The 60956-nt window shown below is 44.4% G+C and overlaps 1 protein-coding gene across 1 annotated transcript; it reads left to right on the top strand.

Moving 5' to 3' along the window:
- The first annotated feature begins 22355 nt into the window (after positions 1-22355).
- On the top strand, positions 22356-57079 carry PIK3CD (phosphatidylinositol-4,5-bisphosphate 3-kinase catalytic subunit delta). The gene is made up of 23 exons (XM_075280020.1): positions 22356-22576; positions 43940-44109; positions 44494-44722; positions 44832-45055; positions 46502-46681; positions 47472-47612; positions 47694-47783; positions 49180-49398; positions 49478-49574; positions 49776-49906; positions 49995-50045; positions 51507-51674; positions 51773-51894; positions 52201-52344; positions 53024-53123; positions 53303-53481; positions 53586-53695; positions 53785-53863; positions 54991-55158; positions 55279-55402; positions 55509-55654; positions 55773-55905; positions 56120-57079. Exons 2-23 carry the CDS (start codon positions 43969-43971, stop codon positions 56255-56257), a joined length of 3114 nt encoding a protein of 1037 aa, XP_075136121.1. The 5' UTR covers positions 22356-22576; positions 43940-43968; the 3' UTR covers positions 56258-57079.
- Positions 57080-60956: the final 3877 nt, after the last annotated feature.

The raw sequence follows: 60956 nt of genomic DNA, 5'->3' as shown, positions 1-60956 counted from the left end.
TCCGGTCGAGGACGCTGAAAATCATTTGAGGAAAGGCCTTCAGGGAAGACTTTTTACTCTGTTGGTATCAGTTTAAAAACAATGGGCACCCAACTGTCCACCGAGTGTCAGGGACCCGAACATTGAAAGGTGACTCTTATGTGAATAGGGTTTTCTGGGACTATTGTGCCAATTGTTAGGATTGTTCATCAGTATTAGAATTGCAGGTTCTGAAATCCGGAATCCATGACAATAAGCTATTTGAAGAGGTTACAACAATTAGAGGTGCCATTTTCTCTTCTCAGGACAGTAATTGGTCACCCATTGGTCACACAGCCATGCTGATGAATAGGGACAAGCCTCAGTGCCATACACAGCCATTACCCAATGTATGATGTTATGCATTATATGTAGTGAAGAGCCTGAAGCATTTACTGAGAGCCTACTGACATGTATAGGGGAACTACAAGTTGCTGGATACAGAAGGACTAAAAATAGTTTAACATATTAAACTTTAGTGATGACTTTGTATGTGTTGTGTAAGTGTTTGGTGCAACTCTTTTGGCGCTGAGACCTGGATGATGGTAAACATCTGGATCACAGCACCAATACAGTTCCTGGTTATGTTCAGAGGGTATTACATAAGAATATCTCTGTGATTATTCTGAGAGTGGTATTACAATATTCCTCTATGTGACAATCAGAGAGCAAAGATATAGTGTGAGCTCTGATTGATAAGAGAGGGGATAAGATAGCAGAAGTCCATGCTACCCCTCCCTCTGGGGTCACATACAGGTTATGCACAGACAATGATGGTTTATCATTGCCTTTGCAGTATGCAGCTCTGTTCCTCCCCTTTCCTTCCTCCTTCAGAAGCTCCAAGATGCAGCCTGAGGCAAGAGGGGGAGGACACTTTAGATCAACATGGTAGCTTACAGATTGAGTGATTCGCTGTTAAAAATGCTGCTGGAATTGAGATCTTTATTGGGATCGTAATGTCGTACATCGTTTTCACCAATGAATCCTCTGGATCTGTAAGGGCTATCATGATGATCTTGGTATCATTTTAAAGAGTAGATTCTCATCTTTAAAATGAATCTAAGATCATCTTCATAGCCCTGCAGTTGTCTGCACAGTTCAATGTCCCTCTCCTACACAAAAAAACACACTAATACTCACCTCTCCTTGCTCCCTGCTGTCCCCGGTCCGGATTCTTCAGGGAGCTGCTGGTACAAGGTAAGTGACGTCAGGAAGAATGATGAAGCAGGGAGTGGAGGGCTGGCAACTGGGGCAGCCCTGAACAGTAAGACATATGTAGGAATGTCCCACTGTCCCAACAGGGCCCCGATACCATAGAGCCTGGTGCAAGTGCACCGTTGCCTATGATTAAAGTGGCACTGCACATATACATATATATAATACTTCAATGGGACCAAGCTGCATTACCAGGCTGAGATGCTTGTGTGGTTAAGCAGATATGTCTGTGTAAACAGTAAAAGGGATGGGGTGGTAGCAATCCCTTCCCTGAATTGACTGATAGGGGGCCATCAAAGTTTAGGAAATTAAGAAGGACTTATCTGAGATAAGCTGCAAGGGTCTCCTGTTATGGACAAGTGTGGTACTATTGTTTGGAGATAAAAATCCACAGACGTTTAGAACATGTTTGTTGCATTTGCAGCCTTTATTCATTATTAATTGTGTCCCAGGACAATTACTACATTACATCCAATATCAACTTTCCTGCCATGAGACTTCCATGTAAACTTATCAGGCTGAAATGTAATAATTGCACAATTACTTTTGTGGCAACTCACATAATTTCCAGAAATATGTTGACTATCCAGCTACTTTTATGATTGTAGATAAAGGTCACTCACATAACTTTGGACAAATCTTTCTTCCGTGTAAACTGTGCAATAACTGCTGAAATCCATAAATCCTGAGAGTTCTAGGAAGTAAAAGGGAAAGTCTGACATCTGCTTCTGCCATGTCCCTGTTTATTAATGGTTGTTGATAAGAGACATATCATATAACATATGTACATAAGACAGCATGCAATTGCAAAATGTCTCATGAAGACAAAACCACTTCATATACCATGATAGAGGATATAAATATCAGAAAGCCCCATTAATACTACCAGCTAGAGTGTCCTTATACTCAGAACCACTGTTACCCCATACACATACCAGAGTGCTCCTATTGGAGACCCTTAAATACAGCAAGGGTGCCTGCATAGACATTTAGAGGATGCCCTCATACGTAGTACCAGCCACAGTACTCCTTATGATGAGACCAGATGGCTGCAAAGTTCTCTCAAAAAACTGTGACAGCATGGCCTATTAAAAGGTTCAAAGTGTCCCATAAAAAGTGTCAGATACAGAGTAACCCAATAAAAGTGTCTGCTTCACAAACAGTAGCATATAATATGCACAAATAAAATAAATATATATATATATATCTATAGAGTGTTTCTCTGAACCCTCCCAGACCAGTACTGTTGCCTGCTGCTGAGGCTTGGCTGTAATGTACCATTGTTGACACTGTTACATATAATACAATTTTTTCCAGCTACATAATACAAAAACAAATAGACATAGTAGGGTGAGTCCTGACATTCTGTAGTCCAACTTTTGTTCACTGCCTGAGTCTTACAGGAAGTGATCATTATTTTGATAAAAGGTTTACGCTATGTTCACACTAGCCGCGCTTCTCTTTTGTTTGGGTCCGTTGGGGAACAGAACAATGAAGAGGCGAAACGCTAAAACAGCAGTTTCCTAAGGAGGCTGACGGACCTCATTGACTATAATGGGGTCCTTTGGGTGTCCATCCTTTTTAACCTGAAACCATTGGAAGAAAAACTCCTATGTGCAGAACTTTTCTTCCTGCTAATTTTCAGTGGACTCTGGCACAGATGTGAATGTAGCCTTAAACAAAATTTTGGATGAGAATTAAAGCATTTTTACGGCTTGTTCGGTGGAAGTCCAAGCTACACATGACCGCTGAGGCCAATCAGCAGCCTAAGAAAAGGACCAGGAATATCACATGTGATATATGTGGGTGGCATCATGAGTCCTTTCCTTAGTCCACTGATTGGGCTCAGTGGTCCTGTGTGGCGGGACCAGACAGCGGCCTGAGACACCAGAAACAACAAAAATTGCAGTATATTTCAATGCTTTCACATACAACATGCTGTGGCTGTGAGTACGACACAACACAAAATCACACAAAATCCAGACATTCTCGACTTTATATCGCATGCTGCAGTTGGACACAACATTGCTCCTATAGACATCATGTGTGTTGCATGCAACAGCAACACACATGCAACCAAAAACTTGGCCTTACACTACCACTTTTGATGGATCTAACATAAATATCTGTTTTTTTTAATAGCAAATTTGCATTTTCCTGTTGCTGATAGTTGGTTTTTCATCTGATTCAACCCCCCCCCCCAAAAAAAAGATTAATTTAATTGTTTTTTCTTTTAAATGTAGATTGTGAGCCCCACATAGAGCTCACAATGTACATTTTTTTCCCCCTATCAGTATGCCTTTTTGGAATATGGGATGAAAATCCATGCAAACACAGGGAGAACATACAAACTCTTTTCAGATGGTTTTTTGCCCTTGGCAGGATTTGAACACCAGGACCCAGTGCTGCAGGGCTGCAGTTCTAACTACTGAGCCACCATGTGGCCCCATTTTTTCTTTTTTTGTCCCAACCCACTGATCGCTTTTTAACAGACATGGTTCAGACGCCAGTCCATTTAACATTGGTTAAAAACGAATCCATTGATTTCCACTGGGTCCGTCTGTCTGTCAAAATGGACACAGAGTATGGATGTATTCACATAAACTTGATAAATGGCCATGTGATGCACATTTGTATTAAGGGACGTCACACAACAACATTAATTTCACTGTTAGTGAATGGGGGCTATTCACTTGACCGTTGTCATGGACCGTCAAAATATAGGTCATGTCCTATTTTTAGCTGTTTTGACAGATCCCTCCATACACTGAAAGGTATGGGGGACCCATTAAAATGGTGGGCCCCATTTTGCACCTCTTTCTTGTACATCTAGCCTATGTCAGTTTGTTTGATTGACTGTTTTTGACTGTTTTTTTCTGTACATCAAACAATAGACATGTGACTACACTCATTCACTCACATTGTTTTTAAAACCATCACATGGCCATTTTTCACGTGTGAATAAAGCCTAATGTTGCTATTACACTTGCAGTTTTACTTTAACGCATGTGCTGTTTTTATCTAAAGCAATAAAACACTGATTAAAAAAAAAAAAGCAAAATGCAGGTAAAAACACAGATGTCTTATAGCTCCTTAAAGAACGGACTACTCTTTACCTTCTTTCCTGTGGCCATAAAAGGTGTCTTCCCATATTGACCCATGAAGGGAAGATAGGGCTCCCAAAAGATGATTCTCCAAACCATATTAAACATGAATATCTATTGTGACAAAACCACTGGAGCCCTAAGGGTGAATTCACACTGAGTAAACGCTAGCTTATTCTGAACGTAAAACACGTTCAGAATAAGCGGCGTCTAAAGCAGCTCCATTCATTTCTATGGGAGCGGGGATACGAGCGCTCTTCATAGAAATGAATGGGCTGCTTCTTTCACTCCGTGCAGTCCCATTGAAGTGAATGGGGAGTGTCGGCGTATACGGCAAGCTCTGCTCATGCCGGAGCGTACACGCCGGCACTCCCCATTCACTTCAATGGGACTGCACGGAGTGAAAGAAGCAGCCCATTCATTTCTATGAAGAGCGCTCGTATCCCCGCTCCCATAGAAATGAATGGAGCTGCTTTAGACGCCGCTTATTCTGAACGTGTTTTACGTTCAGAATAAGCTAGCGTTTACTCAGTGTGAATGCACCCTAATAGCAATAGTAATAAAACTAGAGGAGATAACTGTAGACATGCAGAGCTGCAATACACAGAGCAGGTGAAACAACAAGGACAGGTGTGCAATCACATCTTCCGGAAACATAAGAGGCAATAACGGACAGAGGACAGGTGTCTTAACACTCCTGACTGTGTGCTCTATTAAGGTCTGGGAAGTTTCCTGCAAGATTATGGACATCTTGTTTCTATATCTTGTACCACATCTGCTCTCCCCTGATTTAAAGTGGAACTAGAATTCGGACAACTTTTGATTTTCTGGCAGTATTTGCCAGAATTTTGTCTCCTTTCTGTGAGATCCTGCATCCCTTTATTCTTCCATCTGCTTCTGTATTAAGAGCTGTTCCTGCCTTTTAGGCTGAGTTCAAACAGAGTTTTTTAATCACGATTTTGAGGTGGAATCCACCTCAAAATCAGCCTCAAAAAAAGCCTCCCAATAGAACTCTGTTGGGAGGCGTTTTTTGGAGGAGGATGTTGATGCGGATTCTGCCTCAAAATCCTGATCAAAAAACTCTGTGTGAACTTAGCCTTACAAACAGCAGCAAACAGATTGGTAAATCTGGCACATTTTAAGGCTTTGTTCATACTTGTACTGTGTGACCGTTCGGGAATTCCGTCCGCCATTCTGCCAGAAACTGGGCGAAAACCTGGCGGACCCATTATAGTCTCCCTTATAGTTTCTGTGGATAACTGCATTATAAATGGATTGAGTTTTCTTTTTTCAGGTCCGCAAGCGGATCCAAACAACGGACGCCTGAGTGCAGATGTGAATCTAATATAAGACTGTCTAGTGTAAGTTGGCACTGTCTAATATTTAGACAGTGTTGATAAATCCACCCCACTATTATTATTGAAGGGGCCAATGTCCCCCCCCCCCCCCTCAATTACAACAGACAGAGGGTATAGTTGCATTCGTATATTTTTAGATTGCTCCTTGTGGCACATGAGGCGTGGATCACAGCTTGGTGCAAGAAAGGGACTTACGTCAAAAGTGAACTTCAGTATCATCCCTTCAGCCCGCTGGCGAGCTGCCCTTTCTTCAGGCGGATTCCGCGGCTGATTCAGCCGCGTGTTCGCCTCGCGACCACACCCTCCGGACTAGGCCCATTCATTTGGGCCTAATCCGGAGCAGAAAGCCACTACGGGATCCCCGTGTGAACTAGCCCTAAAAGGTACAGAGGTGGCAGATGAACCTGGGCCCTGAGGGAATACAAAGGCCTCTCTGCCTCATAAGAAGGCACCTATGGTATATTGTATATTATATTGGTAAACGGGGTCCGTCTGACAAATTTTGAAGTGAGGCTCAGAAACTTACTATTCAGCCATTCTCCTGGATGCTACAAAATATGGAATGACAATCTGGAAATAAAGAGAATCAACTGAGTCTGGTGAGGTTTTAACCCTTCAGCATTTTTTACAGATTGGTCTATGTAGATTGTAAATGAGAGAGATGCTTCATCCAACTAATTCTCTCATTCCTTCAAAGTCCATATGATAGATGTATGTCACTAAAGAAACGCAAAAAACCTGGTGCCATGTGTGCTTATGTCACTTATATCATTGAGGATAAGAACTGCCACTACACCCTTATTGGTACTTTTCCTATAATATGGGGGTTATGTAGGATTCGGTCACACTTGGAACCTGGAATTCATAAGGTGGGTCTCTTCCTAATTTGACAAGACCAGTACTATAAATGATACATTTTAATTGGGAAGCCCAGTTCAGGTTTCACATTGGGGCCCAGTAACATCATGTTATACCTTTGGTCATAATTAGAGTTGAGCGAGTACTGTTCGGATCAGCCGATCCAAACAGCACGCACGCATTGAAATGAATGGAAGCACCTGGTGCTTCCGGTTTGACGGCAGCCGGCCGCTTAACCCGCCGCGTGCTGGCTGCGTGCATTGATTTCAATGCGTGTGTGCTGTTCGGTCGTACTCGCTCAACTCTAGTCATAATATCTAAACAGCTTTACTAAGTTGTATATGGAGAGGTCTTGTCCTCTTGTTTTGAATTAATAAAGGCTTGTCCTATTAGACCAAACTCTGTTTATATGCTTTATAACGTCATATTGACATCATAGTTTGGAGTCCTATGTACTGGGCCCCACTCTATTAGCCCCCAACCTACGAAACGAAACCTAACTTCTTAATGCATATTAAAAGGGTATTCATGACATCCACAGAGTATGACAGAAATATCTGATTAATATTGGTTCCGCCCTATCTTGAGAATAAGGGTCTGTCATCATGTATGATACAGGCGATGAATGGAGAGGTAGCTGTGTATACACAACGCTCTCCATTCAGTTCTATGCAAATGCAAAAAACAGCCAAGGTTCCAGAAAAGAAGCTGATCATTAGGGGTGCCAGGAGTTGTTAGATCCAGTGGCGTAACTACCGGGGTAGCAGGGGTAGCTGCCACAGGGTCCGGGACATTAGGGGACCTGGCGACAGCTGCTACCGCTGCGTTTTTTTTTTTCTTAATAGGCCGTTACCGGCTGGAGTTACTCCAGCCGGTAACAGGCCCTATTTACTTACTGATCCTGGCAGGGGCTGAGATCAGTAAGTGACGCCACAGACCCCACAAACACTATCTTTTCAGACCCCCCGAGTATAATGATCGAAGGCCCGGGAGAGATAAGCGAACATAAAAAACTGTTTTACTTACCTTTCCATTCTCCTGGCAGGGTTTGGACCTACCACTGTGAGGTCCCTGATGTCACAAGACTGGGGCCTGCGTCCCGGGTCATGTGACGTCCAGCCGTCATTGCAAATGGCCGACACCACGGAAGACTGCAGCAGAGCCGGGCATAGGTAAGTAACAGTGTTTTTTTTATGTTTGTCTCCCCCTTTTGGGTCTTCGATTATTATTATACTCTGGGGTCTGAAAAGACCCCAGAGTATAATAATTGTTCATGGGTGTCCACAGTGGGCATAATACTGTGTGCTGAGGCCACTATGGGGCATAATACTGTGTGCTGGGGCCACTATGGTGCATAATACCGTGTGCAGGGGCCACTAGAGGCATAATAGAGCGTGCAGGAATGTGTGTGTGGGGGGGTCCGTTGGTCGTTGGGGTCTTCGGCATCGGGGGTGGGCCCCCATGTCAAAAGTTCACCACGGGCCCCGCCATTCCTAGTTACGCCACTGGTTAGATCCCCGCTTATCTGCTACTAATGACCTTTCCTAAGAATAGGTCATCAATAGTAAAGTCCTGCAAACCACTTTATCATTTATATCCAGAGGCTGAAAACTGTTCTGACCTTGTCCTGTTAACACAACTGCAGCTAGTTATAATTTACCATTTTAGATAAAAGATATCAGCTAGAGTCACTCCAGGACATGAGAGAGAAACTTGTGCTGTTGCTATGTTGAGTTGTCTGACACAATGACGACGAATTAAACAGTTAGGCCTGGATCACATCTGCGTTTGGTATTCCGTTCAGGGAGTTCACTTGGGGACCTCCCTGAATGGAATACTGAACGCATTAAAAAGCGGTGAGCAATGAAAGCACACGGACCCCATAGACTGTAATGAGGTCTGTGTGTTTTTCATGCGGTGTCCACACGAGTCATGCGGAGAGGAAAGTAGTTCTTTAAGTACTTTTCTCTCCGCATGATTCGTGCGGACACCGAGCGGAAACCACATGGACCCCATTATAGTCTAAGGGATCAGTGTGTTTTCTTAGCTAACCGCTTTTTAATGCTTATAGGTTTCCGTTTGGGAGGTCCACAACGCAGATGTGAACCAGGCCATAAGATAATGACACGTTTTCTGCATTGTGTCCCACAATGAATTGACGCAAGCAGAGATATTGATAGTGGAAAGGAATGGAAATACAAAGTGTTTTAGAAAGCTACGGAACTTATCAAGAATTAAAGGAGAAAGGGTTACATAACAAATAAACCTACAGTACACTTACATGTCTGATCCACTGCAGCTTCCAGCCTTGTGCTCTGTTTGTCCCCTCTGTGTTTTCTTTACATGTCAGATGTGTAAGTGTAGGGTTAGTGTTATTTTTAAAACAAAAAAAAAAAGCAAAAAACATTGTACAATACAAGCAAAGTGAATGAGGTTCTGGCTAATCCCAGTCACAAATTCCAGGGAAAAAAAAGCTGGGGAAAACTCATTTAAAAAATGCACTTGTTTTTGAAAATAGCAGCATGTCCATCATACCTACAGAACCGCTTGAATTTTCCCTATAGGTTTAATAAGGGAAGAAAGGCAAAAACGTAGTGTTTTTTTTTATTTGCATTCCACAATGTGGGGCCTTAACCTTACAGGGTTTATGCCACAAAATTCTTTTATTCTCTATCCATAGCTGAGACTCCATCATTCCTGAGAATAAGGAGTGTTTTTACCCCTGTTGTGAATGTAGCGATGATGGATGCAGGCACAACCCCACTCCATTACTTTCAATAGCAGCGCTGGAGATATCCAAGTACTGTAGTTTGGTTATCTACTATTCAACGTAATATAATAGAGATGTGTCTGTGTCCACCACTGCTAAATTCACAAAGGGGATTAAAACACCCCCATTCTCAGTAGTAGGACCATCAACGGTCGAAGAAATGTAATCTCTATTCCCTTTAAGCCTTATTTACCAGACAACACTTTTACAGCAGTGAGGTCAGGGCACACAGACAGAAAGTAGAAACCATTGTGGTCATTTGTTACATAGAAACCAGTATAAGAGTGTTGTTTCTGTATTTGTGAGAAGAGTCAGGGTGGTATCAGATTCTATTACTGTATTTTGCAGAGGAAATTCAGACTTACAAGCAGTTTCCCCTTCCAGTAAGAGCGTATTTTAGGGAAACTCACCATCGTCTTGTTGCTGGTGTACCTATGTACTGTTACAGTTACCAAATACAGTTAATCCAAATGAATTATAATAATAAAAACTACTATAAATACATGTAAAATACACTTGTAGTCACTCCAGCCATATCACACTGACAGTATTCATACCATATATTAGTCACTGCCGTACCAGCCACAAAACTATGCCCATAGGGTCAACCTGACAGTAAAGGTATCTAATGCAAAGGTATCCCGACTTCTCTCTGACATGAGCAAAAGAAAGATGCTTGATTTTTAAACTATCCAATCTTTTTGTTCTTTGATCAATACAGGAAGGGGCAAGGAACTGGTACCCATTCTGATTATGCCACTTAAGTGTTCCTACAACCTGGGTTCATCTGCCTCAACTCCAGTCTAGCTAAGGACAGGGAAGCTTGGCTTCCCACTCCTTAATTGTATTGATCCTTTTTTTTTCCCTTATCAGTACATCTTTTGGAGTGTGGGAGGAAACCCATGCAAACAAAGGGAGAACATACAAACTCCTTGCAGATGTTGCCCTAGGCAGGATTTGAACCCAGGGCTGAAGCACTGCAAGGCCACTGTGCTGTCCCTAAAGTGTATTGATGTCACAGTCAAGAAATCCAGCCTACTCACAAAGGCAAGTTGTCACCAGCATTTACTGAGGTAGATGATGTTTGGCATAACACAGGTTAATGTTAGTTGCTCAACAATAAGAAACAGCCAGTACCAACATAAGCAGTTCACACAACAGGAACAGAACATTTCTCTCAGTGAGGAAAAGATGGTCTCGTGGCACACATAACGTTTGCCCAATTCTCAGAAGGCTTTGCACTCAATGCTCACAGTAACTGGTTCTCAGGATCACAAGTGATTCTGCACACTAATCATTGAAAACAACAATCTTGGTTCCAGAATTGCACTGCATGGATGAAAGGTTAGGCTGGTAGCAGCGGAGATCTGGACAGAAGAGCCAAAGGTGCAGAAAAACCTCCCTTTTAAACCTGACACGACTACAAGGTGTCAGGTCAAAGCATCCAAAGAATGTTCGTCCAGTGGCATCCAAAGGGACACAGTCAATGGGCACAAGTATGTATGGTCTATTTGAAGAGCCATTGTACCACCCCTCTTCTATAAAAAAAAGAAAAAAAAAAAAAAAAAACACCAAATCAAGTCAGATTTATGAAGACTGGCGTTACGCATGCTAGAATTCATAGCCCCAGAGCCGGTGAAAGGTGCGCCACACTCGTATGATGAGGCACGTATGGTGCCAGCCCTGGCATGTAAGCACATGAGTGAGGAGAGCGCCACTGTCCCTCAATCTCAAAACCATTCTGACCCTCTGCTTTCACCACTTATGAGCTCAACACCAACCAGAGGGTCACCTTATCACATTGTCGTGGATTATTCTGCATTTTAGAGCCAGAGACACAGTAAAGTCAGGATAGACACATATGTCCATGCAGAGACGCCATGACAAGATGGCGCAAGTACAGCCTGTGTCAGAGAAGGAAGACCCCTCTGGTGAAGATATAAAGGAGTGTGATGCCAGCATACAATGGCTGTAGTTCAATTAAGAAAAAGCTTGCCAGAAATGCACACTTTTTCAGTGAAATAATGAGGATAACGCAGATATTAAAAAGTCACAATTTTTTGTGCAAACCCCCCAATTTGCACTAATAAATACATCTTTTTATGCCTTGTACGCCATTTATGGTTAAATTCTGTTGGAGACTTAATTCGCTTCTCACAGCAAACCTGAACGATGGAAAGGCGTGCGCAAATGTGAACTTAGCTTAAGGCATAATAAATTGGCCCCAATGACTCAGTGGTAAGTAGACAATTAAACTGACAGTGTAATTATATAGTGCAATAAGTCATCAGGATATTCAATAAAATACATGTCATAAAATGCACAATGGGAAACACAAAGCACAAGTAAATATATAGAACAGTAAAATAGTCCAAACTTAGTTATAGACCTGAACCAGTCACTCACCTAAGGCCATTTTCTGAAAGTTGGTAGCTCCTACCACCTTACACACATGCCTACTCCTTCCTTCACTGCCAGTGTCAAACTGGGATGTCTAGGGCCTATCAGTGGAATTGTCTGTAGTAACCTACCGCCAGGACCCCTACAGATCAGCTGTACCAAGTCAGTGCAGCTACAGGTAATAATAATCCTATGCTATTCATCTGTCAAACAATGTGCACCACTGTACTACCTAAACACACTGATACTCTCTGTACAGCAAGCGAGCAGCATGGTCCTGGAATTGTTAACTGGGGGTCTATTCTCCAGTCTTCCCGGTTTCAAAACCTTCAGCAGACTGGAGGATGATAATAGATCTGAGATTCCTCAACCAGTTTATAAAAAGAAAACCGTTCAGAATGGAGACCGTGAATTCTGTAACATATTTCCTTCACCAAGGCGAAGTTATGATCACCCTGATCTAAAAGACGCATACCTACACGTCCCCATCTATCATCCACACAGAAGATATCTCAAGATTGCCATCCAGATTTCTGGCGACAGAGAGCACTTCCAATTTGCCGCGCTCCCATTCAGAATCTCTTCCGCCCCATATGCCTTCACCAAGGTGGTCGCACCTGTCACTGCCGCTCTCAGACTGCAAGGCCTATTTATAGTTCCCTATCACGACGACTGGCGCAGTCTATTCCAGTTCTCCAACAACATCTTCAGATCTTCAGTCATTTCCTTCCTACAAAGGTTAGGGTGGCTAATCAATTGGGAGAAATCAGAGATTGTGCCATCTAACCAGAAGATTTTGGATTCAGAAAAAAATGCAGATCTCATAGCTGCCTCTGCTGTTATAGCGGTAGTTACGCCACTGATGACGGGAGTGTGCTCTGAATGCTTTCAGCCTAGCAGAGGCTACTTCTCACTTATGAAAATGGCCGCACTTTGACCAGTATATATTTATAAGAACTTCCGCCGCCATATTCGTCAGCTTTTCAGACCCCAGAGTATAATAATCGGAGACCCGGGGGAATAAAAACATAAAAAAACTACTGTTTCTTACCTGTCCCCGGCTCCTACGCTGTCTTCTCCGCTGCCGTCCCTCATCAATGACGTCGGATGTCACATGACCCGGGACGCAGGCCGGGTTCATGTGACGTCAGAGACGTCAGTCAATTAGGAAGGAGGCCTGGCAGGATCGTGGAGAGGTAAGTTAGGGTGAGTTCACACTGAGTATACGCCAGCTTATTCTGAACGTAAAACACGTTCAGAATCAGCGGCGTATAAAGCAGTTCCCATTCATTTCTATGGGAGCCGGCATACGAGCGCTCCCCATAGAAATGAATGGGCTGCTTTTTTCACTACGAGCACTCCCATTGAAGTGAATGGGATGTGCTCGCGTGTACGGCTCGGCATGAGCAGAGCTAGCCGTACACGCGAGCACATCCCATTCACTTTAATGGGAGCGCTCGTAGTGAAAAAAGCAGCCCATTCATTTCTATGGGGAGCGCTCGTATGCCGGCTCCCATAGAAATGAATGGGAACTGCTTTATACGCCGCTGATTCTGAATGTATTTTACGTTCAGAATAAGCTGGCGTATACTCAGTATGAACTCACCCTAACAGTGTTTTTTACGTTCCCTTACCTCTCCCGGTCCGCCATTCATTATACTCGGGGGTCCGAAAAGACCCCCAAGTATAATGATAGTAGCGGTAGCGGCTGTCAACGGGCCCCTAATGTCCCGGACCCTGTGGCAGCTGCCTCTGCTGCTATGGCGGTAGTTACGCCACTGATGACAGGAGTGTGCTCTGAATGTTTTCTGCCTAGCAGAGGCTACTTCTCACTTATGAAAATGGCCCCACTTTGACCAGTATATCAGGCACAATGGTGTAGGTTTCAAAGAACCTTTGCACCAACAAGTTGAAAACGTGGGCCATGTGTGGACCGTGTTTGAGTCTGGTAAGCTCCAGATCTGTTACCAGGTTCCAGCCATTATCACATACGCAAACATGCCTGGGCCCAGGTGCAGCAGGGAAAACCATATTGCCATATCATCCTGGATGGCATCCCACACCTCGGAGGCAGTGTGCTGTCTGTCCCCCAAGCTGATGAGCTTCAGCACGGCCGGCTGACATCTCCCCACGCCAGTGGTACAGCGTTTCCAGATCGTAGTTGGGGTCGAGGTTGCAGCGCAGGAGTAGGCTTTCAGAGAAACCCTGCCATGAATTTTGGGCTGGGAGAGGAGATAGGCCACCCCAGTTTGCACTCCAGGCGCACACTCCACTACATTCACCCGGCCTGTCATTAAAGATAAGCAGCATCCCTGACCGCAGGCGCTTGTTGATGCATCGGTGGTAAAGTGGACCTTGCAGCAAAGCGCAGAACTCTGGGCCCAACTGATGTTATGGGACACGTGCAGGTACAAGGCAGGGACAGCACACCAAGAGAAGTAGTAACAGCTAGGCCCAGCATAGGGAGGTGCCCCAGCTGCCATCTGGTGACGGAAAGCCTGGGTATCCAGAAGCATAAACGCCAACATCTCCAGGGCCAGCAGTTTTTAGATAAGGCCATTAAAGGCTTGGGCATGTGGGTGGCTTGCGCTGTACTTCTTTCTGCAATGAAACGCCTGGGAGATGGGGAGTGGCTGGGAAGAGGCGCATGATTGTGCAGGCCAAAAGGGCGGATGAGGGTGAACTCCCCAATGTGTCAGAGACAGACGTGTAGGTGTCCAGGCTGATTTAAACAGTGGAAGAGGAAGAGTCGGCAACGCCGGGCGACGATTGTCCTGCGTTTTCTCTCACATCACCTCATCTCTCATACATCACCCCTGTCCATGCCTCTGCCTGTAGCCACCTTTTTTGCTGCTTAGCCTGCCTCCATATTTACATATCATTTGTGCGTTTTTTTCCTCTCTTGTACCAGAACAAAGGATGAGATTTTTATTTTTTTTTTAAACTGTAATTTTTATTGAAAGGATTTTTGTAAAATACAATACAACACAAGAGTTGAAAACATAAAAAACATGAACGTGGAGCAATGCATATAACGTCAAATAGACTGGGAATGTATACACATCACAAAAACCTGAGAGTAGAAATGAGGGGGTGGGGGAGGAAGGGAAGGGGAAGGAGTCAGAGACCATTCAAAATACAGTATGCGTCCCAAGATGACCATATAGCCTGGAACGCCTCAACAGTATGGTTAAGTGTGGCTGTCAAGTTCTCCATGCTACGGACATCCTTAACTTGGGCTACAAGATCAGAGCCAGAGGGAGGAGAGGCACTCTTCCATCAGAGAGCGATGAGAGTTTTCGCTGCGGTACAGAGATAAAGAAACAATTTAGAGGTGTGCTTACCCAGATGAGCAGGGGGGAGATTGAGGAGATAGATGAGGGGATCTAAAGGGACACCTTGAATAAATAGAGCGTTTGTAAGGGACTTGACCTCCAGCCAGAATGGACGGATCCCTGGACAGTCCCAAAAAATATGATACAGGGTATCCACTCCTGCCCGGCAACGCCAACACTGGGAAGAAATGTTAGGATTAAGGGAGTGGAGCAAGGCTGTGGTATGGTACCAGTGCATAAGTAGCTTGTACTGAGTCTCCCGGAACGTAACACAGGTGGAGGATTTAGCTGCACGGGACCAGATAATTTGCCATTGGTTCGGGGAGATCTGCCTGTTCAAGGCCCCAGACCACTTCTCCATATATTTATGCGATATGGGCCCTGCCGTCCAGAGGAGGAGAGGATACCATAAATACCAGAGATAAGACCTGCAGTAGAGGTGCCCGCACGACATAGTTTTTCAAAGACAGTCGGTGGGGACACCTTGAGAGAGCCAAACTGGGTAAAAACAAAATGCACAATCTGCTGGTAATGCAACCATTCAGTGGCCGGTAGATGTAGTTCTGACACAAAATACTCAAAGGCCTAAGCACCAACATCAGCGGGTCTATTAAGTCAGCGACACGGAAAAGGCCAAGCCTACTCCATGATTGCACCAAAGCTGACGTAAGTCCCTCCGGTAAGAGGGGGTTGTACAAAAAGGAAATCATAGACGAACACTGGGAGGCCAGGGGAAAGATTTTAGAGCAGGTAATCCGAATGGCCCTTGTGAAGCGTATAGGACCCAAAAGGGGAGTGGACGGAAGGGGAGAGGAACGGGACCACAGAAACGCATTGGAATGCATCGGAGCCATCCAGAGTTTCTCTATCTCAACCCATTTGGTAAAGGAGGATGAGATTTTTAACTTATACCGGGGGTCGAGGATTGCAAAAATCCATTATTGTTTGCTCTCCATGATGTGAACTATGCCTTTGTCTCTTGAAAAGCAACCTAACATGAAGTCAGCCATGTGTGCCAGTGTGTTACTTGGCATGACTTATAATGAGCTTCTAACCAGCGCAGTTAGGGGAATCAGGGTGGATTGAGCCTCTAACCAGAAGAGTTTGGGGGCATTAGTGTGAATTGAACCTAGTAGGAGCAGAATTGTGCAACGCTGATGGTGGAGGAATATGAGGAGTTGGAAGAATTGTAGAGGGTGAGCACATACATCAAACTTCATGTCAGGGTGCTTGACACTGCTGGACATGAAAATGATGGGTCTATCCAGTGGCTGTTCATTTTGATCAGCGTCAGCCGATCAGCACTGACAGCTGGCTGTGCTTATCCGTGATAATGGCACCGGCTGCGCTGAAGACATTTTCCGATAGCACGCTGGCGTCAAGGCAGGAAAGGACCTCCAATGTGTAGAGCGCAAGTTCCAGCCACAAATCCAACTTGGAGACCCACTAAATGTAGGACGCAGATGGATTGGAGAGGACAGGGCTGGGGTTGGCCAGATACTCCTGCAACAAGCGCTTATACTTGTCCCTCCTGGTGACACTAGTTCCCTCAGTGGTGGTAGTTTGGCCGGGGGTGCCATTAACGTGTCCCAGACCTTGGAGAGTGTGCCCCTGGTGGGTGTGGAGCGGATGGCAGTTGTTATCCTGTTGGAGGAATTAGTCTGGCAACATGGGCGAGTTTTGCACCTCTAGTGCACCTTTAGTTTAGCCACCTTTTTTGCTGCTGCGCTTGCATCCACATCTACACTGCTTTCACCCCTAGACATCACCCCAGTCCATGCCTCTCCCTATAGCCACCTTTTTTCCTGCTTAGCTTGCTTCCACATCTACACTGCTTTCCCCGCTATACATCACCCCTGTCCATTTAGGGTCGGTGGCCTCGTCGTCCACCAACTCATCTTCCAATTGCTCACTCTCCTCTTACTGCAAACCGCACATGACAACAGCATGCCCTGATACATGCAGGTGGAATTTTTAATTACCTAACAGCAATTGACGCCTATAAGAGGCCGGAAGACCAACTCCCCCTTGTGTTTTTTTCTGTCCTGTGGGATAGGACAGGTGGACAGGGGAGAGGTGCTCCAGCCTCCTATAGGGGGTCCCCTCTCCCCCCTAATAGTACCTTTCTGCGCGGCTCCTGGAGGTCTCCCTCGCTGCTCCTGGTCTGGTCTCCCTCGCTGAAGCTGCATGGCTTTCAGCGTCCTGTGCGCCAAGCCTGTCGTGGAGTCCGGCGGGGCCTGGGAACCAGTTTGCGGTTCCCGGGTTCCGCCCGAGTCAAGAACCGCTTCCGGGTAAGCCGCGCATGCGCAGACCGCGCGACCCATTCTAGGGGCCCGGCTGTGAAATCAAAGAATATAATAAGAGGTAAGAACGCTCTGCTGATTGTATTGCCCCTCTCCTAGTGTGGGAGGGTGAGGGAGGACTGTATTGGGCATAGATGATGCACATTAAAGGGAAAGTCGTACCTGGTCTATAGGAGGTGTGGTTGCCCGCCCCCTTTTCCTCCCCAGCCCGCCTATTTAAACCCCCCTCCACCAGGTAATGTTGCTTGTCGCTCCGGTTATAGGCACTTCTGAGAGCTGCTGCTTCAGGATTGGTATCTACTGTTGTGTTGGAATTGCGGATTCTTATTATCTAGGTCGGTGGAGGGGGGAGGGGCTGGGGCCGCAACCTAGGAGGTACGAACCCTCATGCTTTTTGTGTGTGTGTGTGTGTGTGTGTGTGTGTATCTCTTCTCCCCTCTTTCCTCTTATAGAATGTCTTCCTCATCTTCCTCGACTCTTCCTCGTAGGAAGATTACAGCCAAGAGGAGACATTTGGCTTGCGCCAAGTGTAGGATTCTCCTCCCTGACGCCTGCCAGGGATGCAGAGCCCCCCCCCCCCCCCCCTGAGGCTACACCCATTAGGGAAGTAGTCTCTTGGGTGAAAGACTTTGTGTCCCATTCTATGAAGAAGATGGTCGATACCATCTCCCATCTTGCCAAGAGACCCCGGCTAGACATGTCCGAGCCCCTCCCTCCCTTGGAAAGATTACATATTAGGGAGGTGGAGTCTTCTGAGGAGGACGTTGTGGAGGTGGAGAAGGAAATTTTTCCCCTCGACAAAATGGGCAGACTTCTTAGAGTCGTCAGACCGAGAGATCGGGAGGCCGGTGAAGGTCCAACCCGGAAGGCGAAATCCTTTAGAGCCAGTTTGGACCTGGTCCAGGTAATGGAGGGAGAATGGAGGCGTCCTGAGAGAGCGTTTGCACTTTCCTCAAGGTTTAGGGCTCTCTTCCCTGTGACGGATTCCCGGCAGGGGGCCTGGGGGCCACCACCCAAGGTACATGTGGCAGTGGCAAAATTATCCTGCCGAACTGTCCTTCCTGCTGAGGACGGGTCGAGTTTGCAGGAACCGTTGGACCGCCGTGTGGAGGGGTCCTTAAGGCATATCCTGCCGAACTGTCCTTCCTGCTGAGGACGGGTCGAGTTTGCAGGAACCGTTGGACCGCCCTGTGGAGGGGTCCTTAAGGCATATTCTGCCGCCTCTTCTCAGGCCTCCGTGGCCATATCGGCCAATGAGGTGGTTGCTGGCCTGCGGGCCGAACTATCATCCCTTGCTAGGGATATATACACAGGGGTCCACCGGGATGACCTCCTGTCGGCCATGACCGACATTAAGTTGATGGTGGACCACCTGGCTGAAGCCTCCAGGACACAATTGAAGCTGGCCTCCAAATTGATGGCCCTTACTACCGTGGCCAGGCGGCCATTGTGGCTGAAACCGTGGAGGGTGGACAACGCCTCTAAACTAAGGCTTTGTATGCTGCCCTTTGAGCCAGGTAGGCTTTTTGGCAAAGCCCTGGATAAAATTATGGAGGATCTGATGGACACCAAGACAAAGAACCTTCCGCAGCCGCCTGAAAGAGGAAGAACATCCTTTCGGGGTCGAGGTTCCTCCGCCAGAGGCTTCAGAGGATGTGGGCGCTCCGCTCCCCAGGGCAGAGGCAGGGGACGCGGTACTTCCCGCGACCGCAAAAGAGATCCCTGACTAGTCCACTTACGTATCAGCTGCCTTGGGAGTAGACGGGCCCATTCTCCATCTAGGCGCCCGGCGCAAAGTTCCCGGAGTCTCTCATAACGAAATAGATGTCATCTTTACTCCGCTCTCAGAATCAACATCTTGCCCTTTTCAGGGCCCCAAACAACTTCATCTGTGAATACGCGACCAGAGGGTCTTTTTTCCAGTTTTCTTGGTACCCAAGACATTGGGCGGAGGACTCAGGTTCTTCGTTCTCTACTTAGACCATTTCATCCGCAGCATTCGGTTTCGCTGGAGGACCTTCAGGCCAGGTATACTTGCAGGACGGCCCGGAGTTCAGTCCCGTATCTGGGATCAAAGGGACGAATACCTAGATGGAAGACTTTGTCCTCAAATTCCCACCCTCCCACACAGCAGAGCTTCAGTCCCCCTTGTCCTCAAGGAGGCATTACCTACGGTTTTCTCCCCGTGCCTGCAGACAGGCCGGGGAGGCCCTTAACTGGGCATAGAGCTTCTTAAAGCCTGAATCAAGGAGGTCCTTTTCATGCAGAGTCAGACTGTAGCCAGAAACCCGTCAGGGTTACTTGTGATTTCATCAAATCGAATCCAGTTCCGGGGATTCACCATAGACTCTCTTACCAGGAGGCACCTTCTATACAGCAAGAAGCTGCGAGTCTGGAATCACTGTCCCTCGGGACTAGAAAAGCCTATCCAGCAAACCATCAGTGCCCGGCTATTACAAGCCCGGTAAACCCATCTTCGCGATGGCAGGTCCTCGGTCAGGTTTACCTAGACCCTGTTGACCACACATGCCTCCCGCAATGGCGGAGCTCATCTGGGGGAGACTCTGGTACAAGGCACCTGGTGTTACCTGAAGAGAACGCGCTCACCCAGCTGGCGAGAGCCTACGAAAGTTCACGTGAAACCTCAGACGTTGGCGCCACTTCCACTGAAGAAGATGATCAGGATCCAGGTGGACAACCTGATGACAGTCTACTACAATCTTCACGGGAGGAAGATCAGAGCCTTCCCTATTCTATAGTGCGCCAGCAGGATCTTCGCTTACTCAAATCAACTCCTCTCCCAGCTGTCGGCGGTTCAAATCCCAGGTTACTCAAACATTCTACGGGACTAACGCACCAGAGTACTGGCGACCTCAGACAAGTTGTCCCTAGACCAGGGTGCTTTCCACCATCTTATCAAAAGATGAGGTCCCCCCGAGGTGGATCTGATGGCCACCTCAAACAGCTCCACAATAGAGGAGTGTTGCTCCCCAGTTTGGGAAGACAGCCCTCTGACACTGTATGCCCTGTCAATACCTGGGAGGTTCATACTGAAAAGCGTTTTCCCTCCGTCTGAGGATTCTGAAGGTATTGACGAAACACAGGCAGGACCAGAGCTTGACAATAACGAGCACGCCATTCTGGTGAAAAGGGGCATGGTTCACCGTCTTCATTCCTATGCGGCGGAGGAACAACTGGAGGCTTCCACCAGTGCAAAATCTGGTAATCCGGAACAGTCAGCCCTGTCAAGGTCTGAACAGATTCAAGCTTGCCTGGAGGTCAACCAGCCTTCAGCTGGCAAAAGAGGATTGTCCCAGGGAGTGCTAAGGACTTTAGCGCACTCAAGAGCAGAGTCAACTAACCAGAGCTACCAGAGGGTCACCCGAATTTTCCAGAACTGGTGTACAAGTAACCAGCGCGACCCTAATAGGGATGCAGTCTTGGAGTTCCTACAAGATGGCCTAGAGAAGGGGCTGGCACCCACTACATTGAAGGTTCAAGTTTCAGCTCTGTCCGCTCTCCTGGAGACCAGATTGGCACTAGATCCTCTAATTAAACAATTTCTAAGAGGGGCTACTAGACTTCGCCCTCAGGTGCAGCCACCCATCCCTACTTAGGACCTAGCAGCAGTTCTACAGGGGCTCTGTGCGCCCCCCTTCGAGCCCCTATCTGAAGTGGATTTGAAGTACCTAGCATACAAGATAACTTTCCTGTTGGCAATAACCTCCGCCAAGAGGGTTGGAGAAATACAGGCCCTAGCGGCCTCTGAACCATTTATAGCCTTCTTTCCAGACAGAGTACAGCTGAGGTTCGTCCCAGGATTCTTGCCAAAGGTACCCACTTCTCAGAATATCAACCAGGTAATTGTCTTACCAGCCTTTTTTCCCTCTCCCACCTCTGAGTGGGAGGAGAAGATGCACAAGTTGGACTTGGTGAGAGCATTACAGATTTACCTGGAGCGCACTGCGCCTTTCTGAAAATCAGAGAATTTGCTTATCAATGTGTTTGGCCACACTAAAGGTACCAAAGCATCCAAACCAACTCTATCAAGATGGATCAGAGAAGCCGTTATCTGCTCCCTACGTGCTCAAGATCTCCCAGTACCAGACTTTGTCCGTGCCCACGCCACCCGAGCAGTAGCAACATCGTGGGCTGAGAGACGTTCCCTTTCCTTAGAGCAGATATGTGCCGCAGCTTCTTGGAGTTTGCATCTAACTTTCGCCAAGCATTATAAACTGGATTGGCGAACAATGGAGTCTACAGCATTTGGACACACTGTGTTGGCATCAGCCTGCCAAAATTACCTGCCCTAGGGTAAAGCTATACTTGCTAAATCCCCAGTTGTGCTGGTGTAGGGGGAACAAAAGATTATGAAAGACAATCTGTTTTCCCTTAGCCCAAACAGCAGCACAAGGCTCCCCCTCCCCCCCCCCCCCCATGCTGTATTTGTACTATGTAATATTATTTCTGTAAATATATGTCAGATCTTATACTTGTTACTAACACAAGGGGGAGTTGATCTTCCGGCCTCTTATAGGGGTCAATTGCTGTTAGGTAATTAAAAATTCCACCTGTCCTAACAGCTCATAGGGGCAGGAATACCTCAGTTGTGCTGCTGTTTGGGCTAAGGGAAAACAGATGATTATCTTTCATAATCTTTCGTTTCTGGACAACCCCTTTCTTTAAGAAACAGATAAATAGCAACTGGAAAAATATAGTTAGGTTTATTATCTACATCTATTTCCAATAGCAAAAAGGGGGAATATAAGGGGTAAAGAGGAACTTGAGACAAAAGTGTATTGACTGTCCCTCCAACACTTGGGAGGTCACTCCCCTACAGCACACAATACACATGGAGGGGCTAGGACCCGGATTTGGAAGGGAGCGCTTGAACGGCCACGCCCACAACGTCAACAATGGACGCCCTATTGTACTGTCCGTCTATGTGATTGGTTGGGAGAGCTTAGCGCCGCCCCTGGTGATGCTCTGTCACCTCTGATGGGAAATGCTCGGCAGTTGGAGCCCGGCCTGTACCGGGAAGACTGCAGGGCTCTCAGTGGCACCGGGGAGCGTGGAGGGCGGCACAGCGTGGTTTACACGCCCGGCCCGTTTACGTCATCGTCTCCAGGAACAGCCGGAGATAACGGGTTAATGCCGGGGGGATACGGGCAAGGTACCGGAGGGGAGCGCGGCACCGGAGCCAGGGAGGAGGCAGGTGAGACCGCGCCGCGCATCCTCCGCCAGTACATCCAGCCGCTGTGTCACACGGTGCCCGCCGCACTGCCAGCCAGCCTCCCCTGTCTGTATTACCTCCATGTCACCACCCTGTCTGCATCCCCTGAATCCCATGGCATTCCCCTCCCCAGCCGCTGTCTGCTCACCCCACGCTGGCCTTCAGATGGTTACCCCTCTGTCTGACATCACCCCTCTGCCTGGCATCAACCCACTCTGCTCATCCCCATGCCTGGCATCGTGACCCCCACACACAACTCATCTGTGTGCCCAGCATCCTGACCCCCACCTACTGTATTCCCTTCTGCCTCACCTTACAGTCAACCCATACTGTATGCCCCCTGCCATTACTCTGATTCCCCTGCCTGACATTACTGTCTCCCCAACTACTGCTCCCCCTCTACCTGGCATTACAGTCTACAAAAACTGCCCACCACTCTGCATGGCATCATCCCCTTTCTTCACTGTTCACCACTCTGCATGGCATCATCCCCTTTCTACACTATTCACCCTTATGCCTGGCATCACCTTCTCTCTACACTTTTTACTCCTCTCTTTAGCATCGCCCCCTCTCTACACTGATCAACCCTCTGCTTGGCATCACCTCCCTGTCTACACTGTTCACCACTTTGCTTGGTATCATTGTCTGCCCACACTGCTCACCCCTCTGCCTGATATCACTGTGTGCTCACACGGTTCTTCCCGCTGCCTGGCATCATGAGTACAACACCCTACCCACCCCTCTGCTTAGTCACCCCACATTGACTATCCCTTCACTTGGCATCACGTTAGTCCCATGCTGACTGCTCATCCTTCTAGCTGTCCTTCCTGTCATTTACGCTGCTGAACCAGTGGTCTTCACATTCACCAAACATATTGGCTGCCCTTCTTCCTGGCATCACTGTCACCACACTACTGAGAATATCACTAATGGGAACTACCTACTGGCAAAGCCTGGTGCTTGGCATCCATATCACTCTTTTTCTTCCTTGTCTGCCTGGCATATTACCACTCCACTGCCTGGAAATCCCCATCCGATCATGTCGGTGGCATTTTGTGTGGCCTCCTAATTGCCGCTCACATGGTTGATGTTATGTTGTTGGTTGAGCGATTGTGGACGGATCACCCACTACAGCGTCTAGTGCTCGTACAGCCTGGTACCCGCTTACAATATTGTTCTGTCCTCACATCAGCACCACCAGCACTGGCATCTATTTCAGCTTAGTCTATTATCCTGCTTATCCAGCCTGGTAACTGGCATTTAACTTCCTATCGCCAACTGTCATCTTCATCTCTAATCCCCCCCCCCCTTCCTTGGCATCCTGATCACCACATCTGTCTACCTAATAAGTGTCATAGGCTGGCATGAATCACCTTCATTGACTGCCATACTGATGTTCTGCACAGCTTGACCACTCATTCCCTCCTAAATTACAAAGCAATTATATTGGCTGCCCGACTGGCACTGATTCATTGTCTCAGTTATCTACTAGTTTACAACTCGCCCACAGCACTGCCTTGCATCATGGTATCTACATGCCTGTCGGATATGCATCCTAGCCACATAAATATTCATCTCGCTGAAACTCATACCAGACAGGTATGGATTTACCTCTATGCATATAAGGTCAAGGATGTATTCCTTACAGGAAAGCACTTAAAGGGGTCTTCTGATTGCTGCCAATCCATTTTCTGACCTTCAGTTTTGCCTTATTACAAGTGGATTAATGTGAGGGTTTCTGGCTGATAGGGCATGGCTACATTATCAGATGTGATCATTTTACCGCAATAGACACAGATTATGGCTACAGAAAATCTACAAAGAGAGCATCCGCAGAGCTGAGAGTTTGGTACATTGCATCTGGTCTATACCATTCAGTGTGAGCGAAACACATCAGCAGAACAAGTGCAGGTAAAATGTCCAGAGTTCACCTCACAAGGGATTGGGTAAACTACCTTCAATTGTAGCAAAACCTCAGCTGTGAGAAATATTAGGTCAGAACAAGTTTTCAGCCCCTTACCACAAATATTAACTTTCCTATTAATTCACAGCAAATAGAGATCCTAAAATGGTAAGAAATCGAACCACAAAGGGAGTTCCATACAGTGAGTTTATTGCATCTTTTACCTGTCTGTGCAACAGAATATCAAATCAGTGCCAGCTATGAGCTGTTGTAGATTTGGGCTCTATTCACATGACTGTGATTTAACAGTCTGTGCAGCATCCATTCATTTTTATCACGGACCTGTTCACCTTAATGGGTCAGTCAGGAGCATTGCATAGTTCCTACACATATCATTGGGCTCTGTAATGCAGGACAGGTCAAGAGATGGAAAGCGGACCTTAAAGGGATTGCCCAGGAAGTTTAATTGCCCTTACCTTATCTGGAGGTTCCAGGCTTGTCACGTGATTTGCCCTATCCCCCCTTCCCCCATTTCACTGGTACCTGTGCCATAGGGGCTGGCTGACTAAGAATTACCTGTGAGATTGAGGTAGGGGCAATGATCTGTGGATTGGAAAGCTGCTTCCGATCATGTGACCTGGGGGTCGTGATGACATCACCATCATCTGCTGCTTAATGAATTTAAACTTCCTGGACAACCCCTTATATGTGATTTTTGTGCACCAGTTTTGCAGCATAAAATCTTAATAAATTCAGTTGTATTTGCTCACTGGCGTCACAGTCACCTTGGCTCTCGGCATGGCTGGCACTTACTGTTGGCAAAGAATAAGAACAAATGCAAACAAATAATAATAATTCTGATGCCCTTGACAACTAATAAGTCTTGCAGTTTTTGCCTACCAAATTTTCTCTGAAGAGTTTTCTTTGTGCTGCCCATCGCTCACTGCACCTGTCTGGTGCTGGCAAGTTGAAGTCTTGTTTTAAGGTAGTTTATGTGATGGCTTCAGTATATATTAGCCATAGATAAGTAGTGTATTGCAGCGCTACATCTGTAGTTCAGCAGTGGTATCCTGATAATCTGGCTACTGGAGGACTAGAGGATAAATCCTGGATAATACTGCACTGGTCCTTTCTTCTTGTGACGGACCAGCAGAGGACCTAAACTGTGGGTTGCTGAACAACTGGCTGGTGTGTGAATTTTAGTTTAAATTTCATGAATTGTTGCAAATAAACTAGGGATTGTTTATTTTGTGGGGTCACTTATTTTCTTCAATCACTGGCGTATACTTTGTCATTCTCTCGTGCTTTAGGTTTGGTCTGTGCCTTTCCCTGCGATTCCTCATACCTGTGATACGATCTGGCAGTTATTCTGTATTAAGAGCTGCCTCTTAATCCCATTATGTGCGGATATTATATGGACTGTTGGTCTGGTCTGTCTCATTCTTTCTGAGGGTTCCGGTTCCATCACGTTTATTGCTTTATGCAGGAATTTATCAGTTACCTAAAATATATCTATAGGCCAGGAACACACTGAGCAGTACTGCTGTGTTTTTGATGTTTACTTTACACCAATGCCCCATGTAGTAGGCCGTGGAAAAAAACTGCGCCGCATTGCGGTTTTTCCCACAGCGCTTTTCAGAAAGTCTGCAGAGGTTTCCTTTGTGGACTTTCTGCTTCTACTATACATATAGGGAAATCATATCATATTGTTATGCTATGATTTACGAAGCCGCAACTGTTTTTGAAATCGCAGCATTTCCGCTACGCATATTTTTCTGCAATGTGCAGGGACTGTAAAATGCTGGGTTTTTCCTGCAGTATTTACGCCATGTGGGGCCCTGGTTTTACAGTTTCTACGAAGTCCACACAATGCAGGACTGAACTGTGGCGACAATTTAAAATTTATAGTGTCAATTTATGCTGCAGATTTTCTTTGCGGATTTCACTTTTTTTTTTAATTCTGAGCAAATAGAGAAATTGGCAGAAATTCCATAAATCAAATCACCATTTGTTGCATTTTACTTGCCTGGTGAAGAAAATCTGAAGGTTTTTTTTTTTTTCCGGAGTGTACACATAAAGATTAATGGCAATATAAGGCTCCTTTCACATTAGCTTTAACTTCTGCCATTTGGCTACGTTCTAGGGTTATGCCACAAAAAGCATTTGTCCTCTGTCCATAGGGTAGTATATAAATACATGATTGGTGGAGGTCTGACTGTAGCTAGGCTGAATGCAGACGTGTCGCAGAAGAGCCCGCGATCTCACTCACTTAAGTGGGAACCCTAGAGATAGCTGAGTGCTTTACTTTGGCTATCTCTGGCAATCCCATTGAAGTGAAAGGAAGCGCTGAATACACAACAGGGGGAAACAAACCCCTCTTCTTGGGATCGCCCCCAACAATCAGGTTTTGCTATCATTTTTTAAAGGAGTAGCTATAAAACAATTGGGAGATATATAGGAAATACTTATACTTCTCTCAATCCACTCCTGGCTTTGGCGCAAAATCTGTAACAAAAAAAGCAGCTTTTCTGCAACATGGGGTCTCAGCCTTAAAGGATTTTTCCAGCCTAAGGGGGCGTTCACACTACCGTCGGTGTCCGACAGGTAGTGTCCGCTCCTAGTGTCCGCTCAAAATCTGTCACGGATACTAGGAGCGGACACTAGCTGCATGCACGGTTCCTCTGTCCGCTTGAGAAGTCGGACATTTTTACTTGCGGACAGGGAAGGACGGGCACGGAGTGCAAAAGAACGCACCCGATGCCCATTGAATTAAATGACAGGTGTCACGGACACAACTAGTGTCCGCTCCTAGTGTCCGTGACAGATTTTGAGCGGACACTACCTGTCGGACACCGACGGTAGTGTGAACGCTCCCTTCATAACATAATGCCTACCCAAATGTTGCAGCATCTTCAAACAGCTGATCGGCAGTGCAAGATTTCTACCGCCATTTACTGCTTACACTAAGTTCACACTTATCAAACTAAATCCTTTCTTCTGGTCCAGTCGGACGACCACAACAGACATGCGTACCACTACAATCGTAGTTACGTATGGACACCTTGAATGGAACTGAGTTGCAAACAGGCCATGTGATCGATAAAGGTGACGTCTCGTAACCTGTAAAGCTTTCAGCTAATGATTCAAACAGCTGACCTCTGGAGGTCCCAGATGTCAGACTCCCATTTATCTTTAATTAATGACCGATCATAAGACAGTTAAAGAGGTTGTCCCGTTATGGACGCTTATTCCCTATCCACAAGGGAAAGCGCAAAAAAATTGTCACAATCTCATTCCCAGTGAGTGAATGGTATAGAAGATGGAGTAACGTTTCAGGACAGAAGTGAAAAGATATGTTCATAAAGTAACTTGAAGCTGATTTTGAGGCTGATTCCTCTTCCATTCCAATCCAAATTTCACTTGAAGTCAGACCCTGCATTGCAATGGGATCCAGACACTAACTTTTTTTTTTTTTTTTTTTTTTTTTTTTTTCTTTAGCTGATTTTTTTTTTTTTTTTTCTTTTTTCCAGCTAGCAGAAAAAAATGTGTCGTGCTCGATGTTCAGGCAAATTCTGCCTGAGATGGACAACACTTGCTTGGAGGTGTGGATTTTGACATAGCAAATTCCACAGTGGATTTTGCAATGGATTTCTTAAAGCAGAAATATTCTGTTTCTGAAATTGAAGCAGAATTTTTCAGATTTTATTCCGCCCTGTGCACCTAGTGTTAAGCCAGTTGGATACAACCATGTGCTAACCGGCGGGCGTGAATGGGTGGTGCGTGGGTGACACATGGATGTTACCTATGTGCCACCAGTGCATTGGTCATGCTTCTGCAGTCCCTTTCATTCAATGAATAGGAGCCATGGAAGCAGGGCCGCAAAATTGGACAGCAATATATCTGTTCCATATTTTGCGGCCCAGACTGTCGGCCTGCACACAGGCCAATAGAAATGAATGGGTCAGTGTGCTATGCGGGAAAAACCCGGATAGCACACTGACTATTCATACGGTCGTCTGCAAGGGGACTTAGTCCCCAACGTTACGCAAATGCAGTGTTTGTAATTGCAGAAACACAGGGGGGGAAAATGCTTTTATAGTACCAGCAAAGTGAATGAGATTTGTTTAATCACTTTGTGGAAAAAATGCAGAATGTTAGTATTAGCTGCGGAATCGCGATTGGGTTCCTTATATGTTCACAAGTTTAAGAATAAAAACACAGTGAAAACATTTTTTTCTTTTATTAAATAGAGAAACTGATTGCAATTCCTCAGCTAATGCTTATGATGTGGGAATGTTTAAACTTAGGGCCCTACTGACTTATCGTCTTGTTGTCTTTGATGATCAGAAAAGTTTACAACGTCTTGTTAGACCCTATACGTGCATATTGGGACTATTAATGACACTATGGATCATACAGCCGAATTCACGGGTGTATCTTTTATATTATACCAAGCACGCAAGTTGATAGCCGCGCATCGGTTACATCCCGTAAGTCCCACAATAAAGGAACTACATAGCAGACTGAATTCTATTATTAGAGAAAGCGGTATACAGCAAATGCCACGCCGAAGTTCAGTTTGAGAGTTTGGGGTCTCTGGTTATGCACTCCTAGAGCTTTATTGTGGTCATGATCTCAGTAAATTGTGTACTACACTATCAGGCATTGGGCTCATGTTATCGCTGAGCTCTACGTAATATATGATGTTGTCTTACACCAATGCAAAACGAACTTTAAAAACTGTGCTAATGATAAGTCTTCCCCAATGAGTGCTATGCAGTGACTAGAAGAATGGGCCTTTTTGGACCTTTGCTTGCCAGGTGACGTCCAGCATAGATCCTAGCAGACCCAGCATAGATCCTAGCAGACCCAGATCAGTTCTGCCAGTGGTTAACGTCACTGTAGGGGGCGTTGTGACTTAAATTGTAGATATCTCACAGAGGTGTTTTATGACCTTATGGAGAGGGGCATATGGTGTAATAAATAGTACATACATACACAAGTGTAAAAAAAAATTCTACAAATAATGAAAAAACACCATTTATGCAATTCACAAACTATCTTCTTAACCTTACTATTCACTCAAGACTGTACATAATGGGACAGAATTATTAATACTGGCGTTTTATGTCAGTCTTAACAAAGTCCCCGACTGGTGCAAGTCAGAAACTGGCATAGAATTCCTGTATAAGGCTGAGGCCTCATGTCGCGGAAACGCAGCTTTTTTTTTGTTGTTGTTGCAGATTTTGTTGTGGTTTTATCAGTCAGTCAGGAGTGGATTGAGCAGAAACTTCCAATATATTTCCCATTCCTTTTGTAGCCATTCTTGGCTTTGGCTCAAAAAAGCAGCAAAATCTGCAACAAAAAAAGCTGTGTTTCCGCAACTTGGGGCCTCAGCCTTACTTACGCCAAAGAATTGGCACCGATATGTTGATACAAATCTGATCAATACTAAACAGGAAATCCATTTTAATATGTTATTTTGATAGTAATTTTCAATTCAAGAAATGAAAAATATTTTTTTTTGTACAATTAACCCCTAATTAAAAAAGTTAAAAAAATAAATAAATAAAAAGTTTAAAACTTGTATTAATAATAATTAGTCCTCTATGTCACAGAAAAAAGCCTTAATTTTCTTGGCAGCCCAGCAAATGGAGACAAAATACGTTTGGGCCATTATACTTCGAAGTATGCAAAAAAAAAAAAAACCCCTCTAAAAGTGTGTGGTCATTAAGGCTCTTTTAGACTTGGCCAGTAAGTGGTTAATAATATAATAATAAATTTTATTTATATAGCGCCAACATATTCCGCAGCGCTGTACAATTTGTAGGGTTCAAATACAGACAGATACATAACAAAGAAAGTCATTTCACACAATGGGACTGAGGGCCCTGCTCGCAAGAGCTTACAATCTCTGAGAGAGCTTACAATATTATGTGTATAGTCTTTGCAAACTTTGGTAAACTAACCACATATCTCTTTCCTGTGCTGATTGTTTGCTACAATGCGTATTTTTGGTACAATGTATGAATCTGAGACCCCGACCATGTACTGAGGGTTGGTTCAACTGAATACAGCATAACCCAGTTATTGGGATGGCTACACACACACTTTTTTTTTTTTTTTTTTTTTTTTTTTTTTATGCAGTTTTTTGAACCAAAGCCAAAAAAACGATCCTGTAGGGAAAACTGTATAGCCTCATACACGTACGTGACAGCCATTTCAGAACATTTCCAGTAGGTAAAAATCAGTCCATGGTCTGTGATGGACACAAAAGTGCACGGCTCGTTACCGGGCAGATGTCTGATTACTGTGCTGTGACTGTAATGAGCTGTGCACCTGTGTCCATCACATGACCATGGACTGTCCATCACATGACCATGGACTGTCCATCACATGACCATGGACTGTCCATCACATGACCATGGACTGTCCATCACATGACCATGGACTGTCCATCACATGACCATGGACTGTCCATCACATGACAGTCTGATTTTTAAACTACTATAAGTAAGCAGAATGACTGACAGCAAGCTGAGGCCTAGCAGACTGTAAGGAATTGATACAGAAAGTATATAGGAAAATTGTAGAACTTATTATACAAACATTAACACTGTTTTCATAATATTGGTCTGAACTGGACAGGCCCTTTAACTTTGCCCATATTTTCATCCTCTCGATGTAAACTGAAGTGTTTCTATACACTGATAGGAAGCAGAGATCCTGAATATCATGAGGAACTAAAACAGAATGTTGCAGAACTTCTCTTTTTAAGACTGAGGCCCTACGTTGCAGAAACACACCTTTTTTAGTTTCAGATTTTGTTGAGCCAATGCCAAGACTGTCCGCAAAAGGAAAAATGGGAAATATATAGGAAGTTCTTGTACTTCTACCTTCTGCTCAATCCACTCTTTGGCTCGAAAAATCGTAGCAAAATCTACAACAAATAAAAGCTGTGTTTCCGCAACGTGGGGCCTCAGCCAAAGTGAAGATTGGTGAGCCTTGTGTGGAATTTTTCTAATGATGAAGCCTGTTTTCTGTCTTATCTTTGTTGTGCCAAATTTATACAGTGTGTGTTTTGGGTTGTTTTTATTGGGGGGTGGGGGGGTGGTTTGGACACTTTTGTGAGATTAGGATATGGATTTTGCCATTATACCCATGTATGAAGGGTTTTTGCAAATTTTTTGTCATGGGAGAAGCATATTGTAGTATAGTGTGTGTGTGTGTGTGTGTGTGTGTGTGTGTGTGTGTGTATGTATATGTGTGTATATATATATATATATATATATATATATATATATATATATATATATATATATATATATATATATTATTTATTTATTTTTACATTTTTAAAATTCTCGCAGTAAGGAAGGAAGTATGTCAGTTAAAGGGATAGGCATTCAATATCAGATTTGCTTGGGGCTAACACTATTTTGCTTACTTGTATAGTGCCATCATATGCGGCAGCACTTTACAGACTTTGTCAGTCTCACATAGGGCTCACAATCTAATTTCCCATCATTATATCTTTGGAGTACCCGGAGGAAACCCACTCAAACACTGGGAGAACATACAAACTCTTACAGATGTTGTCTTTGGCAGGATTTGAACCCAGGACTCCAGCGTTGCAAGGCCACCTGTACCAAGACAGAGCAGCTCTTGGTAATGTTCAAACAGGCTTCAATGGGGCAGTACTGCAGCACCTACTTTTTATTGCTACATTTTATATGGCAAGTGAGCAGCATGGATTGTGATATGTAAACATTACCGAGAGCTTTGTTCAGTCTGTCAAATACGGAGGCACCCATTGCGACATGGAGGCATAATGAGAGGCAAGAAATATCACTACTGCAAGAGCCTGTATGCAACTCTTTTAAGATTGTTATATATTCATTGAATGGTCACTGAGGGTGGCAGGGGACATTATGTTGGGGCTACTTAAAGGGACACTATATTATGGGTTGCCACTTGAGGGGACATTAAATTATGTGGGGAGCGGGCACTTATGAAAGTTTGGAAGGGCTCACTAACTTGTTAAAATGGCCTTGGTTGTGATCTGTCTGTTATCATCATAACTCACTATGATGCAGGAAGAACTTTCGTTCACACAAACGTGGTCAGTCTGGGATATGTAGTCCGCACACGGACCACCATGTTGCACACAGTCATGTGAAGAGCCCCAGGTGTTGCTATCTGAGGTCTCTGGGAGTTGAAATACTTTCATTCTTACTGGCAATAGAAGTGGGAAGAGAATGTGTTATGGGAAGTAGAATATAGACATGAGCTTTGCAAAGGTTCCTGTTTTGTTTTTTGTTTTTTGTTTTTTAGTAGCGTAAAAAAGTGAATGCAATACAAGTGCAGGTTAACTTGTTATTCAGGGAAGCTGAATACCCGTCTAGAGGCCCAATAGCCATTATTGGTAGCTGTTCAAACTAGCTCACTATACACTTTTCCCTGTAAAGTAACGTCACTGTTCATCCTGAGCTTCCTGGTTCGTTAAGAAATGTGTAAAATTCTGTAACATGGGTGTAATGTAATGATTATAATTATTGGTTATCATCTAAGGCTGGGTTCACATCTGTGCCAGAGTCTCAAATGGAGATAGAAACCGCCAGAAATTGGCGGAGAGAAAATTCAGTAAAATACAACTTTGTAAATGAGCCATTAATAGTCCGAAGGTACCTACATGTAACTGGTAAAGAGTAACTCTAGTAGCAACTTTTCATAATTGGCACACATGAATTATTGTAAAATGTTGTAATGTATCGTCTTAAAAAAAAATCAGTTTCCTTCTCCACTTACTTATTAGGCCGCTCTTCTCCTCCTTATCTTCACTCAGACTGTTTGTTTTACAGAGTCTTACAGTATTCTATGGGGGACTGTTAAGTGATTCTGTGCACCTGGTAGACTCTTATCTTGAAACATAGCGGTGTTAAGAGCTACCTGAGTCAGAGAGTAGTGTATCAGCTACAGCTATTTGTCTGTTTACCAGTAGCCTATTTCCCCTTCCCTCTCCATAGACTAATATAAAACAAGTAATTTAGTTTTCTAAATGGAGGAGGAAGCTTGTCTCTCTGATAAGATACGTTGCAAAGTTTCTTGTATTCACCCGTATTATTCATTTGTTTTATAATTGGAGGTACATTATCACATTATTACGCTTTGGTTTCTGTATGGATTGTTCCAGTTCTGGAGAAACCTAACTTGGGTCGTAATGGAAAGCATGAAATGTGATAATGGAAATCCCCGCTGGTTATTATGCGATGTGCATATTACCGTGCTGCCTGAGGCCGTGGAGATATCAGAAGTAGATCTTTTACAGTTTACTTGTATAGACATATCCAGTATAAAGAGTTAAAGGGGCTGTCCAGGAATTTTGGCCCAGGGCAGGCGTAACATTTAAAGAAAACCAAAAACTAAAAAAACCTGTCCCTAGTGCTCCATTTCCTGCCATCACACTCTGTAGCCGCACGCTATAGCTTGGTTCCTGAAAGTCATGCACCACACATAGCCTCTCAGACCAATCAGTGGTCACTGCGGAGGGGCCAGCAGTGGTGGAACAATTGCAGTCATGGGGTGTGTGGGGGTGAATAAAAAAAATAAACATTTATACTTAATTCCCCTGTATTTCCCAGTGTCCTTGTTGGGGCTCTTCCTACCTGTGATGGACATCACGTGCTCAGGATTCACGCTGAGACCTGTGATTGGACTTCAGTGGTCACGTGGGGTGCGGGGACCTCATTACGCTGGTGTGCCCCAAGAGACTGCTGAGGCCCAAGAACCAGCCCCAGAGGTGACATCTGAGCGTGTAACGTCAGCCGCAGGTTGGAGAGACCTGAAGAGGATGCTGGAGAGAAACTAACACAGTAAGGATAACTAGGAGAGATGAGGCAAGAGGATTATGTGTTAAATATTTTTATTCACCTCTCCTGGGCTTCTACTTATTATACTCTGGGGTATCCTCAGACAATAATGGTATGGAAGCTGGAGGGCCAAACTTCACAAATATTTGTCAAAATGACTTTCATGGGGTTCTTTGGAAGCATATTATATTGTGTGGAGAGCATATTATACTGTGTAGGACCACTGTGGGGGGCATATTATACTGTGAGGGGCCATAGTGGAGAATTATACTGGGGGGGGCCTCTGGAGAGCATTACATTGTGTGGGGCCACTGTGGAGCATTATACAGGGGTTTCTGGGGAGCATATTATGCTGTATTGGGCCTTTTCAGGAGCATTATACTGTGTGTGGAGTCTGGGGAACATATACTGTGTGAAGCTTCTTCACTATTCGCATCACACCCCATCTGTTTTATAGCAGCTGTGTGATGTTATTACAGGCTGTAGTTATATTGCATGGTCATTATAAAACAGATACTGTGAAAAGTAAATAGTAAGTGAGTCATGGCACTCGCAAAAGCGCAGCGATCCCTTCAAACAGCTGATTAGCAGGGTTCCCCATTGTTGGACCTCCACTGATCTCTTAGACTTAGAACCCCTGATGCTCATCTGTTTCATGGAACACGCAGCTCTTAGCATTGTTTATATGGTGAATACTGCACTGCTTACTCACTGTACTTTTGATAACAGCAGTTGTGGGTACTATAGTTGTCCTTTTATTATTATTATTATTATTATTATTATTTATTTGTTGTTTATATAGTACCATTAATTTCATGGTGCTTTACATTTGGGGGTTACATACAGTACACAAAATATACAGGTAGATATAAAACTAACAGTGACAAACTTGCACAGTGGGGTAGAGGGCTCACAATCTAAGGAAAGGGGGGAAGAGACAGAAAGTGAGGGGAGAGACTGCTAAGAAGGTGAGGTTGGTGACAGTAGTGTTATTGGGGGTTGTAGGCCTTCCTGAATAGGTGAGTCTTCAGGGCCTTCTTAAAGCCTGTGATTGTGGGGGTCAGTCTTATGTGTCTTGTAAGGAGTTCCAGAGTATGGGGGATGCACAGGAGAAATCTCGGAGGTGGCTGTGTGAGGAGCGGATGAGAGCAGAGCGGAGTAGGAGGTCATTGGAGGATCTGAGGTTAAGTGTGGGCAGGTAGCGGGAGATTAGGTTGGAGATATATGGAGGGGACAAGTATCTGAGATACCGCTCCAGCATCCATAACGGGTTTCTATCAAAATACGCTGTAGAGAAGGGGAAGAGGGACCCACAAGACTTTAGTTACGTAACTGGGGAGTAGTTGAGCCTTGAAACAAACTTCCGTAAACATGCCTGGGATAAGCACGTCTATCCCAAGGTCTCATCCACAAAACTGGGTGCTCTGTATGGGTCAGTATAAACTGCATGGACCCATACATTGAAATGAATGGACTTAGACTCAAGTATGGATAGATGTAGGATGTGCTCTTCACTACGGCCTGGACACACAGCCACAAAAACTACTGCTGTGTATGGACTCATGGAAATTAATGGGTCCGTAGTTTTATCTGTGATTGCAGATGAAAACTATGGTCGTGTACATGGAACCCAAGTCTTCTATGTTTCATTGTTTTTATCTTGTAAGTTAACAAATTACTACAGAAAGTTTATTATAAATTTGTGGAGGCTTAATTGTCAAAAAGAAGAATACTTACTGGAACTGTAATATTCCTTTAAGGTGCGTGACTTGACACCTTTTCTAATTTGGCCTCTACTTGACTTCTATAATGAAGTAAGAGCATATTGATCCGATCTCCTTGGTGGTTGCCAGAGAGCTGGGTGGATCATTTCCGCCAGGAGTGAGCAGTAGATTAATCTTGTTTTCAGGATATGCAAAACTATGTTGATATTTCCTTATTGGTGCTCTAGCCCTTTAAATTTGGATTCTCTTAACATGTCTTGTGAGTGTCCTTGGGCTGACTACTGTCGTCACAGGAGCTAGATAGAAATTTTATTTTATTTTTTTTTGAGCCCTTGTTTTTCTTAACCCCAGTAAATTGTTAGATCTGGTTATTTCTGTTCGTATATTTTAGGCCTCTCTTAAATCTCCGTGCAGTCATAGAGGTGGAACAGTTGAACAATATTCACTCCGATCACTACTTTGTTTTTTTTTTCCAGTTCAGGCTCTGTTCATACCTGTGTCAGGAGTCTCTCATACAGATTCCATTATTGTGGTGCTTTGTATTTTTCCAGAGGCAGTAACCAAGTGGTCTCCATTATAAGTGAATGGGCCTGTTGGGTGCCAGAGATGGTCCTGGCTATGAACAAAAGCAAGTGTGAACACAGCCTTAAGAGGAGGGATGTTGGAGACTGATGGACATCTTTCCTTTGCATACTAGTACTGGTAGCTAGTTGGTGAATTGCCTGATATTCAATATTCCTATTACAAAATGGCCGCATATATAGTCCATGCAAAGAATGGCCTATGAGAGAAGACATCTAAGCCATAGACAACCAAAGTGGATTGGAGGCAGCCTTAAAATATCCCACGGACGGGGGCTCCAGTGTTATTGTGTGACTGACTCTATGACTCAGTATGGCTGTATGACATATGAGATCCTTTTTTTTTTTTTTTTTTTTTTTTTTTTTTTTTTTCTCCTTCCCCCTCAGTTCCTGCACGTTTGTCTAACATTTTGGAGAAGTAATTTTTTATTTTTTTTTTCTCACGATATGATCTTTTTTTTTTTTTTTTTTTTTTCTGTTACTTTTTTACTATTTTACTTTTTATTTTTTACTTTTTATTTTACTTTTACTATTTTACTCTTTCTGAGACATAATTTCACTTTTAGGCCGCTTTCACGCCAATGATCTGTTGTGAGAGCCATAAAAGATGTTACATATCCTAGTGTATACTTGTCAGTCTGTGTCGTCCTTGTTTTTCTGAACATACACAAAAAGGGGGCCATGTTGTCTTTATTTTACCACATCACCTCACAATAAATCTGTGAAAAATGGCTAAAACTTGGGCCAAACACAGATGTTGTCTGTGTGACGTCCTCTTTTTCACTGCCTCATAGATATGAATGGCTAGAGTCTGTGAAAAATGGTTATGCGAATAGCTTCATTCACTATAATGGGTCTGTTTTCCGTCCTTTTTTTTTTTTTTTCACAGACAGCACTTGGTAGAAACTTGGTCATGTGAAAGAGCCCTCATTGTTTCATAAGTTTTGAGTTCTGTTCCTCGTCCTTCATTCACATCTGATTCTGGTAATCGATTGACTTGTGTATATGTTTTTTGGGTACCCACTGAAGGGTCACTTTAAATGGTCGAGCTGAACATCTTGAGGAAAGCTGAGACATCGGGTTGTGGCATTGCGGTTTTATTTTATTTACATTTTTATCTTTTTACATGGTCTGTCCCTTTAAGTGAAATGCTCTGCAGCTTCCCGCTTAGGTAACTGTTGTAACATTCCTCTTCGTGATGCTGAACGTGTTCGTAAGCCGCCTGACAATGAGCTCAGAAGACAATGGCTGAACACTCCTGTGTCTGTATGTAAGCTCGCTCTATAGAAGCCCCCCCCCCCCAGCTCTGACTCAGCCACCCTCTATTAATAAGAAATACAGTCTGTAACGGATGGTGACGACTCATAGGGATTGTCCAATGCCTCTTAAAGGTGCAGGACGTCACCATGTGCTCAGCATGATGGAAAAGCATAAAGGCGATATTATCTCCTGTGTTAGCGGTAGGCATAGTGGCATTGCTGGTACCGAGGAGCAGAGTGTCTTGTGTCTCATTGTCATACCTACTCCTTCTAGATCCCTTATGAGATAAGGGGATTCAGCAGGGGTGTGGGTGAGAGGTTGTCACAGCTCATTTTTTTGGCAGTGAATAAAATACTGTATATGACCATTATGTCGCTCGACACCGATTGTTGGAAGCCGGAAACATGGGCGAGCGCAAGGATCTGAGCATAATTGTGACAACTGGGTGGGAACTATGGTAGAATAACCAGTAAACCAGTGGTGCATGAGACTCCTAAGTACACATAGTGGGTAAAGACTAGCCCATTTGATTCCATGCCAATATTGTAACTCAGATTGGTAAAGAAGGTTGATAGAGAACTGGCAGTACATTGCATCTCTCCAATCCATAGAAGACCTGTTGCAGTTTTGCCTTGTGCGAGGTTTTGCCCTGACTGGTCAGAGCTGTTTTGCTGCCACAAGTAATCACCAAAGTAGTAGATTTTTCATTAATGGAATTTTATTGGTCTCTAGTGGAAAACCGTTGGCTGTCTTCTCCTGTCCAGACCTTTTCTGACACTGGGACATTTGTGCCCAATCTTATTGATTGTGGATTATCGGCTTTTACTGTTATACAGTTAACGTTTGTCATTATAAGGACATCTCCTCCACCCTCTGGCTTGTCATTTATCTGCCTGATCCTTCCTGCTGCAAATGGATAAACCGACTATTGGCATTTGATAAGGAGACAATTTGTTATCACTGCCATAATGGTGAGTAATGAAAAGGTCACTTGTATATAGCAAGTGATCTCATAAGATGCTGTGCGGAGGGGTATGTCACCCTCATAACTAGATAGGATCATTACAGGGTTTTCCAGACTAAAATGCAGATGACCTATCCTAAGAATAGGTCATGAGCATCTTTTGGGTGGGGGTCCCGACACAAAACACCCCTACTGATCATCTTTTAGCTCCATTCTCTGTGTAGTGGCTGAAACGAGTCACTGTACCTTAACTCCGAATCAAGTGAATAGCAGCTGACCTGCAGTAATCTGGTCTGACCTCTATGCAGAGAATGGAGCTGTCTGCTTTGTGCCCCATTCTCTGTGTATCAGCTGCAGATAGAAGGATTAGGACTGATTGCATTGTTTATCCTTTATCCATGAACAATATCCAGTGATGGACACAATACTGTAGCCTGAGCCAATGTTTCCTTATCCACCTGTGTTAGGCTGGTTAGGTGGGATCTATATCCTAGTTCATCTGGTTCATGGATTTAATGCCAGAACTAATGTGACTAGCTATGAGAAGTACTAGGGTTACGTCCTAAGGCTAAATCTTGCACAGACCTAAAGCTTCTCACAGCTACAAGGGTTTATTACCTCTTATTACACAGCACAAATTTCTATTCTGTCCTGTTTCTTAGTCTATTAGTCTGGCATTTAGACTGCTAAGCTGGCAGAGGACTATATAGAGGGGATACACAGGCGTTCTGCTGTGTGGGTCAGGACAGGGGTTTTGGCCCTTCCTGGGTTGGGAAGTTGCATTAAACTGCATTTGTCCTTAAAATGATTTGCTTTAATAATAGCTGTAAACTAAGTACAATAAGAATCGCCAGAGAATGGTTGCCTGGGATATTTGCATAGCAACTTTATTAGTCGTGGCGTTACAGGTTGCCCTCCGATTATTAACTAAGCTCTTTACACTGTGCCAGTCACAACCTGTGCCCCAAGTCCATCAGGTAAAGGGGATGACTCCAAAACTGTGTATGTCAGTACAACTGTTCACAAAGGGATACGGCTGAGCTATGTTCCAGGGGTCATTTTGTAGCTTTTTGAGTAGAAGGCAGATGTGTGAGGCTTTAATGGAATGTACCGCCTTTGGAGGATTAGAGAAAAACACATTTGAATTCTTATATAAATGACGCATTTGGTGCACTGGGGGCGGGCCTACAGCCCTGGGAGCACTGCTCTTGCTTCTCAAGTAGGATGGGTAATGTCATAGCAGTGGTAGAATGAAGTAGGAGATGGTAGATGTCTGTGAGGCAGGAGCAGTGCTCCAGGAAGCTGAAGGTCCGCCCCCAGTGCACCATCTGCTTCTCTTGCATAAGACTTGAAAGTAGATTTTCTCCAAATCTACAGAAGTACAAAACAAAGGTACGCTGTTTATCACTGTAATGTGTTGTGTAAAGTGATGGTGACTGTAAAATGTGCTCGGGGAGGTGGTAGATTCCCTTTAAGGGGAAAATTCTGAAACCTACAGTTCTGTAGAAGTATGGGGAATTTTGGTACTGGAACCATTTCTTTCTGCTATGACTGAAAATTGTAATGGTAAATGATAATGAAACTCCTAGGAGGTGCCGTGCAGCTTTCTAAACACCCTGGAAACCAACATCCACATTAAGCAGCTGTATATAGTGTCCCAGTAGTACTGATATAATATAGGATATCTATAATGCAGGTGGTTGAATATTCTTGTATGTCCTACCTTAATATTTTTATAACATAGAGCATGTATTGGTGAAGCAGTAAATCCCAGCAATGAAGAGTTGTGCAAACTTTTATTCCCACTCCGCATAGTGCAGCATGTTAAAACATGCAACGTGAGTATTCGGGCCTTTGCTGAGAGATCCATTTATTTCACAATATGCAAATGAGCGGTCTGGAGCACTGAAGGCGGCTCCGTTGCTCCAAACTGCAATGCCTTACACTGCTGAAATACGCTTCTTTCCTCTCTCTCTTCTTTGCGTGACAGGACCAAGGAGCTATGCTGACCTGGCCCTCTGTCTTCGTGTTTGCACCAGCATTTTAGAGTATTATGGGGAGTAGCAGCTCAGAGCTCTCAGTGCACCAGATTACTTATATGCATTTTGTGAACTAAATGAGTATCTCTGCAATGGAGAAATTAATTTTCATGACGGAATAGTAAGTGTGTTGCTAGATTTATGTTTCACCCTGGCCGACTGCGCATGCCCGCCAGCCACGGGAAAATGGCCGCTTACAATACTATGTGGCCATTTTTCTTGTGGCCGCGAGCTTGCACAGTCGGCTTTGCCCTAGGCCCGAGGCCTAGAAGTTAGAAGCCACCGCTGGAAGAAGAGGCGGTGAAGACCTTGTTCCAGAAGAAGATGGAAGCGGCGCTGGAGAGTTCTCTGGCAGCATTGGGGATGCCCCCAGTGCTGTTTGAACGCTGGGGCTCACTGCCAGTTCTGCAAAAGAACTTATTAACAACCCGGAATTTCAAGGGAAGTGTAGCGGAGAAGACAACAAAAGGTAGGAGAAGAATAGTCTTTCTTAAGGCTATTCCGACGTGTTAACGATAAAAATAAGTGATTGAATGATAGGATCCCTTTAAACTCTGTGGCTGTTTTGTCATCCTGGAAGTTGCAGTTCCACAATCACTGGAGAGATGCTGACTTCCTGGTAGAGAACATGTAACTTTGGTCAATCAAACAGATAGTATGTGTGAAATAATGAACCAATGGTTTGTTGGAAGGGAGGTGATACTCCGTATAGTGAGTGGCCCCTAGGGTATAGACATGGTTTCTCAGTACAGCAGTAACACTAGTCTGTATATGAGAGCTAATTTACAGGAAAAAAACTTGGAAAATCCCGTTTAGCGATGTCTGGATCAGACATTAGTGGGTTATCTGTCTGAATAACATTCCTCTATCAGAGGCTTCATTGCGTAAGTCAGGATTTTTACATAGTACTAAAGGGATGTGATCCACATGTAGCTTCTCCTGGGATAACTCGAAATTCTGTAGTTTAGCATATCATATCTGTGAGTCAGAGCAGCAGCCGAGGAGGAGGCGTTCACTGACAGCAACATACGCTGATTGCTGGAAGCCATTTTGGATTTGTTATAGGGCCAGTCCAGTATAGTAATGTATGTGAGATAGAGAGGGAGAACGGTGTGTGTGTATATATATGTGTGTGTGTGTGTGTGTGTGTGTGTATATATATATATATATATTACTGTGTTTCCCCGATAGTAGGACGTAGCGGGGGTTTTAGGGAGGTCGGCTAATGTAAGACATACCCCGAAAGTAAGACATAGTGGGACTTTCGGGGTAAAAAGAATGTAAGACACTGTCTTACTTTCGGGGGGTGTTACTACTGTATCAGGGAAACAAGGGGCTCCGCTGTGCTGTGAGAGCCGGGGGGAACTCCCCGGAGAGGGAGGGGGCGTTCCCCCCCCCCCCCGGCTCTCACAGCACAGCGCTGTGAAGAAGGACTTTGCCGGCGGCCGCTTAACCCCCCGCGTGCCAGCCGCTTCTATTCATTTCAATGGCACGCTTCCATTGAAATGAATGGAAGCGCTCGGCACGCGAGGAGTTAAAGGGATTCTTCCATTAAAAGAAGTTCTTTCCTCTGACCACGTCGGAATAGCCTTAAAAAAGGCTATTCGTCTCCTACCTGTTGCCATAGCCAGCGCCGCCTTCTTCCTCAGCTGCATCCGCCCCGTCTGTGTCCCCGTCGGGCCTCATGGATGACGCATGCGCAGTCGGCTCTAACAGGCTCTCGCAGCCAGAGCCGACTGCGCATGCGTCATCCATGAGGCCCAAAGAAGAGACAGACGGGGCGGACGCAGCTGAGGAAGAAGGCCGGCGCTGGCTATGGCAACAGGTAGGAGACGAATAGCCTTTTTTAAGGCTATTCCGACGTGGTCAGAGGAAAGAACTTCTTTTAATGGTAGAATCCCGTTAAGCGGCGGCCGCCGGCAAAGTCTGCCTGCCGCTTCCATACATTGCAATGGGAGCGCGCTATTCAAATAGTATTCGCGCATCTCTAACTTCAATTGTAAGAAGTTACAATTGAATAGCACGCTCCCATTGCAATGTATGGAAGCGGCAGGCAGACTTTGCCGGCGGCCGCCGCTTAACTCCTCGCGTGCCGCCTCTTCAATCCATATGATTGATGATGATGATGGGAGGGGGTGGGTGGTTGGTTTTCCCAATATAAGACATACCCCGAAAGTAAGACATAGTGGGGCTTTTGGGGGTAAAAAGAATGTAAGACACTGTCTTACTTTCGGGGAAACACGGTATATATGTGTATGAATGATGACAGTATATGTACAGCACTGCAAAATATGCTGGTACAATATAAGCCTCTTGAAATACGAAAATACTGTGGCACCTGATAATCCAGGAAGACTGTAAACCTGGTATAGAACTACTATATAACGTAAAATTTGTGTTAACGTTATATTTTTGACTTTCTCTCTTCTTTTGGTGCTTAATAATCCAGGATTTTGGATAATCTGATAATCACCCACCACTGTGAGCACCCTACTTGCACATACTACACACTCAGTATGGAGGATGCATGTATCTTTCTAGCTAGCAGTATTCATTTCTTCTTTCCAATGCCTTGTTGCAAAGACTTACATGGCCACATACCAGAGGATAGGCCAGGCAGACCCTGACAGGTTAAGTAGAGGACAGAGATACTGCCGGCCTCTTCTAACAGGTCCGACCACTTGGATTATATCAGTTTGAGATAATTTTCCAGCCTGCACTATCTGCAAACTGAATCGCTACATGTTTGCTGCATGAATCATTTACACTACAATATACGTGAATAGTCCCAAAATCTAAGCTACCAAATAGTAATATTCTCCACAAGTAGTAATATTCTCCCAAACCTTTCAGGTTTGTGTGGGAAAGATAGGGGGACAACACACAAAAGCTGGCCAATTGGCTGAGCAGGCCTGTGAATTTGTGGTGGGATGGCGCCTCTGGATCTGTTTGTATGAAATGTGTCCACTGACCGAGACCAATGGAGGACTTTGCTTTGTCTGCAGGGCCGGTGGGGCGGTAGCCGCAGGGCAGGATGGCACCTGGAGTTTACTGCCCAGTGGACTTCTGGGCCAAAGAGGAGAAGCAGAGTATTTTGGTGGATTTCCTGCTACCATCTGGCATTTACCTCAACTTTCCTGTGCCATGCAGTGCCAGCCTCGGAAATATCAAGAAGGTGAGGAATACTACTTTCATCCGTGTCCATATGAAGTAAATGCTGCACAACATTTCTTTCTAGTTGGAAATAAGTTAGTTTGCAACCATCGGCCATCTTCTAACTCCTCCGCTAAGAGGATTGATGTATGTGCTATTTCTGTAGAAGGATGGAGATAGGTGGCTATAGGAGAGATCTGGCACTGCTTAATGCAAGTGATTGAGTCTCACAAGAAATGTAGCTCGACACCTCTGTATGAAGGTAGTCTTGGAAGTTTGCACCACAATGCACCTTTTGCATCGTGACAACGGGAAATCCATTGAACTTCTGTTGTAATAGAATACAATCTATATTGTATTTAATGATGTGCCTTTTTTGACTCCCATTCCTTAATTTTGGTCTTAGTTGCTATGGCAACGGGCGCAGCAGGAACCACTCTTTCACACCCTTGGCTCTCCCACATCCTACGTCTTTACCTGCATCAACCAGACAGCCGAGCAACAAGAGCTGGAGGATGAGCAGAGGCGACTGTGTGACATCCAACCATTCTTACCAGTCCTGAGGCTTGTAGCCAGGGAAGGAGATCGTGCTGAGAAATTGCTAAATTCCCAAATAAGTTTGCTAATTGGCAAAGGTAAGAGCAGAGGGCAAGGTATGGGGTGGGCAACGGAGTACAACATTTCCCATTATTTATGACTTTCATATTGTACTGCTGTGTTTATGTCCACTTTAATTTATCCTAGGTCTTCATGAATTTGACTCTTTAAATGACCCAGAAGTCAATGATTTCCGCAGCAAAATGCGACAATTCTGTGAGGAGAGTGCCCTGCGGCGGCAGCACATGAACTGGGACAGCTGGATGGAGTCTAATTTTCCTTTACAGCTGGAGCATTCCTCCAAAGTGTTCTCAAAGGCTTCTCAAAGCAACAAGACCCTCATGATCAACGTGAAGTTTGAAAGTAGTGAGGTAAGAAATGTAGAATAAGCCGCAACTGTCAGCTGTTCCAGGGTCACGTGTGCGAAATACCAATTGGTATGGCATTTTGCACTTTGTGTGGTGTAATGGGTAACTGGACTTCTATTGTTTACACTGGCACTACAGCTTGTCCACATTGTTGAGCTGCAGTACCTGGCAGATCATCCTGTCATACATTTATGTAAGGCTCTGTACCTGTATGAACAATGAAGGAGTGCCATGCCAACTCCATTGTGGTGATCTCAAGGCTGTGACCTCCAACGGATTGAACTGCTAACCCTGTGGGTGCTTCTCTCCTAGACCATTACGTTTTAAGTTGCTTGTAGTTAGGGCAGCATGAGCCTGCTGACAGTCAGGAAACTAGGATCTTAGGGGCAACACGGTGGCTCAGTGGTTAGCACTGCAGCCTTGCAGTGCTGTAATCCTGTGTTCGAATCCCGCCAGGAACAACATCTGCAAGGAGTTTGTATGGTCTCTCCATGTTTGCATGGATTTCATCACAATCTACATTTAAAAAAAAAAAAAAAAAAAAAAAAAAAGCTAGGATCTTAAGTGCAGTTTGTCAGTGCCCCTGCCAATAGTGCAAGAAGAACTGGTCAGCAGTGAATGGCAGCAATGCAGGATAAATGTTTGCTGACTCTGGCAGCTGCTATATTCCTTGTCAAGCAGTGGAAGTTACTTCTAACAACCTTGCCGTCCCCATAGCAGGCACAGGCACTACCGCGGAATATCAGTACTCTAGAATATTCTATGTAACATCTGATGTCTCTGCTTTCTGTCTGCTGTGACATAGGGTGCAGGAAACAATTGGGGCTACCTTCAACCACACCTGAATTTCTTTGCTTGACTTGGAGTATGCTATTCTCTCTTCTTATTGATGTCGTCTTATGGGAAGTCTTTTTGAATGTTCAGTAAGATCTACCAGATTCTGTTACTGTAACATCTTTGCTGAGCTTTCTCACATCCTTGAGATTTGTTTCTAAATTAAAACCTAGAATAAAGGAACAGCATTAAGTAAACTACTAATATAACATGTGTGGGAGGAATAAGCTGCCTCTACTCTATAGAGTTCTTGCAATCATTTATGAAAGTTTTTTTTTTTATTTTATGTAGTTTGTGAACCCCCTAAGAGCTCACAATCTACATTTTTTTCCCTATCAGTATGTCTTTGGAGTATGGGAGGAAATCCACGCAAACACTGGGATAACATACTAATTGCTTGCAGATGTTGTCCTTGGCAGGATTCGAATCAAGGACTCCAGTGCTGCAAGGCTGCAGTGCTAACCGCTGAGCCACAGTGTTGCCCTTTATGAAGATTTAATTGTCATCCCAGCCCCTGTATATGTTATTGATACTTGAGGGTAGGGGGAAACTGTGAAATATATTTGTGATATATTGTCGGCGGCCCTTTGCAATTGTGTATTTTGTACTCTTCAGGAGAGCTTCACACTACAAGTGTCCCCTCGAGACTTTCCCCTCTCCATTATCCGCATGGCTCTAAGAAAGAAGTCCAATGTGTCTGGTCAGCAGTGTGCAGGGCGCTCAGAAGATTATATCCTGCAGGTCAATGGCATTCTGGACTACATCTATGGAAACTACCCCCTGTGCCAGTTCAAAGTGAGTCCACATCTCTCTAATACATATCTGTAAAGCTAGGCCTGGATTTAAGGACAAATCGTTGCCATTGTTTCTCTGTTATTCCCCATAATAGGAGTTTCTGTTTTTAGGTGCCACGGTTGTAGCACTTGCAGTGATTAGAATGGAAAATGGCTACAACTCTTAAGCTGGTCTTACACAACCGTAATTTGTCTGCAAATGGTCCACAATTGCGGGTTTCCAATTGCGGACCATTTGTGGATACATTATATTCAGTGCAGTCTCTTACACCACCAGATATTTTATCCATGGTGTGCCGTGCTGTGACCGAGGTCTGCACTGAATACAGCAGGTCCGCAAAGGCTGTGAATTCACGGCGCTGCACGGACTCGCCCATAGAACTCTATGGGTGCGTGCAGCAGGACACGGGCATCTGCGATGTCTGTGTCCAATATCTATTAGTAGTGTTGCTGATTAGCAACTTGCGGACCATAAAACCAATATGGTTGTGTACGAGCAGCCTTATAGTAGAAGGCATTAGAGCTCCTGAAATGTGGAAGATGTCTATTTTCAAAGTGTCAAGCAACTCGTATAGTAAAAGTACATTTAGTAAAACTGAAAAACCCACAGGAGACATTCAACATCTCACAGAGTACATGAAGATGCATGAAGTATATAGAAACTATTGCAGTTACAATAAAAAAAATATCAGTCATTTATGTAGTCATAAAGCAATTCTTTGTGCATCAATGAGTCAAATCAAATGGTTATACTGACAGTAATTGGTGCCCTGTTTTCTATGTTGTTTCAGCACCTCAACCACTGTCTACAGTCTAACTGCACTGCTCACCTCACCCTCGTCTCCATCTCCTCCACATTACCAGACCAGCAAGGAGACACAATCATTAGCTCCAAAATCCGCCACAAACCGCCACCACTACCAACAAAGAAGGTAGGCGACCCGTCACAAATGGTGCTTTAGACTTGACTTGATTTAAGGTTTCTAACTGTGCACCTTCAACTTTGCTCCCAGCCACATCAGTGTTCATTGTGGAAACTGGAGAGGCCATTTTGTTTTCAACTCCTGAATGGATGTAATGTGAACGCAGATGACGGATTAAAGGTAAGTAGGATTAGTAGATAGATATGTACCTCTGTCCCTGTAGCACTGCAAAGGTGGAAATAGAAAAGAAGTTTTGAGCCCCAAGTTTCAATATTATATATAGAAGTAATCTGCATAAAAAGTGTAGTCAGTAGAGCTCCTTTATCAATACTGTCAAACATAGTATCCTAGAAGATGAGATTTGGATGAAGACACAGGTCCATAAAATCCAACCTATAACCCAGAGGAAGGGGAAAAGAACCCACAAGGTTGATGCCAATTGCCCCGTCAGGAGAAAAAAAAATTCCTTTCCAACTCAAAATCCAGCAATCCATACAAATCCCCGGAGCAACTTGTCTTTACCAGAATATAAAACCTGTAATATTTTTGTGATCAAGAAAGGCATCCAGGCCTTCTGTGAACTTGCACATTGAATTCCCCATCACCACATTGTGTGGCAGTGAGTTCCATAGTCTCATTGCTCTTACAGTGAAGAATCCCTGTCTATGCTGCTAGTGATATGTTCAGCAGTGATTCTCAACCTCACTATTGCTGCAACGTTTTAATACAGTTCCTCATGGTGTGCTGACCCCCAACCATAAAATTATTTTTGGTTGCTACCCCATAACTGTAATTTTGCTACGGTTATGAATTGTAATGTAGATATCTGATATGCAGGATGTGTTTTCATTGCTACAATTTTTTAATTTTCTTTTGTCGTAGTTGATGATTTTACATTTACCCAGTAACTATAATTCATAATTTTATTTCCCCATCCAGCTGCCCCAGGTTAAACTAGGGGCAACTAGAGGAGTCATAGTCTGTATCGTACTCCAGAGCTACTGTACTCCACCTTACTCCACTTTACTCCTTACTCCAGAGCCTCTTTATTCTGCAGCACACTGTCCAGACTTAAACAGCCTGTATCTCTCTCTGATGTAGGAAATGGTAACCGCATCCCTCATTATTTGAGCTCAACTTGGCTGTTTTTGGATGCTGCCAGAATTGTAAATTCCCTTTTAGGGAACATTCACACGGTGGAAAATGGTGATGAATTTGGTGTGGAACTTCAGCGCTGAAAAAAAAAAAAAAGCCTCCCATTGACTTCAAAGGGTTCCTTTTTCTGCTACAGTCAATGGGAGGGCTTTTTTTCAGCACTGAAATTCCTCCACTTTTTCCTCTGTGTGAATGGACTCGTAAGCAGCATGAGAGGTTGCTAAAGTCTCTCATTAAACAACCCTTCAAATTGTCTTGAGAAAGTCCATGGTCTGATTTCCAAAGAGATGGGGAGTTGGCAGCAATTCCTTCAACTAGTAGCACAGAGACATGACCTGCTTTAGACTCTTTCATATGACTGAGCCATGTTAAACACATGACGACCCCTCCTTTGTCTGAAATTTTTTTTGTTTTTTTACAGTTGCGTGTCCAATGTGGCCTCTACCATGGCAGCGAGCTCTTGTGTAAGACGGTGGCAAGTAGTGAAGTCAGCGCCTCCTCAGATCCACAGTGGTTTCAGCATCTAGAGTTTGATGTTAATATTTGTGATCTTCCTCGTATGACGAGGCTCAGCCTTGCTCTGTATGCTATCGACAAGTCCAAAAAAGCCAAGTCTACCAAAAAAAAGTCAAAGAAGACGGTGAGTGTCATAGTACTGTGCTGGTTGTTCAGGCATCATTTGGTATATATCTGCAATGCTTGTTTTCTATTGTAAGCAGGATTACCCCATAGCTTGGGTGAACACCATGCTGTTTGATTACAAGGACATGCTGAAATCTGGCGAATACGCGCTTTGTATGTGGTCGTCATTTCCAGGTAATCTTCCGCGCTCTCTCCTTGGTGTGGATATCTCATCAGTATAGTAAATGGAAGACCCTTTCTCTATAAAATCAGATATTCCTTACATGTACCTCCAATTTTATCTATGCTGTGACATTACCACTATTATTTGTGTCCATATCCATTTTTTTTTAAGCTGTACACTAAATATTTTTTTTGTTTTGTTTTCTGCTATAGATGAAAAGGGAGAACTTCTAAACCCAATGGGAACTGTGCAATGTAACCCGAATACAGAAAGTGCCGCAACCCTAAGGCTCTGCTTTCTCAATGTGTCCGATTACCCTGTGTACTATCCTTCTATTGAGAAAGTTAGTGATGAAGGGAGTTGTTGCTAAGGTTCCACCTCATTGCCCATTATTCACCCTAATACCCATTCTATTCTTTTCTTTTCTCTAGATACTTGAGCTGGGCAGACTAGGAGAAGTGTGTAATGCTACCCCTGAAGAGGTAACTAAATAACTGGGCATATCTGCCTTGTATAGCCACTAAATGACATTGAGTTCTACATGAAACCAGCACAGAAAGTGTCCTATGCCCAAACTGTGCCAGAAATCCAAGATGGCCCTGTAGTCATTCAGTGCAGCTATTCCTTGAATTTTGTTGTTTGAAATAAGTAGCAGGTTACTGTCCCGAAATCCGCAGAAAACTTACATGTGCACATGAATGGGAATGAGAGATTGGGGTGGTTGTGTGTATTTATGACAGTCGCCGTTCAGGTCTATAGAAATGACAGCTAGCTGAGTTCCGTACTCCATCCTTCTGATAGAAGTGAATGGTGCAAAGGTCATGTATGTACATAAAGTGGATTCAGGGATTGCTAAGGTCCCAGTGATCAGACACTTTAACTCTAGCCATAGGATAGGAAATAAGTGGTGGGAAAACTCTGCAGGCACCACTAGAGGGAGCTTCATTGGTGGTGAGCTCCCTCTACTGGTGACTACACACCATCAGAATTTCATCATTTTACACACAGAACTTTTTGGGACTTTTTCTGTATGGCTTTTTCTTTATTTAAAAAAATTCTTCGTCATTTTTGTTTTGTGGTCTGGAGGGGGCAGTCTATTTAGATCAGGGATGCCCAATACGTCGATCACGATCTACTGGTAGATCGCAAAGGACGTATGGGTCGATCGCGGGATGCAGGGATCCCCGGTGTCTGCTTGCTCACAGTGCAGGCTGAGAGTCATCTCCTGACACTGGCAGGCGGGCTGCTGCAGCCCCAGACTGCCAGTGTCCAGAGATAACTCTCAGCCTGTGCTGTGAAGAGGAAGACAGCGGGGATCCCTGGGTGGCCACAGAACGCTGTCTCCTGCATTCACGATCCGTTCGGCCCCGCCCACAGAAACACCCCAGCCCGCCCATAGGTCCAACTCAGCCCCGCCCACAGGCCTGCCCCGGCCCCGCCCTAGTAGATCTTTTGCCTTGGTCAGCTAACAAAGTAGCTCACACGCTGAAAAAGTGTGAGCACCCCTGATTTAGATCAAGGAGAGGGGAAGCTGTACTTTTAGCTTTGGTTGATTTCAAAACAAGTGAACTAGTAGAAAAATAACAGTGGAAGCAATTGCCAGTAACTACAAGACACGACGTCCTACTGAAAAAGAACCAGAAAACTGCTTTCACCCCTGAATGGCTTAATTACCACCAGGGGAACATGTAAGCGGCTGTCTACTTTGGGGCTTGTTCTGTGTTCCTTCCATGGAGCTGTAATTGCCTCTTTAATTAGCTCCTTGTTATTGCAGAATGTCAATAATCTTAGTTATAACAGGACAGACCGTGTGTTGAGGTTTTGTGTCGTGTCGCTGCAGTCCATGTGACCGAGCCCCCACGTGGGCCGCAGTCTGAGCTTGGAAGATCTGGGACACTGTTAAGGGATGACAAACAGCAGGTGTCTTGCCTTGTCCTTTACAGCGACAGCAGCTCCTGGAGATAGTCGACCGGAAAGGCCAAGCCGAACTGTACGAGCATGAAAAAGAACTTGTGTGGAAACTGCGTCATGAAATAAAAGAACGTTACCCAGAGGCCCTCCCCAAACTGCTGCTAACCACCAAATGGAACAAGCACGAGGATGTTGCACAGGTACAGACAGTAGGGGGCACTCAATGCTGTCGTATATGACATGATTATAGAATATGTAGCTAGTATACGCCTAATGTCTCCTCTTGTGTCTGCACTAGATGGTCTATCTGCTTCAGACTTGGCCGGAGCTGCCTGTTCTCACGGCTCTGGAATTATTAGATTTCAACTTCCCTGATAGACAAGTGGGATCCTTCACTATGAGCTGCCTGAAAAAATTAACGTGAGTATAGGTTTAAGAACATTTTTCTGACCTTGTGGAACCAGTGGGGTTCTCATGGCATTCCTATCCTGCATCACAAGCATGGGAGCGCAGTTGTGAGACATCTTGTTACTGGCCAGTGAGGTCTGTCAACTCCTTTCTTCACAATTTTGAATCCAGAGAACAACTAACTGGAGCCCCCCCCTAGAGACTATTCTGCCTGTGAAGCTCTATCGTCTTGATCCGAGATTAATCCAAGACATGATGATGTGAAGTCTTCACCTTCTGGGAAATGTAACATTACTACTGCTTTCTCCCTTTGTGCAGGAACGAGGAGCTTTGTCAGTATCTCCTTCAGCTGGTGCAGGTTCTTAAATATGAATCTTACCTAGACTGTGAGTTGACGACGTTCCTCCTGGAGAGGGCGCTGATCCACCGGAAGATTGGTCACTTCTTATTCTGGCACCTTAGGTAAGTACTAGTTCTAATCTTAAAGGGGTATTCCCACCTCACATACTCAGCAGTCTTCACTCTTGTAAAATCTTCTTTCTTCCTGGTTTCTTGCATCATTTGGTGGGCGGGGTTTCACAGGCAACCTGCCGTTTAGCTCCGCCCCCAAATTCGTGTGTAGCTCCGCCCACCCACATTGGACTATGAAGTACAGGCAGCAGCAACTCCATTCTGTGTTACATACAGAGACTGCCTGTCTCTGCCATAATGAACACAACTGAATTAGCCTGATAACTGGGAGAACAGAAGAAATGAAAGCAGCTCCTCTATCTGAGTGCAGGACCTAGGTCACATGTTGTAGACACAGGATTAGCTAGATACACAGGCTCGCTCCCTGCACTTAGCCCCTCCTCCCTCCCCCCTGAGAGCAGCAGATACATCATTTGACTCAGGAGCAGCTAGGTCAGGGCTGTGGCCACAAAAAATTGAATAAAGTAAGATAGTGGACAAACAAAGCAGTTTTGCTGAAGCAATGTATTTAGGAAAAGTCTTACATCCACATTAACCAGCAGTATAGATAGGATCCTTGTGATGGGACAACCCCTTTAAATACCTATTGGTTTTCTGATCGGTTACTCAACCTATTTTGCTGTGATTTTGTTTTGTAACTTGCGCAATTTTTTGTTTTTGTTTACCTAAGGTCTGAGATGCATGTTCAAGCAGTGGCACTGAGGTTTGGTCTGATCCTTGAAGCATATTGCAGGGGGAGCACCTATCACATGAAGGTTCTTATGAAACAGGTAGAGTTTGTTTTATTTCTGTATCACTGTAAAGCTGCTTCAGCAAAAAAAAAAAAAAAACTTCTAGGGGTCGTAACCATAGAAAGTAGAATTGGTTTTATGCTTTGCTGAGAGGTGCTTTGGAAGGATTCCATTTTGCTTCCTTTCACCATTAGTTAATCCCCCCCCTCTTCCTATAGGGAGAAGCTTTATCCAAACTGAAGGGTCTCAATGACTTTGTGAGGTCCAGTGTCCAAAAGACCAACAAAGCCCAGGCCAAAGAAGCCATGCATATGTGTATGAGGCAGGACACTTACCTGGAGCCGCTGTCCCATATTTATTCTCCACTGGACCCTAACCTTATTCTCACAGATGTATGGTGAGTACTTTTCAGACAGGTCATGTGGAAAAACTAGATATGGATTCAAGGTTGGCAGGGTGGGAATATACCCTCTGATCCATCTCTACCTCTTTCTTTAACAGTGTGGAACTTTGCACTTTCATGGAGTCAAAGATGAAGCCTCTTTGGATTGTGTACAACAACGATATGCTGGGTGGGAGCCGGGTTGGTATCATCTTTAAGAATGGAGATGGTAAGTTTCATGGATAAGGTAGCTGTACAGAAGGATGCCATTGCCATATGGGTAGTTTCTTCTACGAAACAAATCTTTTGATTTTACAGATCTGCGGCAGGACATGCTGACCCTACAGATGATAAAACTGATGGATGTTTTATGGAAGAAGGAAGGCCTAGACCTCAGGTGAGTACAGAAAACCATATTAAGAGGGGTTTTCTTGCTAAAAATATGTTTACTTTGCTTTGGGTCTGACACAAAGCACCCGTGCTGATCAGCTGCATACAGCAGATGTTGAAACATACACTGGCAACAAGCAGACAGCTTTTTTTTTTTTTTTTTTTTTCTTTTTCCCTCTGTAGTGACTGGGTCAGGCTGTTGCAGATCAGCATCCATTCACTTTGTTGCAGCCACTTAAAACTGCTGATTGTGGGGTTCAATGAGTTAGATCCCCCCACAAATATGATATAGATGACCTGTCCTATGGATAGATCATCAGTATCTGTAATGTGGAAAACCCTTTTAATTGTAGTAGTAATTAGGCCAAAGGAAGAGCCAAAACATGTAGTCTTACGTAGTAAATAGTCTTCCTTTCTTTCAGATTGGTGGCCAGTGGCAGCTCCTTGCCCATTACACTGACAAGCTCATGTAGTCTATTGCCACCTGCTGGACAGTTAGCTAGTTACATTACTTTGTCCAGAGTAAAGCGTTCAGGACCTAGCATAAAGAGATCACTATGATGGAAGGAGTCCAGGTCTAATGACAGGGTTTCGGCTGGGAAATCTGACCAATGTACAGACTGGATTTTCCGGCCCAGATTTCTCTGGGGCTTTAAAGGGGTTGTGCCATTGTGCACAAGTATTCCATATCCTCTGGATAGGGAGTAAAATGTCTGATTCCTGGGTGCTCGAAGGCCGGGTCCCCCAGTGATCAGGAGGGTGACGGACTAAAAGTGAATGGAGCACTAGTGTGTTTGCGTGATTGGCAGTCCATTCACTTTTATGGCGCTACCCCATAGAAGTGACTGGAGCACTGTTTGCGGAAGCACACTGGTTCTCCATTCACAAGGAGGCTTTAGGGAGACTCTGGTCCCCCTGATCACTGGGGATCCGGTATTTGGGCCCTCCAGCAATGAGACCCACCTTATGGATAGGAAATAAGTGTCCGTATTGGCATAATACAGTATGAGCCTTTTAAGGCTATCAGGCAGTGATTCAGCAGAGCACCATCTAATGGACGGCGTGGGAAAATGCATTTGAGTCCTGCAGAATTGATGAAGCATTAGTAATGGATTGCTTGCCTTCACTGTATAGGGTCACCCCTTATGGCTGCCTATCAACCGGAGACAAGACCGGCCTTATTGAAGTTGTCATGCACTCAGACACTATTGCCAACATCCAGCGTAATAAAAGTAACATGGCAGCAACTGCGGCTTTCAATAAGGATGCCCTGCTTAATTGGCTAAAGAGCAAGAATCCTGGGTGAGTACTAGATAGTAGCGTGGTAATATAGCTACCTAGAGGAGCAGTACAGTAATGGTTCATACTGCTGCTACTTGTAGTGTATAAAATGGTGAGAATTCCTAATCTCTTCTATGATAGGGACGCTTTGGAGCGAGCGATTGAGGAGTTCACTCTGTCCTGTGCTGGCTACTGTGTAGCAACATATGTTCTGGGCATTGGGGACCGTCACAGCGACAACATTATGATACGTGAAACTGGGCAGGTATGTGATGATCCATACATTACACCCCCTCAACAATATTTTATTCCTTGTTGCAGTTCATTTACTGTAATTGATGTCTGGATTTTTTTTATTTTTTTCATTCCAGCTGTTTCACATCGATTTCGGTCACTTCCTTGGTAACTTTAAAACTAAATTTGGCTTTAACCGCGAACGTGTTCCCTTTATCCTGACGTACGATTTTGTGCATGTAATTCAGCAGGGAAAAACTAACAACAGTGAGAAGTTTGAGAGGTGAGAATACCCTAATATTATACAACTTCGGGGGGGATTGTCTTTGCTAAACCCGGCTGCTTTACACATAAGTGAAATCCAAAGTCAAGTCACAAATCTCCATTTTGCTGTAATGCAGGTTCCGGGATTACTGTGAAAAAGCTTACACCATCCTCCGATGTCACGGCGCCCTCTTCCTTAACTTGTTTGCACTAATGAAAGCAGCGGGGTTGCCTGAACTTACCTGCTCTAAAGATATCCAGTATCTGAAGGTGAGGGCTTTATTATTCATTAACTTAACTCCATACTACATAATGCCCTGCTCCCAGGAATAAGACAAGTCAGGACACCCAGGGTGACAACAATCATTCTTTAAACTGCAGGCTACGCAGAACTGGTGCAAAACCTACAACTGGTCTGACAAGTGACAAGAGGGTTTGACATAACTTGGGATATAAATCTATGGCTTTCTCATTTTTTCCTTAGGACTCTTTAGCACTTGGGAAAAGTGACGAGGACGCATTAAAGCAGTTCCGGGTGAAGTTCAATGAAGCTCTGCGTGAAAGCTGGAAAACCAAAGTGAATTGGTTTGCTCACACTGTATCCAAAGACAATAGACAGTGACTTAAAGGGACACAAAACGTTGGGTTTTGATACAATACTTGGATCTTAAGGCACAAGAGAGCTCTCCTACATAGCAGACTCCACAATCCCTTCATCTGTCCTTCTCTTTCTCTACAAACTTTGGGATTTATCACTGCAACATCCATTATATGGCTTGTTGGCTGCCACCACCAGGCTCCTGACGTCATTGTGTGTTCAGCCTTGCCAATGCTGACTACTCCAGGGAAGACTGTGCGCTACATAGCATCAAGCTGTCTTGGAATGTCTTGGTCCATCTCTACAGCAGTCAGCACATGGCTTCCTATAGCATGAAGCTACTGTGGGATTCTTCATGTCTTGTGTTGGTCAATGACAAATGATGGCTCCTTATGTACAATGAACTTCCCAGCACTCAACCCAGAATGGTGTGAATTGGATTGTATGAAGACTCTGATGCAAGACCCTTCTCATTTCAAGCTTGTTGCACTGGGGTCACTCTACAGCAGATGTCTGCAACCTGTGGTTCTGTAACTGTTGTGAACTACTGTACAATTCTGTGGTATCGGGACATACTGTGAGATTAGTTACACAACAGCAGGTGAACTATAGGTTGCAGAGTACTGGTCTACAGGGACTTTTGACCCATTAATGGCAAATCTTGCACTGATGTCATATAGACTACCTGTAGTTCTCAGCAAGCTTTTTAAATGGTCCAGACCAGAAGAAGCTCCTAGTGAAGCATTTGTTGCAATAAACAACTTCCCTTGTAATTATGTTAATAAATGTGTACACTGTACGTGTTTGGAAAGAGACAGACGTCATACAGTGTAAGGCGTGTTTGTCTTATTTCTTACTTGAATTAAGGATTTGGTGTATTCAGGTGCCTCCTCCAGAACTTTTATTTCATATGTCTGAGACATAAAGGTGCTGGGGACTGTGGCTCTATTAATATAATATTGATGACCTGTCCTAAGATCATTTATTTGATGAGGCCACAGACTCTTCACTGCTTACCGAGCACAGTTCTGTATAGCAATATACTGCACGCATGCCATGTGCCCAATGGATGTGCCCCAAGGCCTGTGCGGCAAAAGTGCTTACCCAAGCGTTGCTGCTTTGAACATCTGCTTGATGGATATGAAGAGTCTCATTTTGCTAACCTTTCTTAATAGACCATCGATATTAAAGGGGTTGTCCAGGACTTCTGAGGCCATGGTCATGACCATGCTGCACCTCAGTCCCATTCAAATGAATGGGGCTAAGCTGTAATACCAAGAACAACCACTATACAATGTACAACGCTGTGCTTGGGAAGTAGTTTAGAGGCTACAGCAATCTATATCATAATCCCAGACAACTCCTTTACTGTTCCATGGTTAATTTGAGAATATAAAAGTTGACTTAAAGGGATTCTATCATTAAAATTGTATTTTTTCTGCCTACCATGTTGGAATAGCCTTAAAGGCTAGTCTTCTCCTACTCTTAGATGTCTTCTCCACGCTGCCGTTTGGCTTTGAGAGAACTCTCCAGCGCCACCTCCATCTTCATCTGAAACGGCCTCTCTTTCCGTCTTCTGCTGGCGCTGGGTTCAAACTTCTAGGCCTCAGGCAAAGCTGAGGTGTGGCCATTTTCTTGTGGCCGGCGGGCATGCGAAGTTTGAACCCAGCGCCGGAAGAAGACATGAAGATGGAGGCGGCATTGGAAAGTTCTTTCGTAGCATTGGGGATGCTCCCAGTGCTGCGAGAGAACTCATTTGCATACTGACAAAAAATGGGATTTCTACCAAACGGCGACACTGAGAAGAATAGCCTTTCTTAAAAATACAATTTTAAATGATAGAGTCTCTTTAAATCTGGGCCGGTTCTGCCTCCCATTATTTTCAGTTGCAGCAGGACACTGAAAAAAATGTGTTTTGCTTGATCTTGCCATTGATTCCATGACGTGAAGCTCGCTGCAGCCTACTCATCTAGGTTTAATCAGCAGTGGAAAATGAAGAGAATTTCATCAGAGCACTTCCCCAACTTCCAACAATTTATCACAAATTATAAGGTACGTACAGCTTGAGAAGCAAATATCTAATGATTCGGCATTACAATGAAATTTGGAAGGGTGTGGTCTGCACTCTTTAGTCTATTTTAAAGGGAGTGTGTGAGCAGTAAGTTGGTTATAAACCTAATCCCAGTACCTTGCAAAGGAGATTGTACAGTTTCCAAATGTGCTGGGACATTACTTTCTCCATATTAGCCTAGATTATGGAGATAATGTCACTCCTTAAGGAAAGACAACCTATTAGGTGTGAGGAGACTTATACAGCCATAGTTGCCCCACTGTAAGGGATCATGGAAGGAATATGCAAAGTTGGGCATGCTGTTCAGGGTGCTTCCTATAGAGGGCAGCATAATAGAGGCACTGTCTCCCTATTTTCATCTTAGGGAGACTGTGTGCCTACATAGGCGTACGGAGACTTACAAGTCATTCCTGCTCCGCTAGGGATTCTGGGTAAAAATTATGCAAATCTATTCTCCAGGATGTAATTAGGAGAACAGTGCCTCTGTATGCTGCCCTCTAGGGGCAGCCCCCTTAACATCATGCATGTCTCAGTTAATAAGCCTACTTACATGATGCGGGGTTTATTGCCAAACTAGTATTTCTATTCCAAAAGGAACATGGATAGCTATGGACAACGCTGTTTCAGTCTTGCTGGGAATCTGTTCCTTTTGGAATAGAAATAGTTTGGCAATAAACCCTGCATCATGTCAGTAGGCTTATTAACTGAGTCATGCATGATGATAAGGAGGCTCCCCCTAGAGGGCAGCATACAGAGGCACTGTTCTAATTACATCCTGGAGAATAGATTTGCATATTTTCATCTTGGGAGACAGATTTGCATATTCCTTCCATATTAGCCTATGAAGAGGGGGATTAGAAGAGACACTTGGATAATTGCTGCTGTTACACTCAACTAGTCCCCTTATAAACACTGCTAAGTTGTAGTTAAGAGACTGCAAGCACAAATTGCGGCAATAAAATCAACCATAGAGGTCTATGTGTGAGGCTCAAGAGATATTTTGCAAACAAAGCAGTGAGATTGAAGATAAGGAGCAAGAGAATAGCATAATACTACAATGACTACTACTAAAAATAATAATAATGGAAACAGATCTCCCTAATAGGATGTATTACAAAGCTTCTTCTTTTCACCTGTACTGTTCATTCATGCATTTTAAAATTCAGATGCCGAAATTGAGTCATGTGGCATTAATATTTACTCAAGCCATAAATTCAAAATCTGTAATAAAAATATATATCTCCATCCTTCAGGTTTTTGTATTAAAGGGGCTCTATCAGCAGATTTACGGGTTATGAGCTAAAGATATTCCTGAGGCTATTCAGGTGCTGCTGTTAGCTTGTAAACAGACCCCCCCCCCCCGTTTTTGTTAATTACCTTGGTAATCGATATGTAAATGAGCTGGGTCATGCACAGTGGGCAGCGCCATTTTCCCATAGAGAACTTTGCAAGCTGGAGCATGCACAGTAGCGCGCCGGAGGGAGCGCTACTGCGCACGTGCATGCTTTCAATAGAAACCGCCATGAATAAACAGGAGGAGGAAGGCTTGGAGGCAGTGGTGGGCATCCAGAAGCTATGACGCTAAGAGGTGCACGCAATGCACGATCCAGCTCATTTACATATCGATTACTGAGGTAATTAACAAAAACAGGGGGGTCTTTTTGAAAACTAATAGCAGCACCTCAACATTCAGGCATAGCTTTAGCTCATAACCCGTAATCTGGTGATAGAGCCCCTTTAAGCTGTCTATTTTGATGGGGTTGAGATAGAGGCGCCACTGAATAGCCCATGTTCGATAAGGTATAAAGCACCTATCATTTAAATGTCTGTGATATTCAATGTATCGTATCTATGGAAAACAAACTGCACTGTGTGTATTATGTCCACGGACCCACAGACTACAACAGACCAGCTGTTATTTGCAGTCCATTGAGAACCTAAACTGCGCCCTCTCCGTGAGTCACAGGTTTATGAGTAATGCTCCACGCACATGACTGGACATTTTGACTGCAATTGTGGATAAAAGTACGGGCCCATTCAGAAATACCTCCCCATTATGTGAAACTTCCCTAACAGTCATGCCTGAAAGTTTGTGAACCCTTCAGAATGTTCTATATTGCTGTATAAGTTTGACCTAAAACTACATCAAATTGTCACACAGATCGTAAAAGTAGATAAAAGGAACCAAATCCAACAACTAAAATTATACATTTATGGAAGAAAATATCCCAATATCTGTGAGGGGCAAAAGTATGTGAAACTTTGGGGGCATTCACACGGGGCAAAATGGCTCAGATTATAGAGTGACTCCACGTAAATTTTGTGCGGGATTGGGAGGCTTTTTAACCGCGCGGATTCTGACGGCAATGCCGCAGACACCGTGTAAATTCCACACTGAGTTGTGCCATAATCCGTGCCATTTTGCTCCATGTGAATGCTCCCTTAACTTTCAGTACCTGGCGTGACCCCTTGTGCAGCAACAACACTAAGCGTTTCTGGTAAGTGTCGATTAGTCCCCCACATCAGCATGGAGGATTTCTTTCCACCTCCATCGTATAAAACCACTTCTGCTATTGTGTTGGTGGTGGAGTTCTGTACAGAAAGTTATGAAGGGTTTACAAGCTATCAAGCACCACTGTATACAGCAAAACA

Source organism: Leptodactylus fuscus, chromosome 6 (assembly GCF_031893055.1).
Source record: "Leptodactylus fuscus isolate aLepFus1 chromosome 6, aLepFus1.hap2, whole genome shotgun sequence".
Classification (NCBI taxonomy): domain Eukaryota; kingdom Metazoa; phylum Chordata; class Amphibia; order Anura; family Leptodactylidae; genus Leptodactylus; species Leptodactylus fuscus.
The sequence above is the reverse complement of the archived record's forward strand: the minus strand, read 5'-3'. Positions and strand labels throughout refer to the sequence as shown.

Coding starts and splice junctions, on each gene's coding strand:
- PIK3CD (XM_075280020.1), top strand. CDS start 43,969: ATGGCACCTGGAGTTTACTGCCCAGTGGACTTCTGGGCCAAAGAGGAG. Junction 53,482..53,585: donor CTTATTCTCACAGATGTATG/GTGAGTACTTTT, acceptor TTTCTTTAACAG/TGTGGAACTTTGCACTTTCA. Junction 53,696..53,784: donor CATCTTTAAGAATGGAGATG/GTAAGTTTCATG, acceptor TTGATTTTACAG/ATCTGCGGCAGGACATGCTG.